General features: G+C 34.2%; 8 protein-coding genes and 1 long non-coding RNA gene across 14 annotated transcripts in view; 5 read left to right on the top strand and 4 right to left on the bottom strand.

The window, feature by feature from the left end:
• Positions 1 to 2653, bottom strand: part of LOC120275893 (subtilisin-like protease SBT3.5) — a 3286-nt gene extending 633 nt beyond the window's left edge. The window contains exons 1-10 of the mRNA XM_039282622.1: positions 2498 to 2653; positions 2325 to 2416; positions 2146 to 2243; positions 1897 to 2058; positions 1193 to 1809; positions 1021 to 1082; positions 665 to 925; positions 458 to 572; positions 194 to 365; positions 1 to 90 (exon numbers count right to left, since the gene is read on the bottom strand). The exon at positions 1 to 90 is cut by the window's left edge and continues 633 nt beyond it. Of these exons, the coding sequence (XP_039138556.1) occupies positions 1 to 90; positions 194 to 365; positions 458 to 572; positions 665 to 925; positions 1021 to 1082; positions 1193 to 1809; positions 1897 to 2058; positions 2146 to 2243; positions 2325 to 2416; positions 2498 to 2605 (1777 nt within the window). The 5' untranslated portion in view covers positions 2606 to 2653. The remainder of the gene's footprint in view (positions 91 to 193; positions 366 to 457; positions 573 to 664; positions 926 to 1020; positions 1083 to 1192; positions 1810 to 1896; positions 2059 to 2145; positions 2244 to 2324; positions 2417 to 2497) is intronic.
• Positions 2654 to 29862: 27209 nt separating this feature from the next.
• LOC120275948 lies at positions 29863 to 32648 on the top strand. Its single transcript, XM_039282683.1, has 5 exons — positions 29863 to 30490; positions 30586 to 30768; positions 30864 to 30947; positions 31744 to 31825; positions 31922 to 32648. The coding sequence occupies exons 1-5, from the start codon at positions 30092 to 30094 to the stop codon at positions 32356 to 32358; spliced, it is 1185 nt and encodes a 394-aa protein (XP_039138617.1). The 5' UTR covers positions 29863 to 30091; the 3' UTR covers positions 32359 to 32648.
• Positions 32649 to 34566: 1918 nt separating this feature from the next.
• LOC120275988 lies at positions 34567 to 35150 on the top strand. Its single transcript, XR_005541186.1, has 2 exons — positions 34567 to 34738; positions 34840 to 35150. It is a non-coding gene; the product is annotated as an uncharacterized LOC120275988 (long non-coding RNA).
• A 609-nt stretch (positions 35151 to 35759) lies between these two features.
• LOC120275529 (ubiquitin carboxyl-terminal hydrolase 9-like) lies at positions 35760 to 44825 on the bottom strand. 2 transcript variants are annotated; one of them, XR_005541114.1, is made up of 14 exons: positions 44538 to 44825; positions 43585 to 43818; positions 43349 to 43493; positions 42741 to 42800; positions 42556 to 42651; positions 40918 to 41316; positions 40701 to 40841; positions 39182 to 39352; positions 38546 to 38803; positions 38316 to 38464; positions 36868 to 37431; positions 36499 to 36775; positions 36103 to 36294; positions 35760 to 36012 (listed from the first exon to the last, which is right to left on the bottom strand). XR_005541114.1 is itself a non-coding variant. In XM_039282145.1 (13 exons), the coding sequence occupies exons 1-13, from the start codon at positions 44684 to 44686 to the stop codon at positions 36181 to 36183; spliced, it is 2757 nt and encodes a 918-aa protein (XP_039138079.1). In that variant the 5' UTR covers positions 44687 to 44825; the 3' UTR covers positions 35760 to 36180. The 2 variants fall into 2 exon arrangements, 1 of the variants encoding a protein (XP_039138079.1); XM_039282145.1 differs by having other exon boundaries at positions 35760 to 36294.
• A 260-nt stretch (positions 44826 to 45085) lies between these two features.
• On the bottom strand, positions 45086 to 53076 carry LOC120275283. Of its 3 annotated transcripts, XM_039281816.1 has the most exons (10): positions 52042 to 53075; positions 51583 to 51947; positions 48801 to 48957; positions 48565 to 48719; positions 47608 to 48483; positions 47375 to 47530; positions 46888 to 47230; positions 46743 to 46813; positions 46519 to 46641; positions 45086 to 45770 (listed from the first exon to the last, which is right to left on the bottom strand). In XM_039281816.1, exons 1-10 carry the CDS (start codon positions 52895 to 52897, stop codon positions 45414 to 45416), a joined length of 3459 nt encoding a protein of 1152 aa, XP_039137750.1. In that variant the 5' UTR covers positions 52898 to 53075; the 3' UTR covers positions 45086 to 45413. The 3 variants fall into 3 exon arrangements, with proteins under 3 accessions (XP_039137750.1, XP_039137748.1, XP_039137749.1); XM_039281814.1 differs by having other exon boundaries at positions 48565 to 48957; positions 52042 to 53076; XM_039281815.1 differs by having other exon boundaries at positions 48565 to 48957; positions 51583 to 51941; positions 52042 to 53076.
• Positions 53077 to 54383: 1307 nt separating this feature from the next.
• On the top strand, positions 54384 to 60520 carry LOC120275806 (polyadenylate-binding protein-interacting protein 11-like). The gene is made up of 10 exons (XM_039282513.1): positions 54384 to 54899; positions 55068 to 55178; positions 57526 to 57570; positions 57661 to 57733; positions 57837 to 57949; positions 58094 to 58153; positions 58241 to 58288; positions 58431 to 58499; positions 60090 to 60151; positions 60281 to 60520. Exons 1-10 carry the CDS (start codon positions 54612 to 54614, stop codon positions 60336 to 60338), a joined length of 927 nt encoding a protein of 308 aa, XP_039138447.1. The 5' UTR covers positions 54384 to 54611; the 3' UTR covers positions 60339 to 60520.
• Positions 60521 to 60542: 22 nt separating this feature from the next.
• LOC120275807 (probable RNA-binding protein ARP1) lies at positions 60543 to 62571 on the top strand. 3 transcript variants are annotated; one of them, XR_005541165.1, is made up of 6 exons: positions 60543 to 61570; positions 61669 to 61805; positions 61877 to 61946; positions 62024 to 62063; positions 62169 to 62274; positions 62352 to 62571. XR_005541165.1 is itself a non-coding variant. In XM_039282514.1 (5 exons), the coding sequence occupies exons 1-4, from the start codon at positions 61400 to 61402 to the stop codon at positions 62039 to 62041; spliced, it is 396 nt and encodes a 131-aa protein (XP_039138448.1). In that variant the 5' UTR covers positions 60543 to 61399; the 3' UTR covers positions 62042 to 62063; positions 62169 to 62571. The 3 variants fall into 3 exon arrangements, 1 of the variants encoding a protein (XP_039138448.1); XR_005541166.1 differs by having other exon boundaries at positions 62349 to 62571; XM_039282514.1 differs by having other exon boundaries at positions 62169 to 62571.
• An 849-nt stretch (positions 62572 to 63420) lies between these two features.
• LOC120275938 lies at positions 63421 to 64355 on the bottom strand. The gene has a single exon (XM_039282666.1). The coding sequence runs from the start codon at positions 64119 to 64121 to the stop codon at positions 63600 to 63602; it is 522 nt and encodes a 173-aa protein (XP_039138600.1). The 5' UTR covers positions 64122 to 64355; the 3' UTR covers positions 63421 to 63599.
• Positions 64356 to 65859: 1504 nt separating this feature from the next.
• Positions 65860 to 68115, top strand: LOC120275108 (protein IQ-DOMAIN 14-like). The gene is made up of 5 exons (XM_039281604.1): positions 65860 to 66320; positions 66390 to 66638; positions 66720 to 66950; positions 67033 to 67173; positions 67263 to 68115. Exons 1-5 carry the CDS (start codon positions 66234 to 66236, stop codon positions 67878 to 67880), a joined length of 1326 nt encoding a protein of 441 aa, XP_039137538.1. The 5' UTR covers positions 65860 to 66233; the 3' UTR covers positions 67881 to 68115.
• The last annotated feature ends 1392 nt before the right edge of the window (positions 68116 to 69507 follow it).

The following is a 69507-nucleotide window of genomic DNA, read 5'->3' as shown; positions in this document are numbered from 1 at the left end:
CAACTCCACCGCCGTAATCAAAAGGGTCTGCAACCTTCCGTGGAACTCCGTTTGCAAAAATTGGTTGCCCGTATCCATCAGTGGTCATTGCTTCAAGGAATGACAATTAAGCATAAAGAGCAGCAAATTTGATGTTACTTATAGTAGCAATAGCAGCAGTAATAACGGTTGTGAGTGATAGTAGTAGCAGTACCGGTTGTTATTATTGCTGACTTAATAGCAGCAGGAGACCAATCTGGGTGAGCAGCTTTAAGAAGTGCGGCTATTCCAGAGATATGGGGGCATGCCATTGAGGTCCCTGACTCAAAAACATAAGAGTCACCAACCGCAGCCAAGATATTGGATCCTGGGGCTGCAACATCGGGCTGGCAAAACATAAATAATTAATAGAGTTGATAATTGTGATAGCAACACATCAGTTGATAATGCTGCAATAATTATGTCACATTCTGAGCACCTTAATCACAGAAGGGAAAGCATGGCTAGGTCCTCTGGATGAGAAAGCTGCCACTACGGGTGCCCAAACTTCATCTCCCTCAACAGTCCTAGTGAGACTCACTTTCACAGTTGAGCTGTCAGGCCACAAAGACATCAGCATAAATTCATGAAAGAGAGAAACAAATTCAGTGCTGAATTAGGAGTCAGACAGGAAATTGGTGCTCACTTTCCAGAAAAATAGAATATTTTCAAGGCAGCTTCAATATCTACAAATACACAAGGAATGCCATGGCATATATCAGAAACACCATAAAGTAAATCAGTGGGATACGCTGCATATATGACCCCTCCAGCTCCTGCTGCCACTGCAGTAGACAACGCTATCCCGAAGTCATCCCTGGGGAGTATGCTCGAGACCTCATTCGGTGAAAAACAGAGCACTATTTTACCAGTAAGATCCACGCCCCTGAGTGTCTCCTGGTTACACCTACAAAAAAAAAATGATAGTTTATTAAAAATAAAACAACCAAACAACAACACTCATACAATTCTACATATATATACTCAGTTGGATGATAGTACCTGTCGCCAGCAACAAATGGTTTGAAAGTACTGTATTTGCTCTCATAGAACAGACCTTGAGCCTGCAATTAAATGAGGTGAATTGGCGATTGATGGTGGATAGTGGATTGCCAAAAACAAAAAACAACAACAAAAAAAAAAAGCATTGAAGCCACATATATGGGATAGGTACCACTAATTTGAGATTGTTGTCGAAGTTGAGGACGGTGGGGAAGGAGCGGTCCAAGGTGGATGCGGCCACGCTAATGATCCATGGAACAGAAGCCGATACAGTCTGTGGCGCAGGGCCATCGTTCCCTGCCGCGAAGACGATGGTCATGCCTTTGGAAACAGCGAACAGTGTACCCATTTGCTCATCCACAAATGACCCCAGTGACAACGATAAGACATCCACGCCATCGTGGATGGCATCGTCGATGGCCTTGAGAATGGGTGCGTCGAAGCATGCACCGCCAACTCCCCAGCACACCTTATACATTGCCAGTCTCGCTCGGAGTGCGCCACCGCGTGCCGCCCCTGCCGCTATGCCGTTGAAGCTCACGTTGGGTACGAGCACACCAGCAGCAGTGGAGGCCGTGTGTGTTCCATGTCCGTTCAAGTCCCGTGCCGAAAGATATTCACCTTGCAGAGCATCCTTATCAACTCCTCGAGAGTACCACCGCACGCCGATCAGCTTCTTGTTGCAATGGTTTTCGTTGAATTGTTGCCCTGTTTGGCACTTGCCTTTCCATCTTGATGGCATGGGACCGAAACCTTCATCTCTGAAGCTCCTTGATTCAGGCCATATACCTGAAAAATGGAATTCCTTCTCAGTAAGATTAAAAAACAATTAGAGAAACAGAGGAGGAAGAGCTCTTTAATTTGTTTGTTGCGTGCCTGTGTCAACGACACCAATGATGACATTCTCTCCATAGTTGGCTTTCTGGAGAAGTGTTCCTTCTTCAGGGTGGTCATATGGAAGACCAAGGAAGTCCCAGCTTCTGGTTGTTTGCAGTTGGCGTTTTTGATTTGGTTTTACACTGATCACCCCCGGAAAACCTGTATTGAGATTAAGATGACTGTTTGAATGCCTAGCTCGCACACTGTAATATTATTCACTGTGATATATATAGATACTATGGAGACCTGAAAGTTGTTTGGCTTGGGACTCTGTCAGTGTGGCTGCGAATCCTGAAAACCCATGCTTGTAACTATAGATTATAGACTTTAGAGCTTTCTCTTTGCTGGAAAAAAACGTCAAGTTTATGCCATCAGTAAAGTAAAACTATATATATTAAAAAAATTCAATGTTTATATACGTATACCTTCCGAGCAGAGATGTGAGCATGTCATGGTGTGATTTTTGGACTAGTTCTGGATCATCATGTTTACGTTCTCCCAGAAAAACAATGTACACCTGAACATTAGTGATGTTGATTTACTTGTTTCAAATTGAATGCTTTAGTGCATGAATCAAAGAATGGAATCTGAAATATACTCTGCTTGACTCTGCCTGTTCAGAGTGTTCTGCAGTGACTAATTGAGAAGCCAGTAAGACCATCAGAATTGAAGCTAATAATAAGGGTAGTGTAAGTGGAGAAGCCATTGTTCCAAGCTTGGCATGTTTGAGAGAAGGAACTGGATTGCATATTTATAGCCAGAGGATACAAGCTTGATGAACACTGTTTGCAGCTTATAAAAGCTAAGCAAGAACTTGATTAGTCAGTCCCCAAGGATTTTTCCGTCATTTCATCTAATCAAATATCACTATCTATTTTTTTTTATTGTTAATCTACAAATTTTCTATGCAGGCATGATTTTTTCTTTTTAAATAATTTTCTATGCAGGCATGATTAATAATATGTGGTCTTCATAATGCACGCTCCCAAAATTGAAAGTTGATTTAACTATGTTTAGCCACAAGCTATAAGAAAAGCAACACCTTTATCTCCACAAAAAAATTAAAAAAATTAAAAACTCCACCTTAGTTCAGCTCTTCCACTCTCACAAACTTCGTTCGTTAATTGTGTAAAATTATTTTTTAATGCCATTGCTCATCCCATCTTGTTCCACCTCACTTATTTCCACACATGTTCTTCACTTTTTTTTTACTTATATAAAAATTAATAAATTATAAATTTATAAAAAAAAAATTATAGGATTAAAGATAAACAAAGAAAGAAAGCACAAGTCTAACCAAGATAGGAGACCATCACCAGAGATGAAGAGTCATAAAATACAAATGAATCAGACGCAAATAATAGAGAAAAAAGTCACTGCTAATGAGACAAAAACCACCAAAAGATATCAAAGATCTTCTTCAGTTGTCAAGAGGAAAGATGGTGAGATGGCTCATTCCGGAGTCGATGTACCATAACTGTAGAAATCCAAACAAGTATATAAGTGATTTTAACAATAATAGAAAGAGCATTTTCACAAGTAGAATTATCACTCCCCTTATATATATATATATATATATATATATATATATATGATAATGTATATGTATGTAAGTTACATATATTTTAAATTACCCATATCTAATAGTTACAGTGCGCGCCGTGATTAAGGTATAGATAATAATTTTGATAATGAACTCTCTTGTTAGAAGAGTGGCCCAATTCATTGTGGGGGAAAAAACAAAAGAATGATCCATTTTGCCCTTTCATTCTTTATATATATATATATATATATATAAACCTTTTAATAATATTCTTGAATTTTTTATAAAATGGATAAACTAGGATCCCTTACAAGATAAATCTGTTATGTTTTAAGATAAACTATTAAGAAAATAAATTTTGTATTCATAATTTAAAAAAATATATATTCTCTCAAAAATATTTAGTTTATTTACAAATTATTACTTATATTATAATAATAATAATAATAATAATAATAATAATAATAATAATAATAATAATAAATATTGATACTCCACAAACACTCAATCATTGGGTTGGAAGATAGTACTTATATTATTTTTAGAAAAAATTACTTATAAGTCTTTTTTTTCCACTACCGTCCCTCTGACATTTTCACATCCCATATAGCCTCTCTTTTTTACACAGAGTCCTTTTCAATCCCTGCAGTGACATCCATTACTTGATTTTTTTTGTAATAACAGAAATGCCACTCTTTGTAATGAAAGAAGATAGTGGTCATGAAAAACACGACGATTATAAAGATGGTGGTCAGAAAAAACACAACAATAGTGGTCATGAAGAACGGAGGGAACGCCCATAACGGCCGCGATGTCCTCAAGTCTGAATGGATAGCATGCTATTCCAATCTTGAACCATTGGAGAAAGAGGAAAGCCTACCGAAAGTCGGATTCTACACATGAACAATCTACAGAAACTCGGGCCCTTTTCGCTTGGTTTTTGGCTTGCAAGAAGGCTAATGAGTTTGTGGGAACTTCGGTCGAAAGCCGAGAGTACGAAGAAATCTTTTTGGCAATGTCTCTCGAAGAAAGTCGTCAATGAAAAAAGAAGAAGAAAAAGAATATAAGTTGAACAAGGGGCAAAGAAGTAATTTCCACGACCACTTAACTACACAGTCACCTCTATTATTGGCATTTGGACTTGATGGGGATTTTATTAAAAAGGAGGGATAAGCAAACTTTTAGGGCCCGTTTCGTTCGTGGTAATGATATGTTAATATGGGTGGGCATGTTATATAGTTGGGAATATTATGGTAATTTGATATAACTTGTTTAATTGAAAACTTTTTTACCGGGAAGAGTAAATTACAATGTTTGGTTCCTCATGGTAATCAATTTGGTAAAATATGGAAAATCCCAAAATACCCTCATTTGACAGGGTATGAACGACCAATAGCACGCTTTTCTCTCGTGGCCGAGATCGGCATCATTGGCTAGAAGAGACCTACTCCTTTATTATCATTGGTTTTTGTTTTCCTGTGTTTGTTTAGTTTTTTCTTTCCTTTTTCTTTTGTTTCTTAGCTTTGGCTCTGTTGCCAAAAAAGCTCTCATCTTTTCGATCCATTTCATCGCAAGCTTGTTCCTTTTGATCAGGGCTTAGATGGGAGCAAGAATGGAGGTCCAATGGGTGTTGAAATAAAATCAACAATGAAGACTACAATGAAGCAAGAATCAAATCAAATAATCATAAAAAAGTATGATGATGGGTATTTGGGAACGAACCTGGATTGAATAGAGGTCCGATGGGTGTTGAAATCGGATTGCTTCCACTTCGGATGAAGACCTAAAACGCACCAGAAACCCTATCATAAGAAACAAAAAGAAGATGAAAAGAAATTTCACATTTTCCACCTTGTATTATGTTTAAAATAATTTTTTTTAAAAGGTATATTTGACTCAAAAAAATTATCAGATTACTATTAACTTGGTAATCTCATATAGCCACCTAATTTGATGGTAATGAGATTACTAAGTTTCTTGGTAATATTCTAATCTTGGTAAGGTAATGTTTTCACATTATCATCAACCAAACGACCCCTAAGAATTTTTGGGGCATGTGCAAACTAATAAGGGACTTATAGGTAATTATATGTTATTTTTATTATCAAATTTATGCATATTATTTTAACAATTAAAAAAAGATTTTAAAAAAAATTTTAGGATTTTTTTTTAAAGAATTTTGTTATAAAGTTTTTTTTAAAAAAAAACAAAGATGACAAACAAGGGTCGAATATTGTTAGAAAGTTGCTCCATGAACAATTGCAAGGTAGACATTTTAGATTTTAAGAATTAAAACAAAGTTTATTACTCAATATTCTAAAACAAATCTTATATGGATAGGTAAAAGACATCTCAATAATTTTTTTAAGATAATGTTTTCATAAATAATATTATTTATATTACAAAAATTAATTATTATTCAAAGGAACCCTCATGGTGCGAGTTGGAACATCACAACCATGACATCACACATCACAACCATAACACATGTAATGTGGGACTAGGTCATATCAGTGGTCATTTTTCATTAGTTTGTCTTCATTACTGATAATATTCAGATTCCAGAAAATAAGAAAAAAAAAATCTTCTTGTTTTAAATTACTTAATAAAAATTAAGTAATAAAATTTCTGGTGAGGATATTAGTTTTATTTTGTTATTTTTCTATTAGGTTTTTTTCTGTTTGTACTTAGTACTCTAAGTTATTTTTTTTTTTAATAAATTCATGATTTATTTATTTTATTTAAAAAAATTTCTCAAATATCAAAATAATAATAAAAGTGAGAAGAACATTAGTGATACCAAAACAATGGCAATTGATGCTCCTTTCTAATATATAAATGTATAATGTATCTATAATACTTTAAATACCAATGAACTATTTGTAGAAAATGGTATATATTAAAGATTCCAATCATTCCATGATGGGTAGAATAGAATTTTTGAATGATAATGACTTTTTAATAAATTGAAAGAAATTTTTATTATCGGACAAAATTGGATAGAGACTACACTTCTCTGTCTTCCACCAAGACTAATTTAATTAATGATGGCAAAGAAAATTAAGTTAAACTAAGTACGACTCGACATTGATCTTGATGTTATTGCCGGCTAAATAATCGTAGTTTCTAGTATTTACTCCCAATAGACTTATTTTATGTACTCGGTATTTTGTTATTTTTCAATTCTCTCTCCATTTTTTTCCTGTGCTTTTGATTTTTACCATCCGTTTTTTAATGCATTTATCCAGTTTATCAAAAAATAAATAAACAAATAAATGAAAAACAAGTTAAACATTTAATCATGACTTTTTTTATCCATTGAATTTGTTTATAATATTAAAAACTGCAAAAATATCTTTACATATATTTTTTTTATCAAATAATAGCATTTTCTTGTTAAGTAAAAGCATTGTTATTAATTAATTACATGCTAATTAGCTTTTATTATTTCCAAAAAATTAGTAAACTTGAAAGCTAAACTACGCAGCTGGGCCAAGAACACTTTTGCGGCTTCTAATCTTTATAGCTTACTTGTAGAATTACACTCACTTGATTTTATAAATGAAAACATATTATTTTATGAAGAGTCTAATAGCATTTCTCAAATCCGATTAGAGCTTTCTCTGTGCTAAAACCAAAATAATCAGACCCGAACCAGTCGACCGATTTAACCGAAAAAACCGAGAACCAGCCATATCATCAGTCTAGGTATACCCTATTAAACCGGCATAAAAAACCAGGTGTTAACCCGGTGACCAAGCCAGATCACAATGTTAGGATTTTAGACAATATTTAATACTTTATTATTATTTTCTCGTTAAAACCACAAAATCATATATATTTATATAATATTAATTTTTAATTTATAATCAATAAATAGAATTACAATATATATATATATATATATAACAAAAAAAATTAACATTTAAAAATAAAATCCATTAATATATTAATGTAAATACTTTCTAAAAATTTATTTTATTCAATAAACTAAAATATTAAATGAGGGTAATTTTATTATAAAATATAAAAATAAAATATTCTAACTAAATAAAAAATATAAAAAAAATAAAAACAAAATAAAAACTGAGATGGGTAAGTTATATAATTTATTGATAAGATGTATCATCCATATAAAAGGATAAGAATTATTGAATTAAATTTCTTATCCATTCTAAAAAAATCAACCAATAAACAAATAAATAAGTAAAAAACACTGAGAGGAGTTCGATAATTATATATTAATATATTAAATTTGTAAAAAAATAAAAAACCTAAAAATAAATGACATAATTAGAAAACACTAGTGTATACAGGTAATTTATCAATTTAAATATCAAATTTGATTAGTTTTTTATATTATAATTATGGTTTTAATATTATATTTGCTCATTATTAATTATTATAATATTTTTTTATGTTTTATTATTGACTCCGGTTCAACCCGTTCGAACTCATTGATTTAGAATCTTGGAGAAAACAAGAAGAAATTTACATGAAACAAAGATTTAGAATCACTTGGCTCAAAGAGGAAGACTCAAATGCAAAGTTTTTTCACCTACTGGCGAATGGAAGGAGGAATAAAAACTTCATACCCCGGATTCGTTTTGGCAACCTTAGCGAAACCAAGAAATTAGGAAAATATTCTCTAAACACTTCCAAATACAGCTCGGCACCCCAATCACTCATAAATTCCTACTTGATTAGCAAAACTCATTTGACTATAAGGAAAGAGTTAATCTTTCCTTTCTTGAACTTCCATTCACTTCAGAGGAGATAAATAAGCAGTATTTGGTATAAACGCAGATAAGGCCCTAGGCCAAGATGGCTTCCCAATATTCTTCTTTTAGAAACACTAGAGCTTTATCCAAGAGAACCTCATAAAACTTTGCGAAGACTTTTATGAAGGATCGATCAATTATGAGCGCTAACTGGGTTCATATCGCACTTATTGCCCAAAAACACCGGCGAAGTCATCGAAGACCCGACCTATCAGCCTAATTAACTCTACCTGCAAAATTATCTCTAAGATCCTTGCCACTAGACTAAGTCAAGTTATTAATGACCTAGTTGATGAATCTCAATTTGGCTTCATTAAGGATAGATGTATTACAGACAATATCGTTGTGGCCCAAGAAGTGATTTTTAATCTTCAAAAATGGAAACTCCTTGGTTTTGCTTTCAAAGTGGAATTTGCAAAAGCCTTCGATTCTCTAGATTGGAACTTCTTACTTTAGATTCTAGCAGCTAGGGGATTGAACCCCCGATGGTTAGCTTGGGTTCACACCAATTTAAAAACTTTGAAGACCCAAATCCTTATGAATGGGACAACCAAGGGGTATATTCAATGCAAAAGATGTTTAAGACAAGGAGATCCACTCTCCCCTCTTCTCTTCACACTAGCAGCAGATGTTCTCTGTGCAATAATCAACCACACCATTAAATCCAAAGCCTTGATTGGTGTATAACTGGATCAATCTGATAGCATCTATCATTTACAATATGCAAATGATCTAATCATCTTCTTAGCGGGAAGACATGAAGATATTCAAATAATCAAATTAATTCTCTATCTTTTTGAAGGATCTTCTGGCCTTTTTATCAATTACTCGAAAAGTTGCTTGTACTCTACAAATTATGGCTACCAACCAAACATTGCTTCAACAATAATATTAAACTGCAGTAGAGACTATCTCCCTATTACATATATAGGAGTCCCCCTCTGGGGAAACCGACCAAGATGCCAAGATTGGGCAAAGCTCATTGGAATGGTCCGATCTAGACTCACACCTTGGAATGCAATCTACCTATAATTAGGGGGTCGCCTTACTCTTATCAATTCAATCTTATCCACTATCCCAGTTTACTGGATGAGGGTATTTAAACTACCATCTTGGGTGATACAAGAAATTGATAATATCCGAAGAGATTTTTTGTGGAAAGGACCAAACCTGGGTTCTAATGAAATCAGATTGGTCACTTGGAAAAGGATCTGCCAACCCCTTAACATGGGTGGCTGGAGAATTCTTAATCTCCAGGAGTTCAACAGAGCTTTACTTGGAAAATTGTGGTGGAAGATCACATCTAACCCAAATAGTTGTTGGGCCAAAATTATCAACGCCAACTATTCTATTAAAAACCCTCCTTGAGTCTTATTTCAACACCCACCGAGAAATAAATCCTTCTTCTAGGCAGGGATTAACACCATTCTACCTTCATGTCGAGCGTGCATCTCCAAATCTATAAGAAATGGTGCTAGCACAGCCTTTTGGTTTGATGGATGGCATGAAAGACAAACTCGTAAAGATCTTTGACCATCCCTCTTCAATGATTGCACATCTCCTTGGATAACCTTAAGACAATTCACTCAATTACTCAATTCTCCAAGGAACCTTTTTGTATAGCCACAATAAATGATCTTACCACAATCTTGAATTTAATACTTGACTGCTCTAATGACCAAGAGGACATCAATATTTGGCCACTAGAAAAAATGGAACCTTCTTTGTTAAGTCCTTCTATAAGTTTTTTAATCAATGTAGGGGTTCGCAGTCAACTTTATCCTCAGTTCTGGGAAATCCAATGCTCAAGCAAAATCACTTTATTCTGTTGGTTCATTTAGGAAGACAAAATTCTTAGTCTCACAAACCTTTTCAAATAAGGTTGTAACCTAAACGCCACAGACACTTGCATTCTCTATCACAAAGGTTCTGAAAAGGTGAAACACCTCTTTCTTGGTTGTGAATACTCAGAGCGAATTTGGTCATTCTTTAGACAAATCTTAGATTAATACTTTTCCCGCCATCAATTTCCAGAATTTGGACCTCCTAATTCCATCATTAAATTCTAGTCAACGGGCCTTGTAGGATCTCAGTTACAGAGCAATTATCTGGAATGTATGACTGGAACGAAATAGTTGCATATTTCAATTAAACTGCTTACCTCTTCATTCTATTGTTTTTAAGACTACTAATATGCTTCTCTCTTGGTTATCCACAACTTCATCTTTCCAATATCAAATTAACGTTGAAGCACCCTAGTGGATCAAGCACTCCCTCAGACCAGGCGAAGTCTATTCCCTCTCACAGTTCAGGTAGGCATGTGTTACCAGATGGTAGTCTTCTCCAACCAGCTTCCCTCTTCCTCAGCTCCATTTTTTGTTTTTTTCCTCTTTTCTGTGTTTTGTGTACCTACCCCTGGTGAGGTTGTTAACCAGTTTGCTTTTCTCTTTCCTGTTTTTTTTGTCATGTTTTTCTTTCAATAAAATTGTGGTTAATCCACTTTATTCAATAAATAAATAAATAAATAAATAAATAAAAAGTGGGTGATATTATGAAGCCAAATTACCTTTTTGAATTACTCAGTGATTATCACAACATTAGTATCCATAGACAACTTCCACAAGTAATCCATGTGTAAATTTAGTTTACCCATCAAAATTTTATCTGTATAAATTAAAAAAAATACTTAATGGGTAAATTTGATATATCATTATATTATAATTTTTTTAATGCTTCGTGGGTATTCTCTGTGTAGTTTCCCAAGGAATATATCTGTGATTAATTTTTTCTTAGTTTCGGAAACCGTTATTTTTTTGTACTATGCTATAAAAAAGTGAAGCGCAATATCACATATTAGTTCTCCTAATTTAATAAAATAAAACTAACTGGTAATTGTTCTGATGGATATAAATCATTCTATCATAATTAATTTTTGTGATTGATTTATTGTCTGGAAAAGAATTTGTAGACCTCGTAGCATGGGCGGTTGGGGGAATCCTTGATCTCCAGGTTTTTAACAATGCCTTGCTAGAAAAGTGGTGGTGGAAGCTCACCACCAAGCCGGTCTCCTGTTGGACAAAAATTGTCAATGCCAACTATGTGATAAGAGATTCACCTGATATTTTATATCATCTCCCACCAAGAAACAAATCTTTCTTCTAGGCTGGAATTAATGCCATTCTACCCTCCTTTCAATTCTGCATATCCAAATCAATTGGAAATGGCGACAAAACTCTATTTTGGTTTGATAAATGGCTTGAGGGTCAATCCCCAAAAGATCGTTGGACATCACTTTTCTTGGACTGCACTTGTCCTTGGATTACTTTAAGAAAATTTATTCATATAATTAATTCTGGCTGTAATCCATTCAGGACAGCCTCTGTTGATGACTTTACCATATTAATGAATTTTTTTCCGGACTGTGCAATTGATCAAGAGGACTCTTATACCTGGTCTCTTGATAAAAATGGAACCTTCTCTGTCAAATCTTTCTATAATTTCTTAATTGATGGAGGAATTCGCAGTCAACTTTATTCCAAATTCTGGAAGACAAAAACCCCTAGCAAAATAACATTATTTTGTTGGCTTGTCTGGGAAAACAAAATTCTTACTCTCAATAACCTATTCAAAAAAGGTTGCAATCCTAATGCTACTGACACATGTATTCTATGTCATAGTAATTCAAAAACAGTGGATCATCTTTTTATTGATTGTTCGTTTTCGGAAAGAATTTGGTCTTTTTTTCGATGTTTGTTTGATATTGCTACTCTCCCATCCTCTGTCTACAACATCTGGACCATTTGGATCCCCTCCTTAAATTCTACTTCAAGGATACTCTCGGACCTATGCACTAGAGCCATATTCTGGAATATCTGGCTAGAACGCAACAATCATATTTTTAACCAAAAATATTCATCCATTACTTCTATACTCTATAAGACAGCTAATATGCTTCTTTCTTGGATTTCTGCAGACTTGGTGTCTTTTCAGCAGGAACCATCTGATGCTGCTCAAAAGATCAATCGTTCCCTTAACTTTCTGAGCTCCAGATCCATTGATTCTACAGGTGAAATGGCGCATACCACAGACCGGAAGTAATATGCTTATCTTTTGTTGCTGGACAGGCCTTTATCTCCAAATGATTGACTTCGCCAGCTCAGTTCGTTATCTTTTCCCTCTTCTTCATTAATGTTTTTTTTCTAGTACTGTTTACAGTTATCCTCATCCCTAGTGAGGATACCAGCTCCTCTTATTGTTGTTTGCCAGTTCGGTTTTTTTCCTTCTGTACTTGGTACTCTATGTTCCTCTCTTTTTTTTCTAATAAATTTGTGGTTTATCCACTTTATTAAAAAAAAAATTATGGAGGAGAACTGATTCAAAAGCAAAGGAATATATTGAGGACAAGAACAATTGATTGATTTATATTATCAAAATGTATAATTCGCTAGGTTGGAGTTATTTATCATTTTATATGACAAACCAGTTTGAACACAATAGAAGATGTTGAAATAACAAATAATTTTCCCAGGCCATGTGTTTCATGGATACTCATTGTCTTCTTGAAATGATTTAAATAGAGAAAAGCCTTCTTCAAATGGAGGGTGCATTCCGGAGAGTGTTGGACAGTAATTTCAACGGAAAGGGCGACATGAAGTCAAATCATATACTTGTGTTTTTGTTTGTATCAAAACAAGGAAAGAACAGATGGGGGTGTTTACGATAATAATTTTATTAATCATGAATAATATATCAATAAAAATAAAATAACTATCTTCTATTCCAGTGAATTGTTACTTAAATAGTGAATAAATATATCTATAATTGAATTTTTAGATTGACAATGCTATTTTAGTACATTAAAAATATTGTTTATTCACTATTTATTGAATCTCCTGTAAGAAAATATTGTTTTTTTCGGTCCGAAATTTTATAATAAGGGAATTAGGTATCTCGATTTGATTCCTGAAAATCTTTTTAGTGTACATCTTGTAAGACTCTAATCACCCACATGTGATATCTGATCAAATTAATAAATTTTTAAAGAGTCAATCAAACCACTGTAGTTGGTGCATTATTATACTTACATGACCTTTAACAATTCTTTTGTATGGTGGCGTTTGTCATTTAAAAAAACAATAAATAAATATTAAGTGAAACAAATTTTCAAAGATGTAGTAAACTCATTGCTAAGCACTCCAGACTACATCAGAATTTGTAACACTTTAAGTTTACATTTAGGGTGTGTTTTTTCTTTTAATTAGATCATACTATGATTTGAATTCACTGATCTTATTAAACTTAGAATATATAATTATAATTAAACTATAAATTTTGAGAAAAGATCAAGACTCATTTCAATTCAAGTGATGAATATGTAACAACATAACTACTCCTATTTTTTATATACACAAATCCTGCTTAAATGAATGCTGCTATATTTGATAGATTTGATTAGGCAACAACCAGCCCTGTAATTTGTTTAAAATGGAGATATTATAAATTTATTAAAATAAAAGTAGAAACAGACCAGAGCAAACAAACAAACTGAAGTACAAAAAAGTGAAAGAAAAAAAAAAAAGAAAAAAACACACAAACAAGAGGATAAACATAATCACCACTGATCATAGGTGAAGCAAGCCTCAACAACAACAAACAAACACAACAACACAGAAAGAAGAAACAAAAAAAAAATAGAAACGCATCCTAGACAGCTAAAAAGACAAAGTCCATAATCTGGCACCCAAGACCTCCTCAAGCTGACAGAGGGAGTCAATCACTTCTGAATGTGTGTGCTGGGGCGTCAGTCTAAACGTTTGATCTGTCGCTTAGAAAATCAAGAAGCACCAGAGCTTTTGAATGAAATCGCTTGAGAAGTGCTGACATGATGTGATTATGTCATTAGTGAAGTGAAACAATAAATATAAAGCAATTCATATACCTTCCGAGCAGGGATGTGAGCATGTCATGATGTGATTTTTGGACGAGTTTTGGATCATCATGTTATTACTTGATATATAACCGAGCAGGGAAGCGCTCTCTCTCTCTCTTGTATTTAATTTTGAAAATATTTTAAAAAAATTTCAAAAATTTCCAAAAATTTTAAAATTTTCTAAATTAATACTATAATCTAAAAATAATATTTTAAAAAATATCACCAAAAATTTATTATTTGACCCATTGATTTATTACAAACTACAAAGTAGTCCATGTAGTAAAAAAAAATTATTTTTTTCAAAAAATCTATTATTTAGCACCTTTGTTTTTTACAAATTATATTATATAGCATAAAAATTATATTTTTAGAAAAAAAAATTGTTAAAATTTATTATTGATCCTGACTTTTATAAAATTTGATATAACATATAAATTTTTTTAAAATTTTTATAAAAATATATTGTTTATTTTTTATTATTTTTTACTTTATCGCTCCTAAAATAAATTATGGCTGCAATTTTATAGCCCTTATTATTTTTTTATTAAATTGGATGGATCAAACGGTAATGATATATCATTCGACCAATATATATATATATATATAACTTTTAAATTTTGTTTTTAGTTTCTTGAGTCAAGCGCCCCCTTCATCTTCCTCCTAGTTCCACCACCTATAAGATAAGTTTATTTGGTAAATGAGCTAATCAGTGACTCTCCAAAATCGCTCCCGTCACTTTTTTTAGAACCCCTGATATTTAAGATTTTGTAACGATGTTGAAATACTCTCGGCTTTAACTTTTCGTTTCAAAAGTTACACAATATAAAAAATAATAAATATTTAAATAATGAACTCGTGAATAATTTTGTTGAGATCCCACTCAAAGACCGTGTTGCCCAGATTGCTAAAGGGAAGAAAGTAGTGTCTGAAAAGAAGGCCCAGTCAAGAAAGAAAATCCAAAAAAAGGAGAAGGTTAGCAAGTCCAAAAGAAAGTCTTTCTCTGATCCCGAAGTAGAAGCTTCCCCTAGGCACAAGAGAAGGTGTACTGAAGTAGCAAAACAGGGGGAGAAACCATCAGCAAGCTCTAAGAAAGAAAAGAAGAAGAAAGCAACCCAACAGGCAAAAGATAGTGATGAAGACAGATTTCGTGACAAAGCATCCAAGAAGAAGTTTAAATCTGTTGAAGGGAGAGGAGTTGTGGTTGAAAGGATGATTGATGAAGGAGCTTTTGAGAAGTATGGATTAACTGAGCTGCTGCAACAAAGAAGTTTATACAAGTTTGTAACATTTCCAGAAAGCTATAGTTTACCTCTAGTGCATGAATTTTACAGTAATTTGCTGCCCTCTGACAAAGGGATCACTAGAGTCTATGTTCGAGGTAAGTGGATTCCTTTTACTCCCACTTGTCTGAATAAATTCTTGGAGTTTAAACCAGAGGTGAAGGGAAACTATGAAGAAGGGCTTGTGTTGAATGAAGAAGTTCTGAAAGAGATCACTGGAGGAAGGACAGAGTCTTGGGGAGAAGAGACAAGAATCCCAGCATCCACCCTTACGGCCAAGTACAATGTTCTGTTTAGACTTGGCACTTTCAGGGATGGTTACCGACCCGCACAATTCCAAAGATAGTGAAGGAGCTCGCTCTATTGTTGTTTGCTATTGGGAACGGGAAGAAGTTTAACTGGGAAGGCTAATCTTCCGAATATTGTTAAAGAAGTCGATTGCTCAAACTCTTCAACATCACTTGGATATCCCGTGACTCGCCGTCATGATTTGTTACAACATGGAGTACAACTCGGGAAGGGAGAAGTAGTCACGTGATAAAGAAGTTGAAAAATTTCTCAAAAAGCTGCTCGACCCGGTGTAAGAAGATTGATTTACCAGTAGGGAAGGGTGTCTCCACCATCAATGCCTCGAAGATGAAGAAGAGGCAAATCTATTGGTAGAAAAAGAATATGAGAAGATGTTGAAAGAGCAACTAGAAGATGTGGAGAGGAGGCAACGAGCATTATCTGCAGAATTGTTCATCATTGCCAAACAAAAGCAGAAGATTATATCTCGCCTGAAAATTCTTGAGAAGAAGAAGAAGAGAGAAGACGATGGCCACGACTCAGGGGGAGATGAAGACCAGAAAACCTGAAGAAAGGGGGAGCTGCCGGAGAAGGTATAACAAAGCTTGCAACAGTTCATGAAGACTTCGGCATCAATTATGTCACAAAGGGGGAGAAGTGTGCTTGCACCAGACTGACTAGTTATTTGTTTTTCATTTCTTGGGCATTTGAACATTTAGTCTTATTGTGTTGAACATTGTTATGTTTGTCAGTTCATTATGGTTAATCATATTTTGTCTCACTAGTAGCAGTTTGTAATATTTTCTCAAGTATTTTGTAAGCAACTAGATGATATCTTATGTCAGTCCTAGTTTCTGTTCTCCAGTTGATATTGTACCTGGAAGTTGTAACAGCGTCAGTTTAGTCTGTGTCCAGGTCAGTGTTGTAACAGAATGTTGTAACAGGAGTCAGTCTGGGCGCAGAAGCAGTTGTGTCAAATTATGCCAAAGGGGAAGATTGTTAGTGCAACTGCACTATTTATTGGCATGATTTGACACCTAGACCAAGTGACGTGCCAACCAAGGTGACAAAGCATAATTGATGATGTGGCAAGCATGGTGACATGGCAAGGAGACTTGGAGTGCAAGGCAAACATCTTGAAGATCTTGATGGAGCTATTTTTAGTAAGTCTCTAACATGGAGCCAAATATCTTGAAGATCATGGTGAAGCTATCTTGAAGATCTTGGTGGAATTATTCTTGGAAACATGAAGACAAGATCATATCAAGACCATACTTAGAGAGATATGATTGAAGACTAAATATGGTGGAGCTTAATTAAAGAAAGATCTATTCATGGTATGAACAAAGACTAATTGAAGATATGATTTGAAGAATCCTTGATGAAGATTGATTGAAGTCTATTGAAGGCAAGATTTGAGGACCAAACTTGGGTGAATTGAAGATCAAGTTTGGAGAATCTTTGAAGATCAAATTTAGGTGGATTGAAGACTAAGTTTGGCAAGTTTCGTGAAGACGCACAAGGACGTGCGCCCCTTGCGAGGGGACTGCGTGATGAGGAACTGAGGAGGAGGTAGGCTAGTTGCCGGCAGTCGAGATCGGGAGATTTGGCTGCATCGACTCGGACTAAGCATGACCGGGAGGTTGATGGGTCTTGAGGTCGTCCCGCAACGTAACCGAACTCGATCAAGTCGCGATCGTGGTCATGTTGCAATTCATGTTACAACGGGGAGTCTGCAATGACTAATTTCAGCGAGTTTTTAAATTAGTAGCCACGGAGATTCTAAAAGAGGTATGTGCTATATTTGGGACGTTGAGGCGTCTATATAAGTTACCTTGCTCGTAGATTGTAAGGAGTGACTCTTAGGTGACTCTTTGAGGAGAGTGTGTGAGCACCAGACAATCTAGAGAGGGTAGTGATCTTTATTGTTGAGAGTGTGAGTGACAAGTGTTTGTACTCATCTATTTTTTTACCTCTTTTAGTGGATTGTTTATCTCCCGGGCTTGGCCCCAGCACGTAGGCGAGTGGACGCCGAACCGGGTTACCAACGCTAGTGTGTCTCCTTGTGTTTGTTTGTGTGCTTTTTCTTTATTGGTTTGTGTGAGACTTCTATGAGTGCTTAAGTGTTACATAATACCCACAAACCACACTAGAGGAACTAACAGTTTCATAGCTCTTGCGGCTGATTATCGAGTATTGAGATCCAAGAAGTCCATATCTTTGAGAGGAAGTGCGCGTGTGGTTGTAGGTTTAAGGTTTGTTAGAGGAACCCCCAGATTCTTTCAATAACATCACATCTGAGTAAAAGGTGATTATCTGAACCATTGTGGCATAAAACACAGGTATCGGTCACGTTTTGCTTGTTACAACTCTTTTTTTTTTGTTTGCTAAATTAACAAGTGTGAGAATTCTATGCTCACTTGCTAACTAGCAAAAGAGAGAAATTTTGTTGGGACAAGCAATTTTCCATAACCGAGGGTGCAGAGCAATTCACAATCCTCCATCAATTAGAAATTTATAAAAAGAGCGAACTGAGAAAATTTTGTTATTCTCTAAGTTCCAATTCGTTAAGTTTTCCTAGCTAATTAGTAGAGTAGTCTGGAATGGAAGATAGGATAGGCAATCTTTCTCCAAGTTCGTCACTCTTCTTTTTTATATTTTCAAGCTTTTTAATATTAGAAGATTAGTTTTGTTTTAAGATAAATTATTAAGAAAATAAAATTTGTTATTGTAGTAATTTTTGTTTTTAAAAGATATTTTGTTAATAAATATATAGTTAATTTAAAAATAATTGTATTATTTTAATATCAAATTTATACTATTCACCACATGTGAGATAAGATTTAAACATGACTTTCCCAAGAGGAACTCTTGTGCATTACAATTGGCTATGCACATTTTAATAACAAAGAAAAATTTCAAAAAAAAAATTTATTGGATTTTTTTGAAAAAATAATTTTATCGGAAAATTGCTTTGTGAGCAATTGTAATGTACATGATTTGGATTTAAAGAATTAAATAATAGTTTATAGCTCGACAATATATATATATATATATATATATATATATATATATATATATATATATATATATATATATATATATATATGTCTTATGTGATACATGAAAGACATCTCAATAACTTCTTTTAAGAGAATGATTTCATAATATTTATATTACAAAAACTATTATTTGTCACTTACCCTAGTCTAGTAGTAAGACACGTAATTTTTAAGTGGGAGATTAAAGACTAAAAAAATTAAAAAAAAAAAATGTATGGTAACTTATCCACATTATCTATATATATTACTATTATTATTATTCAAAAGGGATCCGGATTATTATTATTATTTAAAGGAATGGGGGGGAGGGTTCGCATGATATGCTGTGAGAGTTCACAAATAATAAAATTCCTCAAATATAAAAAAATAATAATAATATTGAGAAGAACATGAGTACTAAAACAAAGGTACTAGATGTTGTTTTTCTAATAATAATTAACATATTTAAATACATTAAAACTAATCAATTTTTTTTAAAAAAAAATGATAAATCACATATTTAAAACTAACGATAAAAGAATTACAGAGAACACGGAGAAAAACTAGTAACTTTATTAAAGATCCTATGATGGGTGGTATAGAATTTTTAAACAATAATAATTTTTAATTTTAGTATCCAACCAAAAAGAAAAGAAAAGACATTTCTTGGTCTTCCACCAACCCTTTTTAATTAATGATGAAAAAATTAAGTTAAACTTCTAGTCTTGATTTGTTGTTCATTGTATTTTTTTTTTAAATATCAAAAACTGTAAAAATATTTTTACATATATTTATTTATCAAATAATAGCTTTTTCTTAAAAAGCATTGTCATTAATTTAAATAATTACTACCAAAAAAATTTTGTTGGACAATATTTCGTATTAGTTCTCATAATTCAATAAAAAAATTAACAAGTATCATAATTGATTTTTGTTGAAAGAATTATTCAAAAGCAAAGGAGTATACTAAGGATAAGGAGAATTAATTTATATTATCAAAACATATAATTCACTAGATTGGGATTATTTTATTATTTAATAAAATAATTTATTTGAACATAATGGATTGTTTTTAATAAGTTTTTAGTTTATCGACGTTGAATTTTCAAATATTTATATTATATTAAAGAGATAGTTTTAACTTTAGTTCACAACAAGTGAAAACACACATCATAAGTAAGATGTGGATTATTTTTTTTTATATGTTTGTTTTGACATGACTTGTCTATTTCATTTAAAAATAATAATAATAATTGATGTAAAATAAATAATTTCACACGCTAATGTGTTTTAAGGATACTTATAGTCTTTTTTTAATAATTTCAAGAGAGAAAAGCTTCTTTCAATGGAGAGTGCATTTTTAGGAGTGTTAGAGAGTCATGTCAAGGGAGAGCACCTCATGAGGTTAAATTATGTACTTGAGTTTTTGTTTGCTTATCGGAAAGGAATCGAGGGAAATTTCGGATGATTATAAGTATTGTAAATTAATTATAGGTGCTTCAAAATTTCAAAACATTCTAATCAATTTTTCTGTTATTTGAATTTCACATACGGTTTTTTTTTTAATTTGTTTATTTTTTTGGTCCTTACCTCTCACTCAATTAGCTTTTTTTAAATAATTTCAAAATTATCATTCACTGTTGGTGGAAAAAATCCGTCCAAATCCTATCCAACTTTTGAAAAAGTGTACAAATATCCATCATTTCAATCATTTTTTCCATCTTTTCACTTGATTTTTGTATACGAAAATACTATATCTTAATTAGAAAGTAAAAATATTTTTTTTTTTTGGGAAGAGGAGCGGGGCGAACCCACTAAAGACCCAGGGACGTGCACAAGCCTCGGTGGAATAAATGAGGATGGGGCCGCACTCACGTGGGCTGTCACGCCCCAAACCCAATGCGCTGACAAACGGCCGCATCCTTAGGGGCCGAAACCCGATAGGCATGCAAGGCCTCAAACCTGTCTAGCATAGAACATAACATCTAATAGCAACATAATATCCAAGATGAAATAAATAGAGGTACTACAAGTTCAAGATACAACATGAAAGCAAATAACAAGTTCGAGGTCTACAAGGTGAAAGGAAAACATATAAACAACCTAACAAAGAGGGGGAGCTCGACGCTTGGTAACCACGACTATGATAGTAACCACAACCTTACTCCCGATCCGAAAAAGAGGGAATAAAAAAACATTCATGAGCTCGACGGCCCGATAAGTAACCCAAAAACAAAAACTTGATTCAAACCAAGATTCAAGAATTTTATCAAAAATAATTTCCAACAAACATAAGTGTGCATAAGCAAATATAATAATTTCAAATAAACATAAGTACATACAAGCAAGTGTAATCCTTCAACTGTGATTAATCAACACAGTGAAGAACAAGCTCCGAATATATCAATTTCAAAGTATATGTCTCCTAGACTATGGTCCCGAGATGAATATCAAAAAGTCATTTTGTTTATCCTCGTGACCCGAGCCGAATATCGAGGCCGTTATTGTTTCACCGACGGAAAGCGGCAGCGAAACTAGTTTCTATTTCAGAATTTCATGTCGACATGGTCAGTGTTTGACCCCCACTGACAGGGTTATTGCATAGTCAATTCGGAGACTAGAATTTCATAACAAAGTAATTTTAGTATCAAAAATAGACTTAATTATTTAAATCTCGTAATATTTCGAATCGAATCCCACAAAGCAAAAAATTTCCATTGAACCAAAAATACTAATATTTGCATAACCAATAGAAATCGACCATTTCAATTCTAAAGGAACGAGTAACCCTTAACCTCATTTTTCCAGGATACATGAATAATAAAAAATTTAAAATTTAACCAGTCCAATGCCATCCGTAAGTAAAATAATGTAATAAAGATTCAATTCATTCAACAACATTCAAAAGTTCTCTTTCAAACCCTAAAAGAAAAATTAGCTAATGGATAAAATAATTCATTCAGTGGATAAGGAATCAAATCAATAAAAGCTACTAATTTGAAGAAACTAGTCAATTACAAAATTAAAAAAAACAGAAAAAAAAAAAAAACAAAAACAAAACTCCAATCAAAGCTTTTAACGTGAATAAACTTAATAACTTAATAGTTTTCTCAAATACTAGATAATTAGATAACAAATGGAAATAATCCACCAATTAACATTTAAAAAAATGTTTAAATAAATCACCAACAAGATCAAATATGCTATAAATAACATGAGAATTTGAATGAAAGGATAAGAAAAAGAATGGATCATCCACAACCCAAAAAAATTTAGTTAAATTAAACTCATATTTAAACAATACCCAATCATATTAGCAGGAAACTTCTCATAATTAAATTTAAAAAGAGAATCTAACGAATGTCATGATTTAAAGTTCTTAGGTAGTCAACAATTGGTCAAACGGTGATTAAAATGAATTTCAAAGAAACCTCTCATCTTACAGTAAACAATTGGCTAATAAAAAGATGATTGATTAACAAGATCATAAATCAAATAAAACCACATCTAACATGATAAGAAATTGATAAACAAAGGATAAGTAATGAATCAAATAACAACTCATTATATGAATAATTGATGTAATAAAATAAAATTTAACCATTTAAATAATTTAGACAAACCAAAGAAAGCAAAATAATCCAACGAGACAAACTCAACAAAACTTACAAATTTAAAAGAATTTTCTAGATAAAAAAAAAATGCGTGGTTACTTACTTGGTATCCGCTAGAATTCTGAATCCGAATCAAACACCCAAAATTAAATCTTCACAGGAGATACTATGGCATACAATGACAAGAAGGTTTTAAAAAAAAATCCCTCCTCAAGCTATTAGGGTTTCAAATCTTAATTTCTATCCTTGAAAACAAAATCCTAATTCCTACAATCTAACAATAAAAAAAATTTGCACACACCTGCATATCCTTTCTCATAAATTCCTTTTCTCCTTGACGCCAACGAGATGGTGATACGATGGAGAAAAGTGATCCACTAACTAATGTCTTAAGGCTACAGATCGGTCGTGGGGAGCGGTGGTGGGCGACGTTTCTCATAGAACGTGGCTAGGGTTTTCAAAATAATACATTTAAAATAACATACAAGACACTCCACGTAAGAAAATAATAATAATAATAATTTAAATAATAATAAAAACGTGGGTTCTACATGGGCGCTGAAAACCACACCCATACACAACCACTATTCACAACTCCCAGAAATATGACATCAGCCGAGAATCGAACTCTCACCACTCGGTGAGAGCTCTATCGGCGACCCGTATACCAATAGACCCAAAGATCATTGGCAGAAAGTAAAAATATTAAACAAAAACAAAGTATACTAATTTGAAAACTTGTATTGTATAAGGAAACTAGCAATTATAAACAAGAAATTGAATTCACAAGCAAAACGTCATGATTCAAAATGAAAAATTAACCTATGATCATCATATATTTACTCCTCGAGATTTGCAACCACCCAAACAGCTTTCCAATGTCTGACGGCAAGACAATGAGTAGAGGGCATTTTGTCAAAATGCTCCAAACTTTAGTATGTTTCCTTACAGAAAGATTGAAAGAAAAACTCTTAAAAATTAAAAGAAACCTAGTATGAATATTGAAACTTGAAGGATCTCTTTTATAAATAACCCAATTTTGAAGGGACTTTTTATTCATTTCATGTTTTATTAATCATGTATTAATAAATTAATAAAAAAATAAGTATTTAGTGAACCAAATTTTATGATGGCTTGGTAAAAGAATTACCAAACTAAACACCTCAGACTATCACAGCTTGTCATATTCAAAGTTTACATTTATAGTATATTTTAAAATCTAAGTTATATGGTATGATTTAAATTGGCTGATTTTACTTAAACGCAAAATGAATAATTCAAACTTAAATTGAGAAGTTTTAGAAAACAAAGTAGGCATTTTTTTTCACTTTATACTCTTCTCTTTACAAAGTACTGTATGTATAACAGCAAAGCTATCTTTTAATAAAAGGATTTATATCCCATAAACTATAATTCTATTTTAATTTAAATTAATTTCAAAATAATTGGATAATTATAAAATTGTGTCTACTAAAATCCAATATTTTGTAGGCTTTCAAAAGTCATCCCTTCTCAATTCTATGCTTGCATGGTTTTTAATAACATCCATGTACTTAAAAAAAAAAAATGGTTGACTCATAACTGAATACAATAAGGAAAGTAAGGTTTTAAAAAAAAAATTATGGCCTTAGTAAATATACATTGTAAGACTATGAGGTACTATCCTACTAATTTTAAAGTCCAATATAATGATCTCATATAGAATACTATTTTAATACACAAAATACCTAAAATGGTTTTGAGGTGATAAAAGGATGAGATATGCGGACCTACACAAAATTTTTGTTCCTTTCACTCTCATATATATATATATATATATATATATATATATATATATATATATATATATATATATATATATATTACTTTGGATGTTACATTGATTTCAAAGGCAAAAAAAAAAACTATCTTTTGTTGTTTTTATTTTTTGCCTTTTGTGACTTTGATTTAAGATTGGATCAAATCAATCATATGCTTATTTATGTAATGTTGCACATTAATCCGGATCATGATGTTAATTATATATATATGAGTTGTTGTGAAATTCTTAAGTTATTTTTTTTAAAAAAAAATAAGGGACTATATATTTAAAAAATTATGGTTTATTCATTTTATTAAAAGAAAATTGAAATATACTATTTTCTTTCGTTTGAAATTTCAAAAGAATTATGTGATGAAATGGCTATTTATGATTTACATATTATAACCCAAAATTTTAATTAATGTTATTTTATTTTATTTTATTTTTGGTTCAATTGGAATTAGTTGTGACAATGGAGGGCATCTTACTTTCCATAAAATATATATTCTTTTCATTCCTTTTTATCTGTCACAAATTCATGTGGTCATTTTATCACAAATCCATATTTTTTTATCTGTCAGTTTTTAACATTAAAAAGCATTTATTATTTTTTTTTCTAAAATTACTATTAACACTTTATTCAATTCTTTTTTTATAATTAAATATAAGAGAGAAATATGAAGATATAAATTATGGGTAATTTTGGAAAAATAACAAATTTTTTATAATAGTTTGTGAAATAACTAAATTTTTTGGTATGTGGTTAACCAAGACATATAAAAAAACAAATGGAGTATTTTTTATTAGATAATATATATATATATATATATTCTTTTTCTGTTTTTTTGGAAATCATGAATGGAAGGCCACTTATGGAAAGGTGCCTTTTTCCATAAGTGCTTGCTTTTTCTTTAGGTTTTTTTTTAATCCTCTACCAATCTAATCCAAAGATGCCACAGCTCAGTCCCCATGAATTTGAAACACCACCGCATTAAGCACTTAAAAAAACTATATTACTTTTTTGCAATGTAATTTTCACAAGTGCAAACTCAACATTCTACTTTTGATTCGTAACATCTCCCAGGAATAGTCGACCCATCTGTTCTTCTAGTCAGGTCTAAGACGCTAGACGGTGCCTTCCGCCTGATTAGACCTTTATCTTCTCTCTTTTCTTTTCTCTTTACTTTCTCGCACTTGTACCCCCTCACTTCTGGTGAGGGTCTTATCTTCTTTGTACTGTTTCTTCTCTTTTAATAAATCAGTGATTTATCCACTTTTAATAAAAAAAAAACATTCTAATTATCATTATTTTGCCACTCTTTTATATGCTAACTTTTAAAATTAATCCTTCATTAAAAAAAACCACATCATTTTAGTTGTTAATATTAGATTCAAGTAAAACTTGAATTTAGATTTTTTTTAAAAAAAATGAAAAAAATGAAAAAATGAATTTGAAACTATTAAATTGTTATTAGAACATATAAAATTAAAACACAATGAGACTTTTTTTTTTAATACAAGTGGAATATAAATTGGAATTTAATTAAAAATCTAAATGGAGAAGGTGATAAAAAGTTTAAAATGAAAATCAAATAGTTATATATTTATATAAAGGGCAAAGTATGGTTTTACCATGGGTGTTTTGTTCAAAATTGTTAACTCAAGTTGTATTATGATTGACCAAATGGAGAGGATGAGAAAAAGTTCAACTTAGGAAAAAAAATATTGCTTTATGTTCACATATAAGGACCTAAGAGTAATAGTGTGAATTTGCCAAGGGTGTTTTGATTAAAAATAATTTATCATTTTTAACATCTAAAACTGTTTCTTTTTTTCCCAGGAAACACTAATTTACTAGCATCTTTAAAAGCTCAGATGCTATATTAGTTTTTAGAAATGAATTGATAGCTCTACCAATAGAGTTATATTTTTATTATTTTTTTTGTGGGATATTAAGGTTAGTTTAAGTTATAATAGCTAATTTAGAAGTGATGTTGTTTAGTTTTAGTATTTGTTTGATGAATTATGCATTTAGTTTATTTTAGCTTACTCTATGATCATTGCATGCATGAATAAAACACATTTCGTGGAATGGTTGATTATTTTCATGAAATTAAAAACAGATAATTCTAATATGAGGCAAAAAGAATCAAGCTTTGATGAGCATGCTTCTACTTTGCGTCGCAGTCTAGTGTTCTCGGCGCAACATGTTGACTCCACTGGTGGAGTGACTCCTAGTGGCGTGGACCCGGTTCAGGATCTGGGACAGTGAGTTTTTTGTTCCCCGGTCACACTGCTTTGGCTGAGGGTGTGTTGGGCCATTTGTTTATGGTTATCTGCTTTGTATCCACTCTAGTGGACTATTTTTTTCCGTCTCGTGGTTCTGTCAGCACGCTTTGGGTTGATCGAGGGGTGATCTGCTAACGCATGTGATTTATCCACTTTTTCAAAAAAATAAAATAAAATAATAATCAAATTCAGTCTTTAAAAATCATGGTTCAATTATTGGTTATTTTACATAATGAACCAGTTAAAAGGAGAGAAAATAGTAAATCTTGATCTCACCTTTCCAACACACTAAAAATCATCTCATTTAGATTCAAATGGGTTATAATCCAAACAAATTGATACTGCAGATGCATCCTTGAGAAGACAAGAGTTAATTTTTTCCAAGAGTGGGCACCAATTTTTGGCTATTTTTGCCTCAACAACACATACACATGAAAACCCAGATTAATATCCATTCAAAATATCTAAATTCAAAGCTAAATTAAGTGAAGATTACCCATAAAGAAGATATTGAAATATGATTTAAATTTTTAGAACTTTGAATGTAGTAAGGTTTATTCAAAGTAGTCTGTAAGCAAGATTCAAACATAACTTAAATTCTAACTAAGACTTCTATTCATTTATTAAAAGGAATGATCATGGAAGGGAAATTATTTTGGAATATATTTTTGAAACCATCATCCATCATCAAGGAACAATCAAAGGGAATAGAAATCAGATTTCAAAGAAGGTATCAATGACAACAAGAGGAGGCAACAAATTCACCTTGAGTTTATGTTTAGTTTATATCGCCTCTTTCTTTGTTTGCTTTTATTTATGTACTTTATCATTAACTAAACATGTTATTTTAGGGATACAAATTATATAATCAACATTATTTTTTAATGAAATCTTAAGGTTTTCTTTTCCCCTTATCTTATAAAATATTAAGTTGGTTTAGTTTTTTCTTAACGTTTTGTTTGTTCAAAATATTATATTGTTTAGTTTATTCTTGTTACTTTAATAATTATATCTCACCACATACATACTTTTTGAATAAAACACCACATACATTTGCTAGACATTAAAAAAACAGATTAAATCTAAATATGCTGTATAAACCCAAAGCATTTATGGAGAAATAAACAAATTAAACCTAAGCAGAACCATGTGATTCTTGTGTGAGATTGGGCCAACCCATTTTCTGGGCCAATGCACTTGGACCATGTGATAGATAGACCCAATACTTTTTTTTTATTATTATTATTGATCCACACAAAGCCGGGCCAAGTATTGGAAGCTCTATAAAAGCTATGCTTCTCCTAGTTTGGCATTTATATATATATATATATATATATATATATAATTCAAACTTAAAATCATTTATTTACTTCTCCTAATTTTCCTTATATATATATATATATATATTTCAAACTAAAAATTACTTATTTAAATGACCCAAAATTCTATCACTTTTGGTAACCCAAAACTTTTATTACTCTTAAAAAAAAGCAAGCTATCAAATATATTGGTAACCTAAGGTTCTAAATCACTTGAGACCATTTTTAACTTTTACTCTTAAAATATTTCAATCATAATAATAATAGACAGGGCAATATGGCAAGCTATCAAATATATTGTTTTTATCAAAAGCTATCAAATATATTATATTTTTCTATAATATGTTTTTATAAAAATAATTTAATCACATATATATTAATATATATATATATATATATATATTTGGTAACCACAAAATATATAGGCCAGTTAAAAGCATTCATAAAAAACAAAATTAAATTAAAAAAAAAAACATAATGTGGCCAATGTATTTCAACTTGGCTCAACAACCATACAACTTTGGAAAAACATGAGATTATATTTCAGTCTGTAAAAGAGATTTTTTTTTTTTAATTCTTAAAACATGTTTGATATTTAAAAAATCTTCAAATCTTTGTTTTGCTTTATCTATCTATCATTTATTTCACAAAGAAAACACGACCACTTCATTAAAAATAAAAATGAAAATAAAAACTGAAAATTAGAAAATAAAAAAACATGTGGTATAATTAAAAATGAGAAAAATCAATGTTGTTTAAATTCCAAGTGGTTAAGATTGGATCAAGTCCACAAAGGGCATCGAGTCAAAACACAGCCACATGTTTTGAGTCCAAATCCTCGCCGTCAAACTAAGCGTGTTGTTACTGTTGTCCCAATCTCCTTCCGTTAACTCCAATAACAACAAGCCACTTCAACATCTGCCAAAATAAAAATATCTCCCATTAAACACCAATTTTTTGTTTTAATAATTATTTTTTTTGTTTTTTTTCTTTCAATGGTCAGTGTTTTAATTAAAAACGCAGAGACTCAGCTTGTCATGAATTTGGCTCAGGTCATTTATTAAGTTAAACTAGAGCTTCCCGGACCTAATTTCAGAACTCATAAAATAAAAAACGAAAGCTTGAACACCCCCTCACGAGCAGCTCATTTACTGTATTATATTTTGTTAATGTAGCAATTTAAGCATTTCAATGACTACAGGAGCTTGTATTACTTTAATAAAATTATTGTAGATATGTTAATATAGCTAGATAAATCAAATTTTAGTTCTATGTTTTTTTTTTAAAGAGCTCAACCCAAGTTTGATAAATAAAGCTCAAAGCAAGCTCAATTTAAACTGAGTTAAAATAATATTGAGTTAAACTTACACATGACAAACCTCGATTCAAGTTAGCTTAATTACATCCCTAACTAAAAACTATACCAAATGTCTTGTTATTATTATTATTATTTAATAAAATTGATAAACCACAAATTCATTGTAAAAATAAACAAAAAAAATTACAAAACATGAGAGAAAACAAACAGAACCACAAATAGAACACAAAAATCACACTCAAAAAACGGTGAGTGAACATGAGCGAGAAAAAAACAAATAAAAAAAGAAGACGAACAGAGAAACAAAACCGGAGAGCTGACAAAGGAGGGGGGAGGTCGGGAAAACCAGCAAGATGAAAGAGACGCCACAGGAGGGGTGACAACTAGCTCACTAAAGAGCACTGACATCTCAGGAAGACCAGTACTTATAAATTTCTTTTAACATATATTAAAATTTAAATTTAAAATCACTTGTTTAAATAACTGAAGTCTACACCAATTACACTAACCCTGGTTGGATGATAAACATCAATTCCATAATTTCTTAAAAAAATAATTTACAAACCAAAATTTTTAATATATTAAATAAAATAATAGCATGGTCTAAGAAATGGTAGAATTAATGGTTGGTTAGGGAGGGGAAGCCAGGGTTGAATGGGGTGTGCGAAAGATGAGGACACGCTTCACCGAGTCAGCAAACGTGGGAAACGAGAACGCGGGCGTTCCAAAGCCTGACTCTTTATAAACACCAGAGCTCGCTTAGTATCCATTCTCTCTTTCTCTCTCTCTCTTGGGCAATAGAGCGAACACAAGGTGTGCATTTTGGTAGTAAGGCTTTTACCGTCACTAGAACTCCCTTGGGGAATCCAAAGCCGAGGCTGCTGCTGTTTCTCAATCTCCAAATCCTGATTCAAAGCCCTTGAATTGTAGTGAAGTGTTCGAGGATTTGAGGTTTTTCTTTGATTTTTTTTGAGGTGATTTATGGTATGGCGTTGATTCTGGATGCTTTGGTGGGGATTTTGAATGAGCCGACGATTGGGGGCATGGTGGCGGAGCTCGCCGTACTTGCGGCGTTGCTCTGGGTCGCCGTGTTAGTGGGAATGTTCGTTGGATGGGTTTGGAGACCGAGGTGGGCGGTTGATCTGGCTGGAGGGATGGGGACTCCGGTTTTATCGAATTCGGATTCGTTGAATGATTCGGCGGCGGATGAGAGCTGTGAGAGCTGTGAGAAGGAGGAGAAAAGTGAGACCTTGGCGGTGACTATTGAGGATTTGGATCACCTGTGTAAGCTCGTGGAGGTTAGAGATGGTGGCCCGGAGTGGCGTCAGATGATGGACAAGTCCCTGCCTAACATGAGCTACCAGGCATGTCGGAGAGATGCCGAGGTGCGATTTTAGATTGCTGGGATATGAAATTCGATTTTTTTTTTTTTTTCTAAAGTTTTTGCAGTGTTTGATCTATTGTTGTGCTTTGATTACAGAGTGGTCCTCCGCAATATCGGAGTAGGACTGTGCTCGAGGATGCGACGCCGGAGATGGTGAGGGATTTTTTTTGGGATGATGAGTGGCGCATGAAAAGCAAATGGGATGATATGCTTCTCTACCACACGACATTGGAGGAGTGCCCCACAACTGGAACCATGGTGGTTCATTGGATTCGAAAGGTGGGAGCTTTTTGTTTGCCTTTGTGCAGTTATGGAGATTTGGTGTGCCTGTTGTTGTGTTTTTCTCATGTTCTTTGCTTTCTTCTTTCCTGCAGTTTCCCTTCTTCTGTAGTGATAGAGAGTACATTATTGGTCGACGAATATGGGAATCAGGAAGAACATACTACTGTGTGACCAAGGTATGTGACTGAACCTCTGTGTATCAATTCAAATTCTTTTGATTTAGATGTGTTTTTCTGTGCTTCGCTATAAAATATTAAAATCTAAATTAGTGCTAAACCAAATGTAGAAATCTTGTCTGTATATGTTTCCTGTGATGATAATGATGATGAATGGCTGTTTAATGATGTGTGGATACGACTTCTTTACATGTTTGAGAAGATTTTAGGAAATTTTCCACACTGGCTTTTTTGTGGAAAAGCATTGGAGCTGAACTCATTAGTAATCTTCTATCCTTTTCGGAAGTATTTGTTGAGTGTTTGATGAATTAATTTTTAGTTAGTGAGCTCATGAGTAGTTGGATAACCCACTGTAAATAGAGAAATGCTTTGTGTTTGGTTTCTCTGTAACCTATATAAGGTTTAGGTTGCAGTTGTTGCATGAACCCCGTCTAGTGTAGTTGGTTTCCCTATTGGTCAACCAACCAACTGTTAAACACTGCTCTGCACATCAAGAATTCAATACCTTTTGTTGTAGTTATTGTTGTTGTCGTTGCTGTTGCCGCTGCTATGAAATACTTGCCTGATTGGAGTTGATGCCAACTTGAAGTTTTCTTAATTTGTAGGACCCTCTGCATCAAAAATTTAATGCCTTTCTTTTTTTTTTGTTGTTTTTGTTGTTGAATGCTTGCTCGATTCAATCACATAAAGCAATGTTTGCCACCAACACTAATCACAATCACAAATATCCTTGTTGTTTGAAATCATTAATAAATGCATTAGATATTTGTCTCTAATCAAATGTATCATGTTTCAGGGAGTACCATACACTTCTTTACCTAAACAGGACAAACCTAGGCGTGTCGATTTGTATTATTCAAGCTGGTGCATTCGTGCAGGTGACTATTTTGAATTATGGCTTGTCCGGCCGACCTTCAGTTTATCCATAACCTTTTACTAACTTCCACCATCGTCCTAATTTTCATGCAATTCAGTTGAATCAAAGAGGGGTGATGGCCAGCTGACTGCCTGTGAAGTATTACTGTTCCATCATGAAGACATGGGTATTCCTTGGGAGATAGCAAAACTGGGAGTCAAGCAAGGCATGTGGGGCATGGTTAAAAAGATTGAACCTGGTTTTCGGGCATACCAGATCGCAAGGAGGTCCGGTGATCACATATCACGGTGCGCCTTCATGGCACAGATCAACACTAAGATCAATCCTGACTACCTTAGATCTTTGGAAGACAACAGCACTTCATCAGAAATAGTAGAACCAGAAAAGGTGAAGCACTGGGGTAATAATGTACCACGGTTCCTTATAATTGGTGGAGCCGTTGCGCTTGCATGTACTCTTGATCGGGGTTTGTTAACGAAGACAATCATATTCGGAGCAGCTCGGAGATTTGGAATGCTGGGAAGAAGATTATGAGCTGATGGCTGAACTTGTTTAAAGAAATCAACCAACCGTCGACCGAATTATATAGCTCGGTTTAGTGTACTCTCTGCCGAGCTATCTCTCGATGATAAACAGATGATGTCAAATGGATCAGATGTCATATACATGTAGAGAGAGTCAGCTACCAAATTCTCCCTCATATAAGGTTTTTTTAATTCATATTATACTCTTTTATATACATATTTTTAGCCATTGGTTGAAGCTTTTGTAGTTCTTTTTACCTCTTCTAGGCTGGCTGAGTACTAATGGCATTATTTTCCTAATGGCTGACAGTGTAGTAGATACCTTTTTATATGTGATATGGATTAGTATTACATGTAATGTTTATCAAAAATAAAAAATAAAAATAAAAATAAAAAATTATTGCATGTAATGTAACACATGTTGCTTCAAAACTGCATAGAAAACTTTGAAGCCGATTGTATTTGTTGAGTAACTAATAACATTGTACCTTTTTTTTTTCTTTAAATATGCTGTTGTAAAATCTCATGGGTTATTATTCATGTTGAAAGCTTAATTTTAATTTTAAATAATAATTATTGTAATTTAATTGAAAAATCTTATGTAAAAAGACTTGATTCAAAAAATAAAAATAAAAAAACCCCTCATAAGGAGTTTATTTTTTAATAAAATTTTTAGTACTTCACTTCATTACATATAATAAGTTTGTTTGGTTTCTTTCTATATCTTGTCTTTGTGAGTATATTATATATATATATAATCTAATAATTTAAACATATTTATATAAATATCTTAATAAATAATTATTGTTTAAAAATAAAATAAAAAGAGCAAATGACTATTTAGTCTATTGACATCGGGTCCCTTGCGTAGGGTGTTCGCCTCGAGTATCGAGCATGGCTCCTTGAGTTCGATCCCCATCTTGCGTAAGGTGAGGTCACGATTCGGTGGTGAGCGCGGCTCCCCACGTGTTCGTCTCTGGGTTCCAGCGCTTGTCGTCTTTTTAAAAAAAATTAAAAAATAAAAAGGAAAAAAATGAAAACACCTGGTATAAAATAAAGCCCGGCAAAGCTGGCAGACAATGTCAGCAAAACCAAAAGAGCATCATTGCTGTTCAAATAACAGCCTTTCAGTTCTCTACTTCTCTCTTTCATATTCCAAATTTCCAATCCGTGATCATTCTCTTTCCCATTTCTACTTCCCCCAAGCCACCGGAAACATGACAAGCTTGTCTTCTTGCTTTTTGTATTAAAAAAACCTTTTAATCTGTTTCCATTCATTAACTTTGTCAGCCAAATGATATTTAATGGCCAACAAAGTAAGACACCACCGTTCAAAGTCCACCACTATTTTCTCTCATGCAAGTCTAACCACTCATTCACTAAATTCTATCTCTTGAACCTAATTCCCATTTCAAGGTCCCCCCACCCCCACTCACACTCACCACATAATTTTATCAAATAAAACTAAACTAAAATTTCCGACAAATATTCAAAATATCTCCCTTGCGTGTTCTTTGTCTTTGAATCTCATTCACTCATATGTTTTTTTTTATCAAACTTCAAATTATTAATAAAAAATAGCAAAATTTTCCTTTTGAGAAGTCAAAGTCTACACTTAAACCACGTTTTCCCGAAATAAATTTAAATAAATGTGATTTTTTTTTAAATTTTAAAATAAAAAAGGGTTATTATTATTCGGTTTTTTTATAAGATGAATTAACTGGTTTCATGCATTAAATTATTTGAATTTGAGTCTCAATTTACGTAAGATAAAGACTTAAGTATTAATTCTACTTTTTCATATTTAAAAATAATAATAATAAATCACTCATTTGACAAATGTTTTGAGGAAACATTACTTCTTAACCACTCATTTGAAAAAATAGAAAAGAGTTTTTGAAAGATTCGAAGGTAATTAATTTATTAGTAAATAAATAAATAATATTTTTTTAAAAATTAAAGAGTTAAAAAGAACGAAAAAATAACAAAAGAAAATTCCCCGGGAATGAATGCTCAGTAGATGCGGCGTCGAACTTAAGCAGGGTAAATTTTAAAATGAAATCAATACCACGTGGCGCTCCTCCATTGGATAAAAGGAACAAATCAATGCGGTCCCGACCCGGAACTCAAATCAAAATTAAATTCCCTTTTGTTTTAAAATCAATAAAAAAAAGGGAAAAAAAAGAGAGAGAAAACTCACTATAAATTCACGCGCTCTACGTCGTCGTCTTGAACTTGGGGAAAATCTCGAGTAGAGGTAGAGCCCATTGTCTCTCGTGTTGCGGTTGAGATATCATCGAAGAAGAGAGATGAAGAAAGCCAGCATCTTTGCCATCGCCGCAGCCTCCTCAGCGGCTGTTGCCGCTGGCTCCAGCACCTCCCCTAGTGAGGTTTGTTTGTTCGTTCTCATAGCTCTGAGTTCTTGTAATATGTTTCCTTTCCGGATGAATTTGCTGAGATCGAGCTCTTGTGGAATTTTCTCTTGGTTTAGGTATCTGGAGCGAGGGGGAAAGAGGCAGGATCTGGGTCACAGAGGAAGGGCGACTTCGCTCCGAGATTCGACGGCTTTGCGCTTCATCGAGACGCTTGTGACGGCGCATCGGTGATCGGCGTTCGGCTTCTTCTAATTTGAGAGAGAGAGAGGGTGTGATTGTGATTGTGATTTGTGATATGATTTACGAGTTGAGTTTTGATGGAGATCTCATAAATTAAGAGATCGTGATTCGTGGCGTCAAAAACGCTGCAGGTTTTTTTTGTTTAGATTGGTAATTTGCTGGTCTTATTATTATTATTATTATTATTTATGATTAATTAATTTAGAATTTGTTTAATTACTAATTAATTTGTTGTTCTTACTATTTTTTTTTTTACTATGTTCCTGGTTTTATGCTTTTTTTATTATTATTTTTTTAAATTGATGTTGAAGGGATTATTATTATTATTATTATTATTATATAATATAGAGTATTATACGAGGAATATTCTTGCTGGGTGGTAGTGGGTCTGACTTCCGACTTTTCTGATAGATAAAAACGATTCTAACCTGATTAAAAAGCATGAGGGAAAACAGTTGGATTCCGAGACATCACATCAGACATGGTCCCTGGTGACTGCTTTTTGTTGAAAATGATGTTGTTCTCACTCCTTTCCTTTGTGCTTTTTTATTTTTTATTTTTTTGGGATATACATGAGACTCGGATTGAATTATAACTACTATTCATATGGTTTTATAATTCCTCCGAAACTTCGTATAAACAAAAGGGTCTAAACCAATGCAAATAATTGGCCAAAACCTTAGTTTCTGATCATTAGAATTGATAGAAATAAGGGCCAACATGCAAACAAGATCATAAAGTTTTGGCTATGCAAGGGAATTTTCCAAAAAATTCCTTGCACAAAATTGCTCCGCAGTTGAAACTTCAAATAGATATTTAAAAAAAAAATGAAAATAAGGTACATTACAAATAGTAATACAGAAGAGTATAAAGATTTTTTTTTTGTTGCCTGATTGATAACCATCAATTAGAAAACAGAATCACCGGCTATCATTCCTTTGAACAAACAAAACTTCCAATGATGGTGATTAATGTCTATAATCTTTGAATCTATGTATTGTACCAAACTTGCCAATGTCTACCAAAATCCAGTAACTCCTTGTAGATATCTGGACATTCAATGGTTCAAATAAGGGGTTCAACAAAAATGGAATTTCACCATACAATTAGGTCACTATAAGGTTGATAGCATGTGATACCTGCAGCGTCCAGCTCTGTATTTGTTGTTAATCAGAAGAATCTTCAGATGCTGATCTATAAATAGCTATTCTGGATTCTCATTTACTTCTTTGATAAAATAGTACATAAGCTGCAGATGTCTTGATAGAGTCCTCATTCACAGGAGAAACATGACTGTCATCAAAGTGGTACCAACTATCCTCACCTATCAACTGAATGGAAAAAAAGGGAAAAAAAAAACACAAACATGTGTTACTAAGCAGAAGTAGTACATATCAGAACAGCTAGACATGCTTTTCAATATATAATAACTTGCCACTTCATAAAAAAAATAAAAATGAAAAATAAATATAAATAAATTTCAGGCATTGTTAAACTTGATTTTTCTATCAAGGAGGACATGATAAGATGAGTACCTTAGCATATGCAGAGTAATGACCGCCGCCTAAGCCGCCGTAATGGTTGCTTATCGCATAGAGTTCATACACATATGACTCTGTAGTGCAAGGTTTGTGCTTTAAATACTTATTCAAGTCAAGATTGTGAACAGGAAAGTTCACAAACGTGTCGAGCTTATTCTTCATATATCGGCTGTATGAAAACCGCTTCAAGTGAACAACTAAAATTTCAGGTAACCTCCAGAGGTCGAGCTTCTTTGTTGCTTGTCTGTGCTCCTTGCAAGTAGGGCAGTACCTGCCATCAAGTTGATATTCACATAAAAGAAAAATTATTTTGAATACATATCAAATTATTTTTAGACTAAAATAAAACTGCAAGAAACCTACCACATATCATCAGGACCAAGTGGTTCTTCCTTCAAGAATGCATCCATGCATGAAAACAAAGAGACAGCCTCCTGGCCGGTTTTCTGGTTTCCACTATTGTAAACTCCTGGGAGATGATCAAGGTAGCTAGAATCATACAGATCATGCTCCCTATGGGACCAGTCCAAGTATACCTTTATAGACTTTCCCTCAACAAGAAAATCTTTATCATCATCAATGGTCAGTCCATTAACACCACTGTCATTGGTCAACACAAGCTGGAATGTTGAAAAACCATTAGATATAGAATCAATTTCCATGGCAGTTGGAGATGTATCACTTCCATTTGACACTGCACTATTATCTGTCAGAGTAACACCATCCAAACTAGGTCTGTAATCATTATCCTTGCTGCTTTTGGCCTGATGATGAAGACACTGTGTTTTTGAACGCAAAAGCGGTGTCAGTGCAGCCCTTACTGCAGCATGGACATCAGCTCCAGAATTATAATTCTCTGTCAAACACATAACCAATGGTGCTCCGAGAAGCTCCTGATGAGAATTGTATCGAAATTGTGTAGAGCATCTGAACAAAAATAAATAAATAAATAAATAAATAAATAAATAAATAATAATAATAATAATAATAATAATAATAATAATAATAATAAGTATGCCCATGCATACACTCATTAATGCATGTTGTTGTCATTGGTATATACCTACCACTTGGGCAACTAAAAAACACGACATCAACAAAGTATCAGCAAAAACCAAATATAAACCATAATGTTCCTGGGAACAGTTACATAACACCTAGACAAGAAGAAATTGAACTAACTATATAAACAATTTTATCAAAGAAAATTTACATAGCGTTATAGGATGGAAACCCATGAAAAGTTAAAAGAAACACTTAAACCAAATAATGATTCAGATCTAGCATGGTATTAATCCAATGAAGCAGGAAACAAGAAGTACCCTCCTATCCAAATTACCCTCTTTGGGTCCAAGAACAGACAGCAATATAATTTTTATATAATATTTTAACAATATAAAAAAGTGGATTGACATAGAAAAGCAAATGTACAAAACAAATTAAACAAAAGCAGGCTAGAGATGAACCGACACTAACCAGCTACTATCCAAACTAATGACACAATAAGAGAAGCTCAAAAAAATCCATGAATGGAAGCACACTGGCAACATAGAAGATAACCTGCATGATTTGGCAAGTTATTGCCAGTGACTAAGCAAGCAAGATCTGCAACAAATTAATAGATTAACTGAAGTAATAGAAAGCCTTTAGAAATGTCCCTAACCACCTTAAAACTCCAAAAGTAACCAGCTGAGCAGAATAATAAAAGGAAAAGATAAATTCTAATATAACAAAATATTTATAACAAAAAAAATCTGTGCTTAGTGATTACTTTTCTAGAATATTAACTATTTTAAGTGCTTAGTACTTACTTTTCTACACTCCTATGGAATATTTGAATTTGGGGTATTTCACGGTGATTCGAAGGAAGCCGATATGCTACAATGTGATCTTCATCCTTAATAGTAGAAAGTGACTCCAACATATTCTCCATATATCGATATATTCGATGATCATGTACCTGCAAAGCACATGTGCTTAGGCTCTTTAAAGTAGAATATAAATGAAAAACTAAAGAGCAAAAAAACAACAAAAATTTCACCTCTGCAACCAATAAAGACTCAGAACTTCTTAAGCAACATGCAGTACTCAAGGCCTGAATAAGATCTTTACAGCGGCCATTTTTTGAAACAGTTACAGTGTACGGCATCGGAAGGGCACTACCATCACTACTGAATACAGTAATGGTCATTTGACGTGTAATTGTCGAAGGTAATGGCAGTGACAAGTACATGAATGGGTCAAAAGTAACTGAAACTTTGTTGCAAATCGGGCACACTAAGGTAGACTTGTATTGACCCTGAATAGGAATAACAATTAGTAAAATATCTAGAGAAGACATAATAACTTGGTGTTGCTAGCAGATAAGAAACCATCCAGAATCAACACATTGGAAATATGAACGGCCACAGATCAACATAAGAAAAGCCAAAAAAAAAAAAATGGAGATAATGCGGAAAAATAAATAAACATTATTACCAGAACAAACACAACAGCAGCAAACATAGGTAATACACGCTAGTCACATATTACATGAAAATATATTGAAATATTTTCAAACCATAATTTCCTACCATAGAAATCCGCATTCATGGCCTTACACACTAGCGCTCATCTCTCCTAAAAAGCCATTAACATCATATTATACTCAAAGAAAAGTTCAAAAGTGACCACTCACTTGGCAAATATCAACAATTACAGAGTCATTTCGAGCCTTGTGATTTCCCCAGCATTCATCTGCAAACTCCCCATCAGGATGACCATTTGCATCTTTTGCTTCAATATAGGGCTTGCTTTTTACACGATTTAAATCTTCATGCAGCCCATCCAGTAGAAATGCAAGAAGTTCCTAATTAAACAAAAGTTAATGGGGAATGCTGAATGACTTTCAGCTGAGAAACAGCATCATATACTTTATAATTTGTCAGTCCAGGCCAAGCTGGCTGAATAATACCAAGCAGAAATTCAAGTGTAAGCAACTTATTACAGCATTAACACATCTATTGTACTGCAGTATGGTTGACAGAAACCCTCACTACATAAATTGCATCAACATAAAAGAGTATAATAATTACATAAATTGCATCATATAACAGGTTAGCACAGAACAGAACATATAATACTAAGGAATCAACAAAAAAGTAATATCTACATACACGAGCAAATTTCCAAGATGTTCAACCACAAAAACAGTACATTTCCGTTGGCAGTATAAACAGTACAAGCAGAAGAAGATGGTCAACATGTAGAAAACAAAAGAGTATAATAATTACATTCAATGCCCAATGGTTCTGTCCCAAAATTTTAACACCAATTTCACATTTGATAGCAATCCAATATTATTGATGATTTTCTACATTACCTTATGAACTACCCTACTAATCTTTGGTAGAATTAGTCCTAAAATGTGATTTCCACATGTTAAAACGTGAAGTAATTTGGTATCTTTCATGATGTCGATATTTCTTTGATTTATTTGGATGTTGCATTTCAGATAAGCAATAATATATCCAAAGAATAAAAGTAAACTTCTTCTGAAGCAACAGTTTGAAGGATAGTTTTCAGCTAATGGTATGCAACCATGGACGAGTTTACTACTAGAACTCAATTGATATTAAAACCATGCAAAGACAGCTCACTTGTTACAGACCTTTTTCTAAATTAGAAAGTGAACAGTGGTTCACACTGTGTAGAATATCTGAAGGCGCAGGATAAAAATAGCCCCAAATAAGAATTACACATAATTTTATGGTAATCAAAATTTAATCTAGTTCTTGACAAAATATTGGGAGAACCGAGAAATGCAAAATTTAAGGGAAGGTCGCCCTATCATAACAAAGGGGTAGGCCGAAGTAATAAAGAAAATTAGGGAAAGAAAACATCACTTCATCCATTTATTTGATCATTTGCGAGTGCAGTCCAAAAAGATGTAAAATCAGAAACTCAAGAGCACATATTAGATGCTGCTCAACAATCAACAATAAGGTGACCAACAAAGAGTTGCACCAGCTTCTTAAGAAGGAATTCAAAAATATCATCAAGCATGGTGAAAGGTAAAATCACTTTTGAGATTTCTTCATATGCACCATATTATGAACAAATTCAGAGAAAGCTGCATACTCCACATGTAAATCAAATACTCAAGTAAATATGGGTCAGATAAAGTATTTACATTCATGTTACAAATTAATACTAACCTGAGAATCATGCTGGTTATATCCACTAAACTGAGGAGCAAAACGAGCAAGTTTTCCCTTAAATTCACGAGGTGCAACAGATGACCTTCCAGATCTCCATAGTTTCCTTAATAGTTCTCCAAATGCTATTGCAAGCTCACCCTGCAGAGTAATTATAGACACATGGAATAAAAAAATACCACAAGAAAAGAAATTAACAAAATAGTTGAGATATTACTTGCATTCCGAGAGGATTCTGCTCATTAATCTCTTCACTGTAATCTTGTAAGAAAAACTCAACAAGTGGGGGAGTGTGCACCAAACACTGAATGGCACTATTCATGAAACAAGTGTTGCCCAGGTTATGCAACCCAGTCAGTCCTATACCATCTACTTTTCCTCCATTGCTTGAAATACTTTCAACATTCTCTATGTCACTCAATGATGAACTATAGCTATTTCCCTGCAAAAGATAGGAGCCAAATCCAGCAGCATGTCCATTCGAGAGAGCTCGGCCCCCAGCAATAGCAACAGATGTCCTTGAAGGTTCTATTGGAACTAAAGCCAACTCATTTCCAGTTGAAACAATTTCACTACTAGAAGGCCACAACTCATCAGGTTTGATCTCCAAAAGAATCTGCACAATTAAATAAATAGAGTATTAAAAGAAACGATAGTGGAATTTGGTAGGGATCTAAATAAAAATAAATTATCTTCAGCACTCATTTCAGAAGCATTATCTTAACTAGTTGAAGCAGGGCATTCCGAAAAATTGAACCTTGGTACATTTTTCAGTCATCTGGACTCAAACCACTGCTTCCTGGGTTTTTATTTGCATAAGTGAACATCATGTTCAACTCCAGGTCAACAGACATTCCAAACTAGAAATCAATGCATCCTAACTCAAACAGATATAGAACTCGAAAAATATTAAGTGATCCAATGTGAAGAAATCTCTAAAAGGTCAAGTAGTCAAGCAAACATAAAACAAAATTTTTTAACTTTGATTTTTATACAACTTGATTGAAACCAGTAAACCAAGAAAGAAAACTTGACATGAGGATGGCAAATGTACCATCCATATTCCATGTATGACCAGTAATAATACGCTCAAAGTGTATGAATACACAAAATGAACAGGCGGTTAGATTTTGGACATTAAGTTTAAACAGCAAGAAATGAAACTTCTCCCAACTATTTTACCTCATACCATATCAAACTTATGGAGTCAACAGTGGTCAAATGAGCTATTAATGAGTGGAGCTTTGTGCCTAAAGGTTACCACAGTTTTACATTGAAACAAATTTATATCACCACCTAGGCTCATTAATAGTTTCCCATTCTTATAGAAAAGAAGGGATACAAGAAATAAGAACTTTATGATAAATCATTTCTTTCACCTAATTGCCAGGTATTATCCAACACAACTATTTATAGCCTTCAAAGAAAGAATGTACTTGAACAAACCATGAATGTGTTTCTCTTAGAAAATATTAAGAGGAGGTCCATCAAACCACACACATGTTGCTTTGAGACTAGTGAATTACAATATTGTGATTTAAATCAAAATTAAGAAACAGACAGGCCAAAACAGTGCCAACATGTTACATAATGGATTAATTACAAATCATGTACAAATTTATTTAGTTAGTCTATAAATTGACTCCTTTCTTTCTAAACAATGTAGAAACCCCTGACAAATAAAAACTATCTGATATTACAGCCCACGATGACATTATCAGAATAGCTTTTGAAGCACAGCAAGCAGACACCATTCTGTACCCATTCAACATAAAAGAGCTCCCAAATGATGTTTAAATCAAATCAAGTCATTTCAATAATAAAAGAAAGGCACATGCAAAACACACTTATTCACCTCCTGGTCCATATGCAGTGCGACTTCATCCAAGGTTTCATCCAATTTAATTATCATGGAACCTTTATTTTTATTGTAATAATCCCAAATTATGACCTGAGTATAGAAAAGATAATAAGTATCAACTGGAATCTGGAGTGAAATTAAATTAAAAAACTTCTAAGTTCAAAAATTGTAAGGCATGCCTTAGAGAGGTCTAGCTTAAGAACTGAGCAAACGATTTCATATAGCTTGCCTACGGTAGCCTGCAAAGCAAATAATTCATCAGTCAGTTTTTGTATCATCGCATATCTTGATTATACAAAATCATGATAACTATGAAGAAGCATACCAATTTTAAGTTTTTAACCCATTTAAGATACTGGAATCAGACTGTTTTGCTCTAAAAAAAATGATATTTAGAACTAGACTACATAAAGTTTCAAGACAGAAATCATTCATGGTAATGCCAGACATATGTATTATTTCTAAGTAATACACACATCCAAAAGAAAAGCCTTCATGTGGGCATAAAAGAATAAATTGCATTACAGCAAAATGAAAATAAAAATAAAAAACATATACCATAAAAACTCTCTTAAACCTACACAGTAGATATTAGCATATAATCTCAAATTATTTCAGAGGTAACTAAACTAAAAAACCATGCATAACTCAATATTAAGGGTGTTGAAGTGTGTACATTCATCCATCAAAGGAAATAATTTATTGCAGCATATTTGCAAGGTTTTTGGTACATTTATGCGTTATTTATCACAAACTAGAGAGAAAAAAAATTATATGAAGGAAGTACCTTTCTACTTATCCTAATACCTCTTTGAGAATTGTCTCTTCCATCAACTAGACAAAGACACAAAGGGTAAACCTCCACAACAAAGTTCTTTCCATTCAAGCCATCAGAAATGAGTTTCCTGGGTATTTCAGGTCCACCATTGTACCTAAGGAAAGAGACTAACGAGGTCAAGCCATCACACACGCACAGAGAGAGAGAGAGAGAGAGCAAAATGATGAACATACAACAAAATTTACCATTCAAGAAGCTTCTTCCAAACTTCTTCTGGCACCAGATCATAGTCTGTTCCTTCAAGCAAGTTTCTCTGAATATCGGAGATACCACCATCTCTGTTCATAACATTCAAAATGAGCACCATATTATCTATCTCTCCGGGTCTGTGAGGAATATAACCTTCTGGTTGTTCAGATGAACTAGAGAGACCATCATATTCATCCAATCTCACATATTCTCTCCAGCTCCTCCACCACCTGCAGGATAAAAACAGCAATAGTTCAAGGGCAAGGGATACAACATTTTGTGTTGTCTTGTTTTTACTCTACAAGACGAAATTTCGGAGGACAAGCAATCAAATTTTGGATGAAACAGGAACAAAAAAAAATTATTAGCTTAACAGTTCAAATAACAACTATTTTAGATATCAGTTCAAAAAGGCAGACAGAGAGAATAAAGCAACAAAACTAGTAAGATGGTTTTGCATTTATACGGACAACATGACATTAAAAAAAAATTCATAATCTATAAATTTCCAATAATGGGTAGTCATTATTCTTATCCTCAAATAACAACCTCATCAATTCACAAATGAAATATTCCGTTCAGTCAGGACACAGTCGAATACAAATGCTGAATCGTTCATATTTTTCCATATTTGAAGGCCGATACAAGGGCAAGCAAATATCTAGTCATCAAAATAAAAAATAATAATTAATTTTTAAAATTTAAAAGCACACAACAATATAACTAACAAATTCGATCATATAATTGCAGACAACCAAGCCCACAAGACTAGAAATAAAAATAAAAATTGAAAAAGCCCCAAAACACAAATAATCAAGCACTTTTTGTGCATTCATCTAACGCCAAAACGTAAACTAATAAAAGAAACACAAAAACACGAATGCAGGTAGCTAATCAAAAACCAGAAGCTAATAAACCAAAAAAAGAATGGAGAATCAAGAGGGATCACCTGCTAGAAATAAGGTAAAACACATCCCCTTCCTTCAAATTGGCATCAGAGGCCTTAATCAACTCAAGTATGATCTCTTTCTCTTCCTCAGGAGTACACGGCAAGCAGCTGCTCGCCGGGAAGAACCCTGCCGAACTGGGTATCGTCATCCTCGATCCAGTCCAAGAACCAATCGGATTGGATCCAGTAGAGCACAAAGGAGAGTCAAAGATGGAGATTCGAAACCCTCGAGGGTGAGAAAGAGGGAATGAGGACGGGAATCAGGGATTTGGGATCCAGGGCGAGATGCCAACCAACACGAAGAAATATATATATATATATATATATATATATATATATATATATAAACACAAGGAACAATGGTTTGGAAGGGGGCCTGAAAGCGAGGGACTCGGGTTACAGCTGTCAACTGGTCAGGTGCCGCTTTGTCTGTATGTACTTTAAGATTTGGTAATTATAATTTTTGCAAGTTAATTGTAAAATTAGTTGGTAATTTTATCATGAGTACAAAATTTTATTATGAAGTTTTTTGAGTTCACGAATTAAAATTTTACAGAAGAAATGGATGGCACAACAAGATGAAGGTTTTCAAACAGTTGATTCTGGGCTACAAAATATATACAATGTAGTCAACCCACATCATTGGTATGTTTGATTCCCTTTGTAACAAACGCTGGTGTTGTAACGGTGCTTGAGCATTTGACTTGGTGTGGATTAACATCTATAGCATTAGCCTGACCTGAAATTTCTTGGGATTCCTGGGACTGCAGAGGGCTTAGACAGATCTTCACTCATTGGTTATGCTTTAATGGACCTGGAGAAAGGTCACAATCAGACTGAAACTACTACTGTTATTCGCCACATATTGTACAAGCATTAGTCGGTTTCATCAGAGGAGGATGCAGAGACCTCAGTTCCTACAGCATGGAATCTGGCTTCTTGGCTTTCATCCTCATCACTGTCATCGTCTTCGTTGCTTGAATGGGAATGTGCTGCCGGATCATTAACCGTCAAATCTTGCTTGTGCCTCTTCCTGTCTTTTGAACTTCGACTGTGTAGTTCCAGGTGTCTGCGTTTCCGGGCTTTCCTCTTGCCCTTTGGGAAATCTTCTCGATGTGAATCTCCATTCTTGTCGTCTTCCTCTTTCGTGTCCTTGTTTTTGGCATCTTCGCTCTCAGATTCTATGTATGATGTGTCAGAATCAATCTTTCTCCTTTTCTTACTTGAATTTGTCTGAAACAGGTAACACAATCACCTTAAATTCATCAAAAATCAACTAATTGTGTCACAATGTATATAATAAATCAGGCAGAATGCTAGAACAGCCATTTTAAAAGAGGTGTATTACAAGGCAATTTAAGGGAGGCAATATAAAGGTCATACCAGACAATGTAATTAATCACACAACCGCTGGTCCAATAGGGATACCAACTCAACAAAAAGCAAAATTGTCCTTATCCGTTAGATATAGCATCATGTAGTCATCAAATTTTTTCCAAGGTGATCTTAAGTTCATACAAGGGGAGAAAATCAAATTGATCACCTTTGATATACAAATTTAGGTGGCAACCAAAATCCAGTAGATTCTACCATATGTTCCCAATCCCATTCTCCAATTTTTTCAGACCAATGGCCTTGCATCTAAACTATCAGTCCGCATTATTTCAATCAACTCAAATTTCTTACCTACTCATGCCTGACATACAAAACAAAAGAGTTCCATTCACAAGTAACACCAATTACAGAAAAACCATGTAAACATATGGACCACACTCACCCTGATAACTTTATGCCATTTTTTTTCATAAATATATTAACAAGGAAAAAAGGTGCTTTTTGCGCAAGGTAAAGAATAATACCATCAAAATGTTAAAAGACACCCAAATATAAATTTCATGAGGAGAAAGAAGCCTACCAGAAATCAAATAGTACTCCGAATAGATAGAACTATAGAAGTTTGGGGGCTTGATAAGTAAAATACCTTGGGACCCCGATCAATGAGATGTGACCATTCATTCCTGTTCCTCAGACAGTCCAAGACAGCTTGTGAATGGCTTGAATATGCATATCGTTCGCCATTTGGCTTCCTCAAGCTATGCCAATGCTGCAATAAGACAAAACAACGATAAAACATTATAAACCAGTAAAATGTAAAACCAACCAAACAATTAGTGGCTTATTAGATAGGAAACAATGATATTTTACCGGATGAACAGCATCACATAGCTCTTCATATGATGTGCACCTACCCTTCTTCATAATCTCATCAACCAAACCTGTGGACAAAAGAAGAAAAATTGTAAGACCAAATAGAGTCAGATTTATAAGAATCAAAGTAAACCATGCAAACCTGGCAGAGTGCGAGCAGAAACACCATCGTCATCAGAAATATCCTTGGTCAAACTTCTTGTGGCTAAAACATTTTGTCCATTTACATCTAAGGATGAAGAATGGGTACTGTTTGACCCTGCAGTGGAAGCAATGGGAGTATTCTTCCTCCCAGATGTAGCACTATCAGGAGACCTACTCCATGCATCATTCTTGAAAGAGCCAACTGTCATAAGGGAAGAGTCCAGATGTTTTTTATCAGGAGACAGTGGGTACCTGCCCAGCCTTTTGGTGTCACCACTTAACTCCCGAGAATTGCGAGAACCATCTCTGGATGGATCTTCCTTGTTCTTCCTTCTAGGAACCTAAAGAACAAATTAAACTGCAGTTAAACAACCCTGTAGTCTACCATGATTAGCATAACCTAGTAATATAACCAAAGGAAAGAAAGGAAATTAATGCTGCCAATATATGCCAAAGGATTTAATAAGAAAGGAGAAAAATCTCACCACAACATGATCTTTTCCTCCAGAGAAGGAAGACCGCTTTGATAGCATACTTGTGCCAGTTGGAGAGGTCAACTGCATACCAGTTGCTTGACGCACTCGGGGCACCCTAGGAACTCTAGGAGAGCTGTTTAGTTGTTGATGTAGCAATAGTGCTAGCTGTGAAAGAAGAGAGACATGCACTATGTAAGAATCAGAAGTTCAATAGTAACAAAAGATAATACAAATTTACTCACCTCTTCATCACTCAGTCCTGCATTTAGAGTATTAACTGAGGTTGGCAGCCGCATACCAATTGAATTATTGAAAATCTTTGATGATGGTTGAGAAAACGGTTGATTGTTCTTTTCATTTTTTTGGCATGTTGAAGATTTCACTTTGATTTGAACCGAAGATGCACCTTGAGTATTCACCTCACTCAATATTCCCATATTCTCTCTGATGGAAGCTCTAGAAGATGAACCTGCATGCTTTTCTTTTGGATCTGATAAATCATGCTTAGAAGCAGAAGCGTAAGAGATTTTGCTTGGCTGTGATAATATGGATTCAGAATATGTGGAAACTCTAGAATTGTCCTTTGTTGGATGCTTTGAAATCACTTGTGTACTTTCTTCTGGTGATACTCCAATAGTCACATCTTCTTTCTTGCCCACAGAAGATGTGTTTACCTTCACTCGATGTGGTTTGGATGAGTGAACAGCCTTCATAGTTGTCAAGGATGCTGCAATACCTGGTGACTCAGACTTTCCCGAATCAGGCTTTCCCAAAACTGATCTAGAGCTGACTAGTGCAGATGAAGGAATTTTTCCCAGACCTTTATGACCACTGCTAGCCGGTTGACCAGTGTATGGCCCTGCTGATTTGGGGGAATCATAAGCAATGGAGTCATGTTTTTCTTCTAAAGAACTAGTGGGTCCTGCTGAGTCACCTCTTGAGGTACCCTGTATTGGTGAAACTATCCTGCCACCGTTATCCAATTCACAAGCATCGCAAGTAGAATGACTGATGTCTGGGTCTCCTGATTTCAGGGACTCTAGGGCATTTACTGAGTCAAGCTTCCCTCCAGTGGAACCTTCAGGGGCTACCACTAACCCTGCTGATTCATCCACTACCTGTTCATGTTGTTTACACTCACTAGATTTAGAAACCATCCTGTATGTTTTCTCATCAGAACCTACACAACTTAAACTCACCTCTCCATGTGATCTGTGTTCATCAGGTTGCAAACAGCTAATGGGTTCATGCTGCTGAGGATTCTCAGTTGAGCAGCACATGGAACTGTGTGGCTTCCACGGCACCTGATGCGCATCAGCCAATATGCCATTTGTTGTAGGATGTGATTGAAATTCTGCATTTTCTGTGATTTGCTCACCACCGAATTCACTTTTCACTTCAATTTCATACATTTTAGAACTGAGTAAAATTGTACCATTTGCATCTGGAGGCCTTGTAGAATCGATTATTCCCAGATGAGTGTTCTGTGGAATAGTATCAACATGGTTTGAGTTCTCAGAGCCTGTCACAACACCTTCATGATGATCCCCATCATTTGGTTGTTTTAAGCCATGTACAACATTGCTGACATCCTAATAGCAATGAGACAGGAACAAACATTGATTAAGAAAGTTTTACAAGTCACAACAACTCTCTATTTCAAAAATCGTCAAAGACCATGATGAACAAATTGACAAAAAGGTAGAAAGAAACTCTAATTAACAACTAAACAATTAAGCATGCCCTGCTGAAAAATCAAGAGATAGAACTTTTAGAGGTGGAACTCAAGTGCTCCACAAACAGAGGGTCTTTTTTTAAAAAACAGAACTTACAAATGCAATATTAGACACTAATGATGCTGCCGGAGTTGCGTTTGGAGAGCTTTCTGATCATTGAAGAGCTAAATTAAAGGAATAACTTCAGCTTATTTTCAAGCATAAAACAGTTTTAACTTCAAAAAAGCTAAAATTTGTAGATTTCTTATAGAGACAGAAAACTAAAATCCTTGAATAAACCTTAACTTTATAGTCCCTCTTCAAATAAAGTCTATTTCCAACAACCATTCTCCAAACTCTAAAATTTATAAACTTCCAAGAACAAATCGAGAATAAAAAAATAATTTAATAATTTTTTTTCAAGAAGATAAGAATCAAATTTTAAAATATCCTATATCATTATAATTTTTAAGTTAATCATATTAGTTTTCGATAAGAACTTTAAAAACAGTTTTTTTTTCTTAACTTAAAGTTCTCTAGTTAGTTTTTCATATCATTAAATTTTATACAGATTTTAAAAGAGTTTTTTATATAACATTATTAAATTACATAATTACTCAAATAGAGCTCCTCTCAAACTATTTATTGAACTAACATGATACTACTTTCACTCATCCACCACCTCATCATTGGTGACGTCAACCTTTCTTGGTTCTCTTCGCCTAATGTATGTTAGTCCATACTACCCCCACTTTTATATTCCTCGTTACTAAAAAAAGCTTCACCTCTGACTTCAAGTAAACATTCATCAAATAGGGAGACGTTAGAGATAAGAGAGAACCCACAAACTTTTTGAATCAATTTAATTTCAAAGTAGTATACAATCAAGTAACTCCGAAGCATTAATAATTCACTTAGGCATTACCGTAGGATGAAATCATTTGTTTAAAATTGAAAACATGTAAAATATTTTATATTATTGCTGATAAAAAAGATTATGATAATCAAATACTGAAACACTTGATGAAAATTATAAAGATGAAAATGTTTTGAATATTAACTCATCTAAATCTCAATAGATTTTCTTCAAATCAATACTAGGTTAAAGTTGCAAATATATAAATTTATAGGACATGGACAAAACATTAAAAAAAAAAAAAAATGAACATGAAGTGTGAAAGGAAGTGGGAGAATAACATTTAAAAAATCAAAATAACATTATAAAAAAATGAGTTTTAGAAACAAACATAAACATGATTGCTTGGGTCACGTGAGTTAATGTACATTAGGCAAAAAAAGCAACACAAAGTCTAGGACTATATTGGTTATGTAAAGCTATGATGTTAGTTTAATAAATACTTCAGGAGGAGAGCTATTTTAATAATTATTTAATTATATAATGTTATCTTAATAATGTCTCAAAAATAAATATTATATATACTATACTATATAGTAATTTACACCCAAAAAAAAAACTTAATATGAGACCTCTTCTATATAATTATATAAACTAACTGAACAACAAAATTAACTTTAAAGAAGTTCTATTTGATGATAGCTCTACTTCTTGAAAGCAACGTTTTACAAAATGCTACAACAAAAGCTCAAAGTGTCCATTACTTTAAAATTAGTGTTTATAGAGGGAAGTGATTAGATGATTTATTGGTCACAATATTAGCAAAAAATAAAAACGAAAAAATTTCTACTGAATTCAAAAAAACTTCAATTGAGCAGGAAAGAAGAATGGTCAAAGATGAACTAACACCCCAAATGCGCAAATACAGACAGGCACTATAATTCCAGTAGAAATAAACAAGGAAAAAAGGCCGTAGAAAAATAATACACGGCTTGAGTTATGAAAACAGAGAAGATGGTGTTATGAATTAATAATGGAAATTACAAAATGTTTCCTAAATGATCTGCAAGGATGTGTATGGTTTAAGAACTTATCAATCACAATGAATGGTAAAATTCTACTAGACAAGCATATACTACACAGCCACAATTTTGTTTCCATCAAAAACATTACACCCAAGTTGTTACAGTATCCCTACCTTCAAGGAACAAGGTTCACATTAAGGTTGAACCATTCACCAAATCTTATATTTCCTTTCCACTGGTAATTTCAAGGATGCAGGAAAGGTTTACTTATCAAATTGACATTTCTGCTGTGAGAGAGCTCACTTGAGTAACTAAACTCCTCTTTTGTTTTCTTTTCCCGATTTAGATTCTTATAACCCAAGACAATTTAACCTAGTCACTGCAACTAAGATCAGACAATAATAATAACCACCAAAAAAAGAAAAGAAAGGAAAAGCAGAAGGGAATGACACAGAAAATTTGCTATCAAGAATCATCAAAACAACGTGGCCTATGAGCTGTACATAATCAACTAAATTTCGTAGCTCAAAACCAAGCAATACACCAAAATTTGGTGCTCAAACTGATACGAAACAGGAACATGAAGTGAAAAACAAGTAAAATTTACATCAGAAAATTTACCTCTTCTTTAACCAAAACCTTGACAGGCTCATTTCCCTGACCTCCAGCTGCAATGAAAGCATCATCATCAGTAGCATTCTCGGTTTTTACAATATCCAACTGTTCAGCTCTTCCAACCTTTACAGGTGCTTCCGAGTTATTCTGCTTCAATCCTTGATCAGAAAAACTTCCCCTTTGGGCGTTAACAACTATAGTGTTACCAGATTTTGTGCTGACTTTATCCTCCTCTACCAGGTGATCACCGGAATTTAATTCTGAAAGGCCTTTCTTTGTATCCACCATCTTCTGATCTTCAAGATTAGACTCTGCAACCTGAAGACTGCCGTCCTCAAACATGTCAGATTTGTTGACACGACCAACTGAACCTGATAAAAATTCATCAATAAATCCATTTATTCAAAGAAAAGAAAAACAAAATCTAATCTATCCAATCAACTTTTTCGTAGATCAATCCCTAACCTCTCTTGTTGTTAGCCTCCATGGCCTTATAAGCTATGCTCCTGGCCTTTTTCTTCGAGCTCCGGTCCTTTCCTTCACCCTGGTCCTCCTTCTTTCGCTTGCCAGAATGGCCTCCAACTACCCGAAACCGGTTATTTCTTTCCTTCTTACCACTGCTCTGGGAGCGGCTGCCGCCGCCCAAAGGCCTAACACCCTCACGCTTCCTCACTCCTTCTGATGACCTCCAATCGAAATTTCTCGCGCTGGGTACGCGAGGAAGAATCTCCTTCGACAACGAGAACAGTACGCCAGCACCACGGTTCGCAGGATTCTCATCCTCTTCCTCCTCGTCCCCCTCCTTTTCATCCCAGCAAGGAAACTCCTTATACTGGAAATTAAACTTCTTAGGCACATACCCGGTGCACTTCCACAACTCGGAGGTGAAAACAGACGAGAGACCGCGAAAGAGAGCCGGATCCCCACCGGGAACCCCTTGCACATGGACCCGATCTTCGAGGGGGGTTTCCGCCCAGAGGCGGACGGGGCGCCGCGGAGGAGAAGGATTCGGAAAGCAGGAGTAACCAGCCTTGGTGGGGAGCTCAGCAAGGAGGCGGGCGACCTCCGTCTCTTCGGCATCGCCTCCAATAGCATGAGCAGAGGAAGAAGATGGAGCAGTGCACTTATGGCAGGCGAAAGAGGAATCCCCCTTGGAGAATCGGGAACAACGCGTGTGCACCCAGACGCCGCACTCGTCGCAGCTCACCATCTCCTCGCCATCATCATAGGTGACGCCGCAGGAGCAATCCACGGTCCAGGAACCGTCGCCCCAGTCATCAGGCGGGTCCGCCGTCGGTAGGGGATGAGACCGGCCCTTCATCAGAGCAAGGAAGGCCTCGGCTTCGTGAAATTGGGGGGATGAGAGGGATGGAAGACGATGGATTTGGGATCGAAGAGAGAGGGAAGAGCGGTGCGCTCTCGCGGGGGTTGCGATCTCTATCCACGCCACGCGGGGAGGTTTGGCTTCTCGCACACGGAGGAGCGGGATCGGAGGGAAGATGCGATTTAGTTAAGGATGGTCTTTGCGTCCGGCCGAGCCCCGTGAACCGGTTTATTTCGCCCGGTTCAACCCAACTTCTTGGGTTAGCCTGAACCGGCCCTGGTTTGGTTTGGTTTAGTTTTTAAAAATTTCGTTTTTTTTTTTTTTTATATATTGTTTGACTTTAATTTAATCAATATAATGTTTTGTGTTCATGCATTATTATTGAATATTGAGATGATGTATGTATAATTTTGAGTTTTTCACTGGATTATGAAAAAGGAAATCTTGTAAATATAAAATCAGACTTGAAAATATAATCTTGATTTGATAAAGGTTGTAATAAAAATATTTTATGAATGAATTTATTGGTAGCATTTTTATTGATTTTTTTTAAATAACTTATTATTATTATTATTATTATTATTATTATTTTACTGTTTGATCAAATGTAGAGAGAGATAGTTTAATGTTTTGTGTATATGCATATAATGACATGCATAGATTTATGTTTAGAATATTTCTATCTGTTATGTATCTTTCGTGTATATTACGGTTTTTTTGTTCTTTTATTTTTTTTCTTGTTTTTCGGCCTATCGATTTTTCAAAAGAATGTGTTATGAGTTTTACAACAAAAATATAGACTTTCTTTTAATAAATGTTCTTTTCATACATACGAAATTTGAATTCAAAACTACAACAATCTCTTTTTATTTCTTCTTAATTATTTTTTTATTAGCTTTTTATTTTTATAAGCACTAAATTGTTCTATGAATCGAGGTGATATTGAAATATAAACATCTTTAACGACCATCTTTATTAATACTTAAACGAAATATAAAAATAAATTACATAAGAATTCAATTGAAATGAAACAAGTCAATACAATATATCACGTAAAGTTTAAATCAACTTTGAAAAACAATAATAGTATTGACTTGGCACATTATTAAAAAAAATAAAATTATATGTTTATTATCAAATGATTAAAATTTTTAATATTAATTATAAATCACACTTTAAATTTTAATTTATTACGGTCAACAATAATCAAGGCAAAAGGTTTGATCCAACTTTAAACAAAAAAGAAATTTAATTTATCAAAACCAAATCAATTAATATTCCACTCCCATATCCAAAAACACAAACATTTGAGATTTTTTAGTTATTAATATTAAAAATAATTATTTTTCACATATTCATTTACTTATATTAAATATGAACTAACTCAACATTATTTCCGGGGAAAATTTATTTTAATATTTATTTTATAAAATTACCGAACATTTGTAATAGAAGATAAAAAAATGGAATAAAGAGAGAGAGAGAGAGAGAGAGAGAGAGAGAGGAGAGGAAACGGACAATCCGATGACCTCCGCCTCCTTCCTCTCCTCCAACGAAGCCAACGAATGCCCTAGTTGATCTTCTCTTCATCTCTATCCTCTTCTCCATTTGATCTACCTCGCGATCCATGGTGGACGCCTTGTTGGCTTAGAGATTCACAGTCTGCTCATTTGGCTCATCGATTGTAATTCTGAGAAGAAGGGTAGGGATCATGGCCGTGATTGAGACCGCTGGAGGTGCCGATCTGGGGAGTCGGGAGCTGGATGGGAGTATGGAACCGGCGATGAAGAATGGAGTCGCCGATCAGGGATCCGGAGAGGGTTTTAAGAGGGATATGAGGGATCTAGAGGAGTTGCTCTCGAAGCTGAATCCGATGGCGGAGGAATTTGTGCCACCGTCCCTTGCGAACAACCAGCAAGTCGGTGGTGGTCGGCCTTATTCCACTGGTTTCGGATCCCCCGATGGTGTTGGGAATGGCATCGCCAATGGTGGTCGGAGGGTGAGATGTCTTTTTCTTTATTTTCTTCTGTTTTTTCTTCACTTGACGTGAAGAAGAGATTTTTATTATATATATATATATATATATATATATATATATTGTTGTGTTATTGTTGTTCTTCTAATTTGCCGATCATGTTCTTGTTTGCTGGGATTTTGGTTTGTTTAGAAGAAGAATGGATATGGACAAGGGAAGCGGCGGATGAATAATAGGACAAGCATGGCGCAGAAAGAAGAAGTTATCAGGAGGACTGTCTATGTTTCTGAGATCGATCACCAGGTGAATGCTTACCAATTTGATGCATTTTGATTTTGTAATTGTTATGATGTACGATCAATTTCTTTGATTGGTTAGTAGAACTTTGACTTTCACGGTAATTTACTCCCTCTGATCATTTTTAATTTGTTTTTTTTATTGGTTCATTTAAAAAATTTATGAATTATATTTAATGTAATTCTACAACTTCCATTGTTCTATATTCAAGTATACATTTTTATTAAATTATATTTTAAATAAAAATAATCATGAAAAAACGATATAATTTTTTATAAATTTTAGATTATCAATTAATTTTAATCTATTTTCTTAATTTAAGTGAATTAGTTATAATGAATAAGTAAAAAAGACTGAAGGATAAATTTTTTCATTGTTTGTCTTGCATTTGATGTTTATAGTTGATAGTCTGTGGATAGTTGGGTCTGCATAGTGCTCAAAACTGAGAGTGCTATAAGTAATATGTAATTGGAACATGAGACCTCAAGCCATCAGTCTGAGAAAGTGAACTCAGCCCCTGGTTGAACAATATTTATTTACAAAATTTAAGAGAAAGGATTTGTTAATTTCACTTCATCCTTGTGAATACTCACCTAGATAGTTAGGGGGTGAAAAAACATGACAGTAAAGTCAAAAAAAAAAAGGGAAAGGGAAAGGGGGGAAGGGGACATAAGGGCAAAGAGGAAAGGTGGACATATTTCATTCATTTATCATAAACCTCTACTTTTTGTTTATCCTCTTAAATGTTGTGTGTAAACTCTAGTTATTCTTTGATACTTAAATTTGAAATTGCCCATGTAGGTAAACCGAAAAGACTATTGTGTTCCCTATTTTTACTATTTCTCATTCTTGTTTATTTTTGACATTATACTTTCATGGTTCTCGTACTAATTAGAAGATTTATGACTTATGAATATTATGACGCCTTCATCATTAATTAGTTAATTACATAATTATTCTTGCGTGAGCACGTCCGTGTCTGTGTTTTTTTTTTAAATTATTTTTTTAGTTTTATTTTTATTTTTTTAGGATAATTTATCCTTTTAGATAGAGTTGTTAGGATAAATTATCCTTTTTAGATAGATCTTCAATTCCTTGAATGGATCGAGAAAACTCAGCAAGCTAAACCAAGGATTTTTAATTTTGTTAATTTGTTACCTCACATTGGACATTCGGCATTACAGAAACATTAAGGATTTTTTAAGTCTTCATTATTTACTTGTCATCATTTAATATGTATTTATATATTTTTTGGCGAGACCATAATGGATTTTTTTTTTAAAAAAAAAGTATGATCATTTTGAACTTGTGATATTGGGGAACTTCGTTTTTGTTTTTTATTCTAGTCTTTCAATTTCAAGGTGCAGTGAAGATCATCGCAGACACGTAAAGGAATATTTAACCATCAATGTGCTTCAATGTGCTTTAAGATATTAAGTTGTATTACGATGGTTTATGAATAAAAGCGATGTTAGCAAGTGATGGCAAATGTGCAAAAGATAATAACAATGTTGACTAATCTATCTCTCGTCCTTCGAGTCAAACATCTTCAACATGGCAAAGAATTACTGAAACACGCTTTTTAGAGACACGGACAGCGATATGTCAACTTCATTAGGATCTCTGGAGTGTAGAAAAGAATATGTTAATCAAATAATCATGTAATGTTAGTGTAGTGTGACAGTGATACTAGGTTGATTCATGTGAAATTTGTTTGATTTCTTTAGATGAAAATCATCGTGATCTTATCCATGTGGTGTTTTGATAAAGAAGACAACAATGTGTCCCACATCATTGACTTCAAAAGGAAGAAGTCATAGAATCTTGAAGTTTTGGTGATGTATGGATAATTTTGGACCGGCGCATGATGGAAGGGATGATAATTTTAGAAGCAACATAAAGACAACTTTCGTGAGGGTGTGATTGAACTTTGATCTGGGCCCACCTCTAAGTTGTGGAAGTGATGAGAAGGAAACTAAAACGGGGATGAATATATCTACACATAAATGGTTTGTGGTTTTCTTTATTATCAATACCCTTTTTCTTCTTGTTCTTCTATCCATCACTTCTTTTATTTATTTATTTATTTGGCTCTGCTGTTTGTTCTGATGTGGAGTCAAAAGGTTTTCTGCCCATTGCATTTGCTCCTTTTAAACTTGTCCACTTCAAGTGGTGGGCATAGTTCCTTCACAACTCAATCAAGAAATCATGAAAGAAGCATGCAAAATTGTTCTGTTATTGACTGCATGATAGAGATTCTTACCATTTTTTTCTTTATCATATTCAGTTTTGGAAAGAATCTTATCTTTCTCGTGACTTGTATAACTCAATATAAATTTGTTTTGCAATGCAGGTCACGGAGGAACAGCTTGCAGCTCTCTTCATTAACTGTGGAAATGTAAACTCCTCAAATCCTACATTCCCAATTCCCAGAGTTTTTGTTTGAAACTTGGTTCTTCGGAAATTCATTCAATTTTTAATGCTGAAGGTTGTTGACTGTCGTATTTGTGGTGATCCAAATTCTGTTCTGCGTTTTGCTTTTATAGAATTTACAGATGAGGGTAATTTTCTTGTGCCATCACAATCGTTTTTATGCTGTGTGTAAACTTTTTGCATTGATTAAATCACGTCTCTTTTTGTTCTTAATGATCAATGCAACTTCAGAGGGTGCAAGGGTTGCTCTAAGTCTTCAAGGAACAATGCTCGGTTACTACCCTGTACGTGTGCTTCCTTCAAAGACTGCAATAGCACCTGTGAACCCGACATTTTTGCCCAAGGTATGAGGATCTGAAACTGTTAGGCTGTATATTTGAATTTACTGAGGTAGAGTAGCATATTACTTTTTAATGGGCACTTAGAAAAAAAATTTTCTCGTGATATATTACACTTCTCATTGATAATATTTGTCCCTTGAATTTTAGTCCGAAGATGAGAGAGAGATGTGCACAAGAACTATCTATTGTACAAATATTGATAAGAAGGTATACTTTTTTTTTGTATACAACTTTCTATTGTGTCATATAATATATGCTGTGGCGTTGCTATTACCTTCCTTTGTTAATTTGTAGGTTTCTCAAACACATCTCAGAAACTTCTTTGAGACATTATGTGGAGAGGTTTGTTGTTTTCTGTCTTGCTATTGTTTAAAAGAGATAAAAAAAGTATTCAGGAATCAGGATTTTGATTTAGGTATCTATGAATTTAGCAATACATGGAGAAAACAAGATGATAACAATGTTTTTTTTTTATATATTATAGGTCTATCGGTTGAGGCTTCTGGGAGATTATCATCATTCTACCCGAATAGCGTTTGTTGAGTTTGCAATGGTTGGTAACTTAGTATACTTGGCTCTACACATTCATATCACTATTTTTAATTGGTTGTCGGTTTTAAATGTTAATCTTAACTTATCTTCTGCACACCATTCTTAGTGATTTAAGCTACTAGTTGCTTGTTTCATTTATATTGTCGATATTCTGTTTTACACCTTTACCTTGCATATTATTGAATAAGAGATGTCCAAAAATATAATGAAGGTAAATAAAATGTTCGAGTCTATCAGATGAAAGGTACGATGTTTTGCTTTGTAGAGGTGAAAGTCATATGAATAACAGGAGCAGAGATAAGTTTCTGCTTCTCCTTATACACTTTTGGTTTCAGTTTTGTGAGCAATATTGAGATGACCTATGAAGAGAAGTTATTGTGCTCGCAACACTACTTTAATGAGCTGAATACAGTTCCAAGCCAAAAGTTCAAGCTTGAGAACTGAACGTGTGGGTATGTTTGAGTTTCAAAAGAGCTTGGCTTAAGAATAAAATATTTGATTATAATGTTGGAACTTTTTTAAGGATAACCATGTTTTATTGCTGAGATGACCTATAGCTGATTGTATTGGAAGATTCTCAGTTCTCATTGGCTGTCATTATTTACTTGATTTTGGTTGTTTCACTTCTACATGCTTTATCCCCTCCAACACCAATAAGACCAACTTCAGGGCTGGAAACGATAATTTCCTAAGCAGTCAAACTTTCAGTCTCTGTTTTGTGAATTGATATAACTAAACTTGAATTCTATGCATAAATTGATCCATGATCTAGTCATTTCTTATGGCTTATGCCTAGAAAAGGTTTTTTTTGTTTAGACACAACATAGATAAAGCTGGGACCATGCTTAACGGCTAGACTTCATCCCTATATAATTGCTAAACCAGTTTGGATGAAGTTAGCTGGTGGGTCTCTATGATCTGATGGTCTCAATTGAGGAGTTTGACTTCTAGACAAAGTGTGTTGCCTGGCTTTAATGCATTTCTAGAATTAAAGGTGCTGGAGAAATTGTCATTTGTGAGGTTGGCCAAACTCAATTGCAATCTTTTTTCCGAGAAATTTATGTTGAAATGCTGAAAATATGATAAAGAAAATCAACTGTAACTTCTCATGAGAAGATGATTCCTTTGATTAGTAATAGTTAGAATTGCTAAACATGTTCTAGCTTTTCATGCTGCTTCGAAGCTGAAACTTAGGCAACTTCATCAAGCAAAATGGCTGCTTGATGCAGAGGCAACACCTTTTTGAATTTTATTTTACTATTGAGGAACTGCAATTGTGAAGTTACTAGCAGATGATCCATACATAATGAACTCAAGCTATTTAAAGATTCTCAGTGGGGCAATTTCTTTTCAAATATTGTATTTTCATTATTACACATAATATGAATGCAAGAAATTTCTGCTCTACACGTTCGTATCAGTATTATCAATTGTTTCATTCTCAGAAACTTCTTTTCAAATATTGTATTTTCATTATAACATGTCCTCTTGACTGCAAGAAATCCATTTCTATTATTTTAGATGTTCAAATTTTTGTTTTCACTAACGCATTTTAGTGATATGCTTCCTAATCTTCAGTCTTATCTTGCAGGCTGAGAGTGCTATTGCCGCTCTCAACTGCAGCGGAGTGGTTCTGGGATCCCTGCCCATAAGGTGTTTCTTTCTCATAGTCTTAATTATCTATCTACCTTATTATTGTTTTGAGTATATATATATATATATATATTTGTTTGTATACACAAACACATGCTAACTCAACCTAATGCCTGAAAAATTAATCAGGGTTAGCCCCTCAAAGACTCCTGTGCGCCCACGTTCACCCCGCCCACCCGTGCATTGAATCTTGCAGGTCCAGTGAGGCGACTAAATGGCACTAGTAATCATCATCGTAATATAGACAGACACATATATGCACATTAAGTTATATCTCTCGGTTTTATAAGTTAATCTCTTTTATTTTGCCTTTTGTACCTAGTTGAGTCTTAGTTTATCCAGAGGGAACAGATTCCTCTTTGTTTGCAAGTTGCAGGGTTGGTGGTTTTTTTAGTTTTCATTCTGGAGGCTTGAGCTTTTTTATCAAATATCAAATGTTAAAAAAAACATGGTTAATGTTATCAATCTTTTGAAAAGTTTATGTTTTTTTTTTATTTAATTTACAAATGACATCACCATTTTTAACAGTAAACGGTATTAAATGCCAATAAAACTCTCTGTTCTTATGATGGAGTTGGCCATGAGGGAGGGATGGATGGATAGCTGGCCATGAGTCATGACAGAGTAGTCACATGTTGGTTTCCTGACGGAACTCTTTGATTTGTTTGACTGTTTGTCTGGTAGACTGAGCAGTGTCAGCAAATCAAGCTTTGGCGCAGCCTGAGCCTGGACTTGGATCTCATCAAAACTGACAAATTCAACTGAACATCACTTTGCTTGTCTTTCCTCTTATGATTTTCTGGTTCCAGTTCCACATCTTTCACAATAGATTCTACATTGAAATACAAAATAAATATGAGATGACAACAATAAGAAGCAAGTTTGTCCCTTGTAGCTTTGGATAGGTTCAGTTTTTAACGAGTCCCAAGTTCCAAGATCCAACACAGTTCAATTCGTTGGGCGGTGCCCATAGGTACGTTGGCATCTTTTACAAAGATCATAAGATCAAGAAGGACTAATGCATCTTCTTCTTCCCAAAGAGGCAATTACACATAACATGGCCAACATATATGTATAAATTATTTGAGGTTTTGAGATGACAGCCTAGCAAATATCAAAACCCTTCTTTCTCTCTCTCTTTATCATTTATCATGCTTTAGTTTAGAGAAGGCCACATAGCCACTTCCCTTTCTCTTCACTCGCCTCTGTTCATCTACACATTATCTATGGTTATGGCACCTCATAACAATGGCAATGGTGCACAAGAGGACACAACGTTCACTAAGATCTTTGTCGGTGGGCTTGCATGGGAGACACAGCGTGACACCGTGCGCCGATTCTTTTGCTCAGTTCGGTGAGATCCTTGAGGCTGTTGTCATCACCGATAAACACACCGGCCGTTCCAAAGGCTATGGCTTTGTACTCTCTCTCTCTCTCTTTATATATATATATATATGACACTCACTTTGATTCTCTTGCATGGTTATCTCTTGATCTTGTTATAATTAATGTTTTAGGTTACATTTAAGGACGCAGATGCAGCAACGAGGGCTTGCCATGATTCAACACCGGTGATTGATGGTCGGAGAGCTAACTGCAACCTCGCTTCGCTCGGCGCTATCCACCGCCCCACGGCCACCCGCTCCTCGTTATGGTACTATATATACTTAAATATACTTCACATCTTTTGTATTTTTAACCTCACTATCTCTCTTGTAATCACAGCAATGAGACGGTTATTGTCACCTACAACTCATCAACCAGCTCCATACTCCTATTACTATCCTGTTTACAGGTATTATATATATATATATATATATATATATACAGCATCATGGTATTGATTAAATGTTCGTCTCATTGGCTTTTCAGATACTCTGGAGGGTTTAACCCAGAGAGCATGTACCCAATGGTAAGCGTAATGCATATCCTAGCTAGTTCTTTGAGCTTGAATCTTGAAACAAATTGGCTGATGTGTATATATATATATATATGTATATGCATGCATGGGTACCAGTTTTCTCCCTACTATGGAATTTATCATCACAACATGTACAGCTACTGTCCCCAATATTATCATCATCTACAATATTATTATGGATATGGTTCATCAACATTCTCAGGTCAGACACTCTCTTCCAGTGATCTAACTGATTGGCTAGCATTGAAGACAGTGACTGTCTCTTGTTCTGTGTAGCAGGTGTCTGCTCTCCGGCGATGGCCGGTGCTGCATTGGAGCCATAACTATCATCTTACAAATCCATGCATGCATGCATGCATGCATGATATTCTTATACTTATGTTCTCTAGGTCCTTCTCTTGATTCATCCTCTAATTAATATATAATCCTAATTAGATCACCATTTATTTAATGCCATTGTTTTCATTGGAATAATACTTCACTTCATTTTGTTAACATTAACAGTTGGATTTGTGTGTATGTTCTTAAATATATATATATATATATATATATATTGTGGTTCATTGGAATGCATGGTTGGATCTAATAAAAGGGAACAAAGGGAGGGACATGGGCGTGCTAAGGATACAAGAATGTCTGAAGCCTGAAGGTTGCTTTAGGGATTGTAATGAAAGCTCTGGGTGGACAGAGAAGAAGCATGCATGAAACTTTTCTTACTTTGTTAGTAGGGTTGTGTAGGCTTTTTTGGCATGCCCCATGGGCTAGCTGACTGGCAAGTTTGACCCACAGGACGGACACCCAGAGTTGTTGAGTTTGGGACAAAGTTTAAATTCGTTAAATCTTATTAAATGATTCTTAGATGTCATCAATATTTATTATTTTCTTTTAAGAAAAAGTAATCCACAAGGTGTGTTGAAGAAATATATATATATATATATATGAAGTTCATACAAGTTTTTAGAGAGATATTTTTGGTCATGGATAAACTATTCTATCTATATATGCTATGGCATATGATTGATTAATTTTCTTTAAATCATGTGATTATATACATGCACACCTTTTTCTTTTTTTTTTATAAAAAGAAATGTGGATAAAAATAGCAAGTAAATGGAAAAAGCCCAAAAGGCTAAGATTTCATTCTTTATATATGATCATTAGATAAAAATTAAATGGAAATACAAACCTGATAAAACTCAAATTTTATTACACGTACAAGACTAAGCATTATAAGCATTCAACATTTTTACAACAATCAAAAACACGTACACACTATCACCATACATTCTCATCATCTCACAGTCTTCCAAAATACCCAAAAATCTAGACAGAGACAAAGGTTAAAAAAAGCAACCAAAAGGTTAGAGAACAACAAGGACAACCACACAAACACTCAATAATAATATATAATTCACACAAAAGCATCACTCCTTGCAATAAAAAAGAGAAGCAAAAGCCTGAAAATCCTAAGTGAATCACTAACAGCAGTGATAATAATAATCACTGTCCTAACACTATACAAGCCAGTTATGATCCTTTCCGGCTACTAGCCAAGCTCCACTGATCGGAGCTCGCCGCCGACGAGGTAGCCGGAGTAAGACCATGGCCACACTTAGCCACAGTCCTCATGCTCTCTATAAGTGCCTCAGTCCTTGAATCCTGAGCCAATATCTCACTCAACTTAGCAGGACTTATAACCAACTTAACTCTCCAAGCACTAGCACCATCTTCATAACCTCCATAGTTCCAAACTCCATGGTGGTCTGAAGAAGATGACACTCTATAAGGTGCCACCATTGATGGAAGACCTCCATGAGGGATGGTTAATGGCCTAAGAAAGTACTGTTCTCCAGGAGACAGCTCTTCATTATGCATGAGTGGTTTGGAGAAGAGGTCTTGGCTGTGATAGATTGCATGACCTGGGAAACCATTGGTGATGCACTCTGCTATCACTGGAGGGTGTAGCTCCATTACTCCTCCATTGAAGGTCACCACCTTTATCATCAATCCATCAACTTCTTCTAAACCAGTGAACACACAGTTACCCATCCTTCTTCTCTTTCACTCTCTTTCACTCTTAGGAATGGATAGCTAGAGGGAGGGAATATGGAGGGAAGTAAAGTTAGGGTTGTACGCGTATAAAGTTAAAAGGGTGGTGGAGGTGGTGGTGGTGGTCTATGGTGGGGGATCTCATGTGCATTAGTGTGTGAAGAAGCACCATAGAAAGAGAAAAGAAGTAGGGTGGTTAAAGGAAAAGGAAAGAAAGATATGAAGGAGAGAGTGATGAGATGAATAACTCATTGAATTTATTCATATAATGGCTTTGATTTATTTTTGGTACTATTTATATATTAATGGGTCACAACTGGAATCTGGCCTTGTGTTTTGGGTTCTAGCTAGATTGATTCCACTCAAGTTTGCATTAATGCTGCTTTTGAGTTTGGACTTGCAGCTGATGAAGTAGCAGAAGAAGAACTTGATATCTTATTTTATCTTGAATATTGGCTTTTTTTCTTAAGATATTAGTGAAGTATGTGGTTAGAAGCTAACGGTCATTTGATCTATTGGCATCGGGTCTTTTGTGTAGGGTATTTGTCTCGAGTGTCAAGTGTGGCTCTCCGAGTTTTATCTCCATCTCGCGAAAGGTGAGAGCACGGTTCGGTGGTGAGCGCGGCTCCCCTATGTGTTCATCTCTGGGTTCTGGTGCTTGTCGTATTTTTTAAAAAAAAAGTATGTGGCTAGAATGAAACAATGATATGATAAATAATTATGTTTTAAATGATTTTTTTTTAAATATAACTCTCAAAGAACACAAAATTATTATTATTATTATTATTATTATTATTATTACTTCATAAATACACTAATAATATTTTTTGAGGTGATGAAAATTTGAGATTCTTATATACACACGTCTTTAAATATTAATTTGTTATATTAACTGTACATGTACATTGTATATTTAATTTTTATAATTATAAACGTATATACAACTCGTAAGTATTCTTAAAAATTCAAATCAAATACTAAAATGAGAAGATTAAAAATATTTTTTATTTTAGAAAATGAATTAATAATTTAGTACAATAACAGATGGGTATATGTATTAAATAAAAGCTCGACAAAATTAATGGGAACCCCACTACCCCCAAGCACAATTGAGAAAACACATGAGCCTCAAACTTTATAAATTCAGTGGTGCAAGTCAATACATTGTGATTTATTCTTTTTTAATATAATTATAGTCTATATTTTCTTCAGAAAAACCAATATATATATATATATATATAGTGCTCACTGTAGTATTCTTCTCTGCATTATGCCAGTCACAAACAGTAAAACAAGGAATCATTTTGCCCACCAAAAACATATATATGTATATATATTGCATTGGTTTGTGGACATGCTTCCACTATTACTATAGTGCTGCTGGCTGCCGCCCACTTTTTCAGAGCTTTCATACTTCTTAATCAAAAACATCATCCCTTCATCCAAACCCTATTCCTTCATAACAACACACAAAATAACAACAATCATAGAACTCATAAATATATTAAAGAAAAAAAAGAAAAGAAAATCATTTTCAAGTCAGAACAAAGCTAGTGCCTTGATAACAACCATCACATTCAACTGAGAATAAAGAGAACTAATTCCTAGCAAACACCTCACGTGCTTCCAGCTTTCTCTCAGCCAGCTTCTCTATCTTCTCTTCACCTTTGAACACTATCCTACTAATCATTATCACTATTTCCTTTGTTTGTTTTTTTTAAAAAAACTTTTTTCAGCTCTTCCAATGCTTTGCTTTCCCATCAAACTGATAAACAGCATCCTTCTCTTTCCAACATGCACTCTCTTCATCTCCTTCATCATGACCTCTCTTGATTGCATTGTATTTAAAAACTCATGGTCCTTGTTTAACAAAAGAGAACAAGCATTGGAGGGAGAGATCACTCTTTCTCTTGCCTCCCATAATGCAAAGCTAAAAGACAAGCATAGCAGTGTGTTCAGTGTCACTGTCTTGGTAATTAAGACATGGATATCTGTGTTTTGATCATAGATATGCACTCCTCCAGTTACTGCTCCATCATTTACTAGTTCACAGTTGCTCACAGTTCTACACAAACTTGCCTAAACTTGCCTGTAAATGCCTTGCCATTATCCATGAGAAACAAGAGTGGTGCTAGCTCTTGGCTGACGGCGGTCAAACGTGCTTTCAGATCTCCTTCCAAAGATGACCATGAAGAAAAGGTCCCTTCTTTAACTCTCTCAATCTTTTGCTTTATATCTCTGTTTCTCAATGAAGTGTTTGCTTGGCAGAGGAGAGAGAAGAGGAGATGGACGTTCAGGAAGGCATCAACTTCAAGAGAAACACAAGGAGGAGCCAGTGCGGAGGAGAGGCATGCAATAGCACTGGCAGTAGCCACGGCGGCCACCGCGGAAGCGGCTGTGGCGACAGCTAAGGCAGCAGCGGAGGTTGTCCGGCTAGCGAGACCCGCAGCATCTGCTAGCTTTGTTAGAGAGAACTATGCCGCCATTGTTATTCAGACAGCCTTCAGAGGATATCTAGTAAGTAATCTTCATAAATAAATATATATATATATATATATCACATGTTGAGCTTGATTTAATGGTGTGTTGGTTTTGAAGGCGAGAAGAGCGTTGAAAGCACTGAGAGGGTTGGTGAAGCTGCAAGCTTTGGTGAGAGGGCACAACGTGAGAAAACAAGCGAAGATGACGCTGAGGTGCATGCAAGCGCTGGTGCGTGTTCAGGCGCGTGTGCGGGAAGAACGTCTTAGGCTGGTCGGGAGAGACGCCGACGAGGTCTCATCCTTTTGGGACTCTGCGTACGGTCAGGAAATGGCGGAGAGACGATCCATTGTAAGTGCACTTAGAGATTGAGACAGAGAGAGAGAGAGAAAGCTTCCAACTTTTTTCATTAACTCTATCTGGTTATTGTCAGCAATCCAGAGATGGAAGTAGCTTTGCCGATGATTGGGATGAACGCCCACATACGATTCAAGAGATCCAAGCTCTGCTGCAGAGCAGGAAGGAAGCGGTTATCCGAAGAGAACGAGATCTCTCTCATGCTTTTTCTCAGCAGGTTTGTACTCAATACTCAATATCGATCAAAACTTGGCTATTTTTTTTTTGTTTTATTGTTTATTTCTAAAAAAGATGAGATTTTTACAGTTATGGAAGCGAGTTGAGAGGAAGACGACGAGCAGTGAAGATGAAGACATGGCAGCGGCGTCAGAAGGAGAACAAAGGCCGAGGAGATGGCTGGACCGATGGGCGGCGTCGCGCGCGTCTTGCGATGGGAGACCGAACAGAGCTCGTAGCTCAATGATGGATCATAGAGACCCGATTAAGACGCTGGAGATTGATACCGGCCGGCCGTTCTCTTACACTACTCCGGCTAATCTCCGGCGAGTTCCACCTGCTTCGTCTCCTTTCCTGGCTCGTTCAGCAAGTCCTCGTCTTGTCGCCTCGCCACGAACTTCAGCCATGCCGAACTACATGGCGACGACGGAGTCCGCCAAGGCACGGACACGGTCACAGAGCGCGCCGAGACAGAGGCCAATGACGCCGGAGAGGGATCAAAGCGGCGCCACCGCAAAGAAGCGGCTTTCATTCCCGGAGGGGTACTGCCAAAGCTTGCGAAGCCCGAGCTTCAAGAGCGCAAGCGGAATGTCGGTGCTGGAACAGAGGTCAAATGCTTCATCGTCGTACGCAGATAGTTTGGCCGGAGAGATGTCTCCGGCGCCGTCTCCGGCGTTGGTGAAAGAGCTCCGGAGGTGGCTCCGGTGAGGCATGATTTGATCGAATTGGAATTTCTCGATGTTCTCGTGATAATTTTAGCAAAAAAAGAAAAAGTTAGTGTTGTTTGCTGCTTTCCTTCCTACTATTTGATAAGATTTCACATGCAAAAAGACACTTTTGCCTTTTTAGATTCCTCTCTTCCAATCAATTGTCTTATGGGTTTTATGGTAATTTCAAATTTAATTTATGATCCATTAACATGATAAGAGTGGTTTTACTTTTACATTGATGTTGTGATTTTAATGAGACAGCTTAATAGAATTAATAAAATCTTCAAAAATATATAAGGTTTTTTTTTTATTTGATAATATTTATATATATATTGATGATTTTGCAATGTGTGTTGTCAAGTCAGTCAGTTCAATGGTCCATATAAATTGCTATTGAAATGAAGATTTAAATTGTAAAAATAATCTGAATTACAGAATTCAAAAAATTAATTTTTTTTCCCTTCCAATTGGAAAGTATGGAAATTTTTCATATTTTTTTTGTCATCTAAAATAATTAAAAAAAGGTTAATTTAAACCTTAATAAACATTGCCATTTCTTTCCATTTGAAGTGGTTATACCAATCAGAATATTTGCTTATTATGCCTATAAAAAAAAATTTATAGAAGTTCTGTCTAAAGAAAGATTAACTTGTTTAATTGATTAATTTGGCAAAACAAAATTCATGCTCTTGAAAATTTGGCAAGTGAAAGTGCAATAAATTGCGGATAGTAACTTATATTTTCTTTGTTTAATTGATTAATTTGTGGATCATTTGTTCATTCGATGCAAAACCGCATGTCTAGAATTATTTTGATCAAATTCTTTAATTTTTAGTTGTTTTTTTCTACAAAAATTGTGGTTTTTGTGGAAATTCACTCGACCCCTTTTTTTTATGGAAAATTGAGGACCTTATTGAATCATCACTTAGGATATTTGACTAGCATGGAATGATTACATCTTTAATGATAAATATTTGTCTTTACTTAGTTATCATAAAGATTTGTCATATGCTTTTATGTAGATTCTCTGCAACAGTTGACAGAGATCGAAGTTTGAGTATTCACTGTTAATTAGAGCGAGTGCCACCTGTGATGAGGTTTTTACCCAGGATTTAGCCGGTTCAAGTTTTTTTTTTTACACCATGGCCTTTTCCAAGATTTTTTGTTTTCTTTATTGGTATCATTGTATTTTTTTATTTAATATAAGTGGTTTATCATTTTTAAAAAAAAATTATAAAATTATTAATATCTAAAATGAATTTGCAAAGCGAACCACAAGATGAAACTTCCATTTTTTTTCTTTTAACACAGAAAATTTACCTTTTTTCTGTATCATCTATCAAACAAAATAACACATTTGCTTATATTTCAGTTTTATCTCAATAAATTTGTGGTTTATCCACTTTTAATTCAAAAAACACATCTGAGAACCCTTAGTTTTTATAAACATTTTTTTATCATACATTTTGTAAATATAAATATATACAATAAACATCCACAAAAAATTATATTACAAACAAAACCAACATTCACTGCTCAATACGTAAATATAAATTTACAGTTAAGAAGAAACATACTAGAATTTGCAAAGTATTTCATTGTGAATGTGAGATACTAGCAGTAAA

The sequence above is a fragment of the Dioscorea cayenensis genome, chromosome 14 (genome assembly GCF_009730915.1).
Source record: "Dioscorea cayenensis subsp. rotundata cultivar TDr96_F1 chromosome 14, TDr96_F1_v2_PseudoChromosome.rev07_lg8_w22 25.fasta, whole genome shotgun sequence".
NCBI lineage: Eukaryota > Viridiplantae > Streptophyta > Magnoliopsida > Dioscoreales > Dioscoreaceae > Dioscorea > Dioscorea cayenensis.
Note: the sequence above shows the minus strand (reverse complement) of the source record. Positions and strands in the feature narration are given on the sequence as shown.

What these genes read in the sequence shown, in the direction of transcription:
- LOC120275948 (XM_039282683.1), top strand. Translation starts at nt 30,092, where the DNA reads ATGGCGTTGATTCTGGATGCTTTGGTGGGGATTTTGAATGAGCCGACG. An exon ending in CATACTACTGTGTGACCAAG is followed by an intron (nt 30,948 to 31,743) that starts GTATGTGACTGA and finishes ATCATGTTTCAG; the next exon opens with GGAGTACCATACACTTCTTT. An exon ending in AAGCTGGTGCATTCGTGCAG is followed by an intron (nt 31,826 to 31,921) that starts GTGACTATTTTG and finishes CATGCAATTCAG; the next exon opens with TTGAATCAAAGAGGGGTGAT.
- LOC120275806 (XM_039282513.1), top strand. Translation starts at nt 54,612, where the DNA reads ATGGCCGTGATTGAGACCGCTGGAGGTGCCGATCTGGGGAGTCGGGAG. An exon ending in TCGCCAATGGTGGTCGGAGG is followed by an intron (nt 54,900 to 55,067) that starts GTGAGATGTCTT and finishes TGGTTTGTTTAG; the next exon opens with AAGAAGAATGGATATGGACA. An exon ending in TTTCTGAGATCGATCACCAG is followed by an intron (nt 55,179 to 57,525) that starts GTGAATGCTTAC and finishes TTTGCAATGCAG; the next exon opens with GTCACGGAGGAACAGCTTGC.
- LOC120275283 (XM_039281814.1), bottom strand. Translation starts at nt 52,897, where the DNA reads ATGAAGGGCCGGTCTCATCCCCTACCGACGGCGGACCCGCCTGATGAC. An exon ending in GGAGGCTAACAACAAGAGAG is followed by an intron (nt 51,948 to 52,041) that starts GTTAGGGATTGA and finishes AATTTTTATCAG; the next exon opens with GTTCAGTTGGTCGTGTCAAC. An exon ending in TCATTGATCGGGGTCCCAAG is followed by an intron (nt 45,771 to 46,518) that starts GTATTTTACTTA and finishes TACCTGTTTCAG; the next exon opens with ACAAATTCAAGTAAGAAAAG.
- LOC120275108 (XM_039281604.1), top strand. Translation starts at nt 66,234, where the DNA reads ATGAGAAACAAGAGTGGTGCTAGCTCTTGGCTGACGGCGGTCAAACGT. An exon ending in AAGATGACCATGAAGAAAAG is followed by an intron (nt 66,321 to 66,389) that starts GTCCCTTCTTTA and finishes TTTGCTTGGCAG; the next exon opens with AGGAGAGAGAAGAGGAGATG. An exon ending in CAGCCTTCAGAGGATATCTA is followed by an intron (nt 66,639 to 66,719) that starts GTAAGTAATCTT and finishes TTGGTTTTGAAG; the next exon opens with GCGAGAAGAGCGTTGAAAGC.
- LOC120275807 (XM_039282514.1), top strand. Translation starts at nt 61,400, where the DNA reads ATGGCAATGGTGCACAAGAGGACACAACGTTCACTAAGATCTTTGTCG. An exon ending in GTTCCAAAGGCTATGGCTTT is followed by an intron (nt 61,571 to 61,668) that starts GTACTCTCTCTC and finishes TTAATGTTTTAG; the next exon opens with GTTACATTTAAGGACGCAGA. An exon ending in GCCACCCGCTCCTCGTTATG is followed by an intron (nt 61,806 to 61,876) that starts GTACTATATATA and finishes TTGTAATCACAG; the next exon opens with CAATGAGACGGTTATTGTCA.
- LOC120275938 (XM_039282666.1), bottom strand. Translation starts at nt 64,121, where the DNA reads ATGGGTAACTGTGTGTTCACTGGTTTAGAAGAAGTTGATGGATTGATG.
- LOC120275529 (XM_039282145.1), bottom strand. Translation starts at nt 44,686, where the DNA reads ATGACGATACCCAGTTCGGCAGGGTTCTTCCCGGCGAGCAGCTGCTTG. An exon ending in AGAATCCTCTCGGAATGCAA is followed by an intron (nt 40,842 to 40,917) that starts GTAATATCTCAA and finishes ATTACTCTGCAG; the next exon opens with GGTGAGCTTGCAATAGCATT. An exon ending in ATTACTCTGCATATGCTAAG is followed by an intron (nt 36,295 to 36,498) that starts GTACTCATCTTA and finishes TTTTCCATTCAG; the next exon opens with TTGATAGGTGAGGATAGTTG.